The sequence below is a fragment of the Danio rerio genome, chromosome 2, assembly GCF_049306965.1.
Source record: "Danio rerio strain Tuebingen ecotype United States chromosome 2, GRCz12tu, whole genome shotgun sequence".
NCBI lineage: Eukaryota > Metazoa > Chordata > Actinopteri > Cypriniformes > Danionidae > Danio > Danio rerio.
The window spans coordinates 17,014,045-17,074,972 of record NC_133177.1 but is presented as its reverse complement, the minus strand read 5'-3'; the positions used below and the strand labels follow the sequence as shown (position 1 = coordinate 17,074,972).

General features: G+C 44.4%; 4 protein-coding genes and 2 non-coding genes across 7 annotated transcripts; all 6 read right to left on the bottom strand.

Annotated features, from left to right (window-relative positions):
• Positions 1–5,165: 5,165 nt before the first annotated feature.
• On the bottom strand, positions 5,166–11,707 carry LOC141379229 (uncharacterized). Its single transcript, XM_073933022.1, has 3 exons — positions 11,665–11,707; positions 10,804–10,937; positions 5,166–6,495 (listed from the first exon to the last, which is right to left on the bottom strand). The coding sequence occupies exons 1-3, from the start codon at positions 11,705–11,707 to the stop codon at positions 5,911–5,913; spliced, it is 762 nt and encodes a 253-aa protein (XP_073789123.1). The 3' UTR covers positions 5,166–5,910.
• A 10,604-nt stretch (positions 11,708–22,311) lies between these two features.
• Positions 22,312–25,011, bottom strand: LOC141379228 (uncharacterized). The gene has a single exon (XM_073933013.1). The coding sequence runs from the start codon at positions 25,009–25,011 to the stop codon at positions 23,401–23,403; it is 1,611 nt and encodes a 536-aa protein (XP_073789114.1). The 3' UTR covers positions 22,312–23,400.
• Positions 25,012–25,770: 759 nt separating this feature from the next.
• LOC110438160 (transposon TX1 uncharacterized 149 kDa protein) lies at positions 25,771–30,169 on the bottom strand. The gene is made up of 2 exons (XM_073924279.1): positions 30,031–30,169; positions 25,771–29,004 (listed from the first exon to the last, which is right to left on the bottom strand). Exon 2 carries the CDS (start codon positions 28,556–28,558, stop codon positions 25,868–25,870), a length of 2,691 nt encoding a protein of 896 aa, XP_073780380.1. The 5' UTR covers positions 28,559–29,004; positions 30,031–30,169; the 3' UTR covers positions 25,771–25,867.
• Positions 30,170–45,587: 15,418 nt separating this feature from the next.
• On the bottom strand, positions 45,588–53,451 carry LOC141377979 (uncharacterized). Of its 2 annotated transcripts, none has more exons than XM_073924228.1 (2): positions 53,275–53,451; positions 45,588–49,366 (listed from the first exon to the last, which is right to left on the bottom strand). In XM_073924228.1, exon 2 carries the CDS (start codon positions 47,375–47,377, stop codon positions 46,067–46,069), a length of 1,311 nt encoding a protein of 436 aa, XP_073780329.1. In that variant the 5' UTR covers positions 47,378–49,366; positions 53,275–53,451; the 3' UTR covers positions 45,588–46,066. The 2 variants fall into 2 exon arrangements, with proteins under 2 accessions (XP_073780329.1, XP_073780338.1); XM_073924237.1 differs by having other exon boundaries at positions 45,588–48,963.
• LOC141379456 (U2 spliceosomal RNA) lies at positions 53,263–53,451 on the bottom strand. Its single transcript, XR_012396098.1, has one exon. It is a non-coding gene; the product is annotated as a U2 spliceosomal RNA (small nuclear RNA).
• A 4,621-nt stretch (positions 53,452–58,072) lies between these two features.
• On the bottom strand, positions 58,073–58,259 carry LOC137488401 (U2 spliceosomal RNA). The gene has a single exon (XR_011007430.1). It is a non-coding gene; the product is annotated as a U2 spliceosomal RNA (small nuclear RNA).
• Between the last annotated feature and the right edge of the window lie 2,669 nt (positions 58,260–60,928).

Below are 60,928 nucleotides of genomic sequence, written 5' to 3'. Positions count from 1 at the left end.
ACGGAGGGCGCTACTTCAGCCTCTAATGTGGCTGCGGTGTGGGTTGCTAAACCACGAGGGATAGAGATAATTCCGCCCTCACCCTCTGTTCTGAAGGATCTCATATCTCTTCTGCCCGAAGTGGACAAACCACTGCAATTTGTAGACATGTTGTTGCGCAGCTCGCGTCACTGCCAACTAATTGGGGCAGATTATCGATTTATCCTTTAAACCAAAATGGGTTCGTCCTATGACAATGAAGAAATAATAGAAAAAATACCTGCTCTTGATCCCAAGCATGATATAGTACACACAGAGACAATTAAGGAAGAAACAGATGAGGGTAAAAAGACACGCACTCGTATAAAAACACGCCTCGCGTGGAAAGATGATCAGGAGGAGCTCCTGACAAATCTAAAACAGCAGCTTACTAAATACTTAGTACCATAATTACTGGTCTGAATGTGACGCAACGACTGATCCTAATGGAATAATGCTAGATGGCAAAGGCCGTTTATGCCTGCCATCATCCTGTGCACCTTTTCTCGTCCGCGAGTTTCACGGTGTTACACACCGCGGCCGAAGAGGGGTAATAGACACAATGAGTTCATTTTTATGCATCAATAATTTACAGCACCATGTCAATAACACGCTAGATAGATGTTTGATATGTGCTCAAAATAATATCACTAAACCTCAAGCTAAACATCAACAATTGCCCCTTCCTGAAACACTTTTTCAGGAATGGCAGGTAGATTTTACACATCTGCCAAAGAGGGGTCCTAATAAATATCTACTGGTTTTTGTGGACAAATTTTCAAAATGGGTTGAAGCCTTCCCATGCAGTAAGGAAGATGCTAATACAGTTGTCAGATGTTTGACAAGAGAAATCATTCCAAGATATGGTATACCATGTGCCATAGACTCAGATAAGGGAACCTCATTTACTGCGAAAGTAATACAAAATCTAGCTAAAGAACTCCAAATTAATTGGCAGCTACATATTCCCTACCATCCACAATCATCTGGTATAGTAGAACGAACTAATAGGACTATCAAGGACAAATTAAGAAAGGCTATGCAACATGCAGGGCATTCAAATTGGCTCGCCTTGCTACCTGTCGTTTTAGCAGACATGAGGATGTTTCCTCACAAAAGTCTTCACGGTTTATCTCCTTATGAGACTGTGATGGGACGACCCTTTCCCTCACCATGGAGGCAAAGGGGTACCACACTGGGTGACGGTTCTTTGGATATTCATATGAGTGAATGTGCACAACAGCTACTAACAACATTGCATGCATACTGGACTAACATACATTCTGGTTCAGCCCCGATGCCGGTAGACCCAACACACCCCTTTAAGGCCGGTGACAGAGTAATGATTAGACAGCTCAATAAAATGAGCACAGAACTGGGGGACCCCAAATATGGCCCCCCGACGGATGTCGTGGCTGTAACCAGAACCGCCGTTTTAACCTCCTCTTCTCCACAGTGGATCCATGCAACCAGGATAAAACGAGCACCTATTGAATAATAAAAATGTATAAGTTTTGTACTATGATAATCTGTCTGCAGACTCTCTTTGTTTTACAGATTTTGGGGGCCCCCTCAGCACAGACGACACCTCTACAGCTGCAATTCACCTCTACAGCTGCACAATTGCGTTTGGGAGACAGATGGGAGCTAAACACGTAGCACTGTCTACCTTAAGGCAAGGGTCAGCATGACTTCCTTTTTGCTGCGGACAATTGCACTGTTTCTCTTTCTTGTTGCTCAAGCTAATGCAGCCAGGCTGAAACGCTGGACACATGATCATGAATTCGGATGGGCAGAGGATGGGGCTGACAATCCTATTGGAACTAATATGTGGTATCAATATGTGAAAGTTTTAACGCGTTCTTATAATGTATCTGGATGTTATGTATGTTCTGTTATGCCTCATTCAGCCAAACAAACCCCTCTTTATGCCAAACCCATGAATAAAACAGCTGCTAAATGTTCTGCCAGTTTTGCAGGATCAGGGTACCAGAATCCATATATAATTGTCGATGACTACGATCCATACCGGATTGGCATTAGAAATGGTACATGTGATGCTCTATTTTGGGTAAAATTTGGCCACGCTAAACCCTCACCTATTAGCCACAAGGTTTTTATTAACCACTCTATTACACACCCTGTGTGTTACAACCAGACCATGGGCTCTCATTTCATGGGAAGCACTGTTAACTGTCAACAAATTGCCTCCTCGGGAGAGGGGGCCCCAGTCGACATCTCAGGACCCTCAAATGGCACTTATGTGGTCCAGGGTGGGTGGTGATTGTGTGGAAAAAACGCCTACATGTCATTACCGGCCAACTGGACGGGGCAGTGTGCCCCTGTGCATGTGACTGATCACACTTTTATTGTGACAGCCCAGGTCCTGTCAGCGCAGCAAAGAGTTAAACGCAGTGTCCCTGAAATGAAGCCCCATGACTCTGTATGGGGTACTGACGTGCCCGAGGATTTCAAATTATGGACCACTGGTAACAAAATGGTATTGGCTCTATTTCCACAAATAGGTGTGGGAAAAGCTCTACTAAGAATTGAGACCCTGGACTATCGCATGGGCCTATTCCTGAATGCCTCAAAAAATAATTAATGAGGCCCAGAATAAGGAGCTGGGTAATATACGTACCATGGTTTTGCAAAATAGAATGGCTCTAGATCTCTTAACAGCATCCCAGGGGGGTATGTAAATGAGTACTGCTATGTCTACTGTCCAAGGGTTAAAAATTGCCATGACTTCAGATTATGTTCCCGACACAACTTGGGGTTGGATGATGGGTCTGTTCGGCTGGGTGACTCCTTTCCTTACTATGATAATTCCTGTATGTATTATTTTCCTTCTTGTTTGTTGTTGTGGTCCTTTTCTCTTGCAATGTTTGATGAATCGTGTTTATGCCACCATGGACAGTATGATGGGTCAACGATATGATAGATTCCTCTGCGTTAGGCCTTTGACCTAAAAGAGGGGACTGAGAGAACATTTTGTCCTCTTTCAAGTGTGCTTGCAGCTACGTGCAGAAGTGCTTGTGGTTTTTTTGTGTATATGTGTGTATATGTCAGAAATATGAGGCCATGGTCTGGTTTCAGTCTTGCAGGTGTTAGAAATATGAGACCATGGTCTGGTTTCATTTCGCAGCTTCACCCACGCTGGAAAATTCCACTATGTTCAGATATGAAATAGGCTGATTCATGTTAAGACAAAATGCTGTATGACTTGCCCATATATGGAGCGCCTTTATGCTCTTAGTCCTTGTGTATAAATACCCCTGCCCATCCTTATCATCAGGCTTGCAGAATAAACCATTCTAACTACAGTTTGGTCTCTTCTCATGTCTCCGGGTCGACCTGCTGAACTTTGCTGAATCTGGTGCCTAATATAGGGGAAATCTTACAAAAGGTAAGGCACATTCTTGTAATAAAAACACATCAGACTTTAAGAGTTTTAAAAAAGATAAAACGCTTTGTGCTCGAATGGGGCTCCTCACACTTCTCACATTAATAGTGGAAATAGTAAGGGCCATGAGCAGATGAAAAAGGGATATGAACATTTAAAAGAGTTACAGTTAGTTTACAAAGATATCAATGGTTTTAAAAACAAGATAAAAATCAGGTTATGTCTTGTTGCATCTGCTCTTTACCTATCCCAACAGGTGTTGGGTCAGGGGAGGAGATGCTAACCACTTCAGAAGCCACAGAGAAGACCTCTTGTAGCTCCTTCGGTGATGATGATCTTAGCTTTACATGCAGAAATGAAACTCCATTTGGAGAACCTAAGGGCCATGAGCGGTCTAGATCTTCCGATTTGGAACTATCTAGCCGCTCTGAAGCCCTTAGTCTTTTCTCCTCCATTTCCAGAGGAGATCTCGCAGCCCGTTTCTGCATCTGAGCATAAGGAAGTGAACACTGAGTTTCACTTTGACTAGCGTCAACACTTGCCTCAGAGACGGTGAGGAGAGAGGAAGCCGTTTCCTCCTCCTCATTGGCTGTTACATTTTGTGTCACACTTTGTTGGGGAGGGGCTTCCTCCCTCTGTTCAAATAAAATGGTGACTCCGCCCCTATGGCCGCCCCATTTTCTTCTTCCTGGCCGGTTCCTGTGGCTGGCAGGGAATTTCCCGCCAAAACCACAGGGACCGCCTCCTCCCTTTGTTCAACCATGCTTGCTTGTGGGGCGGCCATTTTGTTGTTTTTCAGCTTGTTGGCAAAGCTTTTTGGGCAATCTCTGAAGAGATGGTTTTCTTCTCCACACAGATTGCACCGCCTGCCATTGGTGCACTGCTCAAAACTGTGACCAACTTCTTTGCACTTCCCACAGATTAACTCCTGGCATGCTTCAGCGAGATGCCCATTCTTCCCACACTTTCTGCACAATTTGGGCATCCCCTGATAATGAATGTAGCCCCTGTTCTCTCCAAGCACAATCATTGAGGGCAGATGTCTCAGGCCCTGGTAGCCCCCGGCATCTTCCCATTGTTTAATGGGAATTCGCCAGGAGCAATTCCAGATGCCATCCTCATCTAGCACCTTGACTGGCTGGCCTCGAACAGTGCAATATCTGCCCAGCCACACACAAATGTCATCTCCAGTAACTGTTTCATTAAACATTCTGACAATCACAGTTTTAAGTGTGTTGTCAGAAAGTTTTTCCACAGTAAACATGGAAAACTGGATCTTAACCGCATCAAACCTTTGCCAGAAGTCATTTAATAGGGAAGCAGCTCTAAAACTAACATCAAATCCTTTTCCTAGAGGCAGAGTCACTATACAATTCAGGTCTTCAGGTCTAAAATTTAAGGTTTTTTGTATCAGCTTCCTGGAGAAGTCCAGTCTGGACATCTCCAGGAGCTTACCATTTTTTTCTTTTAATAAAAAGCGTACGCTGTGGTGCCTCCTCACGCCGGCACGAGCAGCCGACATGGTGGAGGCACCAACAGCTTAAAACACACTAAAACACTAAAACCACAATAAATAGCCAATAAATACTTAAAACGTCTTACCTTAAAAAGTGCAATTCCTTTACCTCTCAAGGGTTGAGAGCTCACAACACAGGAGTAATTGTGAGCCAGGAAACCTCCAAGAGGCGATCGCTGTCACTGCCCGCGAGGTAAGCCCAAGTATAATACTGATAAGAACAGATTTTTTTTCTTTCGAAAAAAATTTATTGACACAATTTCGTCGTTTATAAAAATCACACAAATTTTAAGAACTTTCTTTACATTAGTTAACACTTATCACTTCTCACTAAAACAATCATAAAACCACACAGTAATCACAAAGCATTTCTTAAAAGTCAAGATAAAACAGCATAATACTAAAGAACTACAATTTCACTCTTAAAAACCAACAAAAACATGTATATAATGATGCATTAATAAATAAATAAAATAAATGAATTTACAAATCAAGAGAAATAAAATCAGTTAATGCTTGTGTAAAAATATACATAAAAACAGAGTTGAAAAATTCGGTTGTTGTTGATGTCTTTGTGTTATGTTTTTTTTGTTTTGTGATTTCTGTTTCAAAGTCCATGTTTGTGTAAAAGTTCGTGAGTGTAGGTTTAGGAGTCAGTGTTTGTGTTAAAAGTCCATGTATGTTTGTGGTGAAAATTCCTTGTTAAAACGAGAGCGAATGATGAAATAAAATGTCCACTAAAAGCACTAAAAGGCCAAAGCTAAAAGAAATAAAAGCAAACCAATAAAAGCTAGTTCAGAAACTAAAAACTCGCTCTTGTGCAGGATCGAGAGTGAGTCTTAACAAGAAAGTCCATTCACTCCAGCTCTCCAAAACAACCACAGTCTCTATGTTTCCGGGGCATAGCGGAGATCCCCCTCCTCCGGCCCGCTGGCCCGCTGTTCCCGTAGCCAGATTGGTGAGGGTGCATCTACGGGCGGCCAGGTACGGTGGCGGCCGGGACCCTCCTCGTGTGACCCCGGCCCCCTCGTCCTAAAGTTGGCGCCCGGTACCCCTCTAGCGTAGATGATGCGATGTGCTTTGCCCTGTGGAGGGGCACCGTGACGCCCTTTGCTACCAGCAGGTTCCTGGTGACCCAGATGGCATCCTTGATGGCGTTTAGGGTGAGCCAGAGTGCGGTAAAGTCCTCTTTCTCCATGTCCGTCGCACCCCGGCCCACCCCATGGATGGCTAGGTGGTAACTCATCTGGGCCCCTCCCGCTGGCAGATTCCGTTGGTATAGGGGGCCGGTTGCTGCCCACAGGTCCCGCGCAGCGCCGCACTCCCAGAGCAGATGCCGCACGGTCTCCGGGCTTGAGCATCCGGGCCGTGGGCAGATGGAGGTCTTGGCCATGCCTCTGGAGTGCATTACCGCCCTGACCGGGAGGATCTCGTGTGCCACCATCCACGCTAGGTCCTTATGTCTGTTCTGGAGAGCTGGGTGGGCCGCGTTCTTCCAGGCCTGTTGGGCCTCACCGAGTGTGAGGCCCGGAACCCGACTCACTTGCTCTCGATCCTGCACAAGAGAGATCAAAGATTTATGATTAGTTAAAACAGTGGCATCTTCCTGCTCTAAAAAATGTTTCTTTAAAAATTTCTTGATAAAACCATATTCTTTTGGCAGGTTAAAAGCCACTGGGCACTTCAGATCTGTGGGTATGATTTTTAGATGGCGGAGGTAAGACCCCATCCAGAATCGCACCATTGCTACCGTCTTGTTTTCTCTGGATGGGGTCACCGCATATCTGAAGTGCAGGGCGGTCAAACGGCTTCCTAAAAACAGGTGGAGGTCAGGGAGGCCTTTTCCACCATTTTCTTTCCTTTTCTTAAAGACCTCCCTCTTCACTCTGTCCCATTTGGACCCCCACAGAAAGTAAAAGACCGCCCTCTCCAGATTTAAAAGGAAGAATCTAGGAGGACTAAAAACAGAGCATGTCAGTAAAAGCAAGGGTAAAACAACAGCTTTAAAAATTAAAACTTTTCCCTCTAAAGTTAGTCGTCTTAACCCCCAAAAACCTAGTCTACTCTTAGCTTTCCCTAACAAGTCAGTCCAGTTCCCTCCTCCTCCACCCTCTTCATCAAATTTTATCCCTAAAATTTTAAGATCACTCTTTTTAAAAACCAAGTCTAGACCACCTGTGTCTACCTTCCCCCACGGCCCGAAGAGCTGGGCCTCGGACTTATTTCGATTTAGTCTGGCGCCCGAGGCCCGACCATACCATTCTGTCAAGTCCATAGCTCTTCGGGCCGATGCGAGGTTGGTCATTAAAAGTGTGATATCGTCCATGTATAGGACACAGGTGGCCGTCAACCCCCCTGTGCCGGGCACGTTAAAACCATTAATCCATTTGTCCCTTCTCAAGATCTGTGCCAGTGGCTCAATGCAAGCCACATACAAGAGCGGGGATAAAGGACACCCTTGACGGACGCCGCTGTGAATATTGACAGCTTTGGTTAGATGCCCATTTACCATAATTTTGCTAATCAGATCTTTATATAGCAGTCCCACCCACTCTATGAACCTCCCTGGAAAGCCCATTTTCTCCAGCACCTTAAAAAGGAACTGGTGCGAGATTCGGTCGAATGCTTTTTCAAAATCTAAATTTAGGACTATTAGCCGATTTTCTCTGTCTCTCGCGTAACAGATGGCATCTCTAATCAATACCAGGCTGTCCGTGATCTTTCTCCCGGGCACAGCACAAGCTTGATCCGGGTGGATTACGTCTTCTAAAACCATTGACATGCGCGTCGCTAAAATTTTTGTAAAAAGCTTACAGTCAAAATTTAAAAGCGTGATTGGTCTCCAATTTTTTAAGTCAGTCTTGTCATCTTTTTTATGTAAAAGTGAAACTATCCCTGTTCTAAAACTATCTGGCAGTCGGTTAGAAGTCTCAAATTCTTTAAAAACAGTTAAAAGCTCTTTTCCTAAAATGTCCCAAAAGGTGACATAAAATTCTAGGGGAAGTCCATCCATTCCTGGGGACTTCCCATTTTTAAAACTTTTAAGAGCTTTAAAAACTTCTAGAATTGTAAAATCTTGAGCTAAAAAACTGTTTTCCCTACTTACTTTTTTTTCTAAAAAATTTAAGACTTCTAATTGAATATATTCATCTGTTTGTTTTTCTTTATACAATTCTTCATAAAAATTTTCGACGCCATTTAAAATTTCTTTAGTTGTGTGCACTTCCCTCCCATTTAATTTTAAACTGTTTATTGTTTGTCCCCGAGTGATTATTTTTTTAAAAAAATATCTTGTGCACTTTTCCCCTTCCTCAATATGTTTTTCTTTACTTCTTAAAATAAAACCTTTACTTTGAATTTCACTTAAAACTGACATTTCATTTTTTACCTCTTTTATTTCATCATTAAAATCAAGACCTTCGTTTAAAAGATTAAAATAGCGTTGTAATCTTTTTTGCAACCCCATCATATGTCTTTTTTCTTTATCTTTATTTTTCTTCCCTATATGTCTAAAAAAACCTCTCGTCCAGTCTTTCACCTTTTCCCACCATTGTGCTCGTGAATCGTAAAAGTCCTGGAGGGTCTGCCATTGGCTGAACTGCTCTCTGTAATCTCTAACTACCTCCTCGTCTTTTAGCAGAGAGCAGTTCAGCTTCCACAGCCCTCCCCCTACCGTCACACCTGTGGGGAGTGAAAGGGTGCAAGATAGCATTGTGTGGTCAGTAAAAAAGAGGGGGGTTAGTTTAGCATCAGTTGGCGGGCAGTCTCGTGTAAAAATATAGTCGATTCGAGAGGCTCTGGTACCATCACCACTGAACCAGGTGAAGCCCTCCTCTCTTTGATGCATTGTTTTAAAACAGTCGACTAATTTAAAATCCCTAACCATACCCTGCAATAAAACGGATGTTTTATCCAATTTAAAACCCTCTGTCTTTCTTCTGTCCTTGTTTGTTAAAATGCAATTAAAATCTCCTGCTAAAATTAGGGGTGCCCTACCTAATATGTGGGGTTGCAAGTCCACTAAAAGCTCATGCCTTTCATTTTTATCATTAAAACCATATACGTTAATAACCTTAAAACCCTTATCTAAAAAAGTCAGATTAGCTAAAAGTGCCCGTCCGTCTCTTAAAACCGTGCTGCCCTCCACCAAGATATTGGGATTATTAATTAAAATAGCGACCCCATCATTTTTATTAAAATTGGATCCACTCCAAATGGAGGGTCCAGGGGTCCAAAGTTCTTCCCATCTTCTATAGTTTTTTAAAAAGGGCAGAGAACACTCTTGCAATAAAAACATGTCTGACTTAAAAGTTTTTAAAAAGGATAGGATGCTCTGTGCTCTTGTGGTGGACCTCACACTTCTAACATTTATGGTTGAGATTGTGAGGGCCATGAGCAGTATATGGGTAAAAGACATGAACCGTTATAAAGACGACTATTAAAAGAGGTAAAACTCTCCAATCACGCAGATTAAAAGACGATAAAATCTTTTAAAACTCACGTGTGGTCCTGTAGCATTTCCTCATCTTTTCCCCCATGGCAATCAGGGGAAGAATTGGAGGAAGTGCCTATCGCCTCAGAGCCCACAGAGACGAGCTCTTGTGGTTCTTTAGGCGATGATGATGTAAGCTTAATGTGCAAAAATGAGACCTCATTTGGAGACTTGAGCGGCCATTCGTGGCTCAGACTGTCCATTTCTGAACCATCTGAGCCACCGACCACTCTTTGTTTCTTCTCTGCATCATACAGAGGAGAGTCTGCAGATCTTTTCTGCACCTGAGCATTGGGTAGTGAAGCATCACTTGATGCAACACTCACCTCAGAGACGGTGAGGAGAGAGGAGGTCGTTTCCTCTCCTTTTCCATTCCTATTGGTTCGTTTACCTCCTCTCTCCCCACCTCTACCGACTGTGACTCCGCCCCCGGGGCCGCCCCACCTTCTCGGCATTGGTTGGGTTCCGAGGCTGGCTGGGAGATCTCGGCTCCCGCCAAAACCTCAGGCCCCGCCCCTTCTCTTTGTTCTAAAACCAGCGTGGTCGGTGGGGCGGCCATTTTTTGACTTTTCAGTTTGTTTGCAAAGCTTTTTGGGCAATCTCTATAGAGATGGTTTGAATCACCACAGAGATTGCACCGCCTGCCATTGGTACATTGTTCAAAACTATGACCAATTTCTTTACACTTCCCGCATACTGTTTCTTGGCACGCTTCTGCTAAATGCCCAAACTTGTTGCACTTTCTACAAAGTTTGGGCATGCCTTGGTAATGAATGTAGCCTCTGTTCTCTCCCAGCACAATCATGGAGGGCAGATGTCTCAGGCCCTGGAATCCTCCGGCATCCTCCCATTGTTTGATGGGAATCCGCCAGGAGCAATTCCAGATGCCATCCTCATCTAGCACCTTAACTGGCTGTCCACGAACAGTGCAAAATCTTCCCAGCCATACACAAATGTCTTCACCAGTCACTGTTTCATTAAACATTCTGACAATCACAGTTTTAAGTGTGTTGTCTGAAAGTTTTTCCACAGTAAACATGGAGAACTGGTCTTTTACAGAGTCAAATCTTTGCCAAAAAACGTTTAAGTGGGAGGCAGCTTTAAAGCTAACATCAAATCCCTTGTTAAGGGGCAGAGTCACTATACAGTTCAGTTCGTCGGGTTTAAATTTCAAGGCTTTTTGGATTAGCTTCCTGGAGAAGTCTAAGCGGGACAACTCCAGGAGCTTTCCATTAACAGTTTTAAAATTAAAACGCACGCTGTGGTGCCTCCGCATGCCGGCACGAGCAGCCGACATGGTGGAGGCACCAACAGCTCTCTATAAAACCACACCAATAAAACAGCCAAATCAATAAATACTTAAAACCTTACCTTAAAAGACTTCACGAAAACGCTCAGCCGGTGTACCTCCCAAAGGTTGTGGTGGCCGCTACAAAAGCAGGCACCAGGGTGAACCTCCAAGAGGCGATCGCCGTCCCAGCCGCGTGACCAGATCAAATATAATACTGATAAGAACAAATTTTTTCTTTCGAAAAAAATTTATTGACAGCGTTTCCCATTTGTTTCTTACATCACAATAATATTTAAAAACATATCTCTTCACTTAGTTTCATTTGAGTACTTAACAGTAAATAAATAAAAAATGAATAAATATATACATAAATAAATAAATAAATAAATAAATACTTGCAAAAGTACTTTAAATGAACATAAAATGTCAAGTCTATAGAGGACATGTTTTTTTTAAAAAAAGGCAAACAAATGAAAGACTAAAAAACAAGCTGTTCAATAAAACTTAAAACGGGTCTAAAAAAAGAATCACGGTCTAGTCACCATTTTAACAACGCAGGACTTAGTAAAAATGAATTGAAACATAAAACACACATTTTAAAACATTTCAATACACATTAAAAGACATATGGCACTTAACAAAAACACTTTAAAATCAGGGTTTGTGGAAGAAATAAAAGTGTATGTTGTGCGAAAGTCTTTTGTGTGTGCGTGTGTTATGTAAAAAAAAAAGTCCTCGGAGTAGATGTTGATAAAAAAAGTGATAAAAACCAGTCCGATAAAAAATGCATGAAAAGCGATAGTAACAATAAGAAGATAAAATCATTTCTTTGTCCAGGATCGAGGGTGAGTCATACCAAAAAAAGTCCATTCACACCAACTCTCCAGGACGGTCACAGCCCCTGTGTTTCAAGGGCATAGCGGAGATCCCCCTCCTCTGGCCTGCTGGCCCGCTGTTCCCGTAGCCAGAGTGGTGAGGGTGCATCTACGGGCGGCCAGGTACGGTGGCGGCCGGGACCTCCTCCGTGCGACCCCGGCCCCCTTGGCCTCTTGTCAAGGTCCGGTACCCCTGTAGCGTGGTTGTTATCAGTCCCTTTGTCCCTTGCAGGGGTACCGTGACCTGCTTCCCCACCAGCAGGTTTCTTGTGACCCAGATGGCATCCTTGATGGCGGTCAGGGTGAGCCAGAGCGATGTAAAGTCCTGTTTTGTCATGTCTTTCACGCCCTGGCCCACCCCATGGATGATAAGGTGGTAGTCCATCTGGGCCCTCCCCGCCGGCAGGTACTGATGATACAGGGGGCCGGTCCTGGCCCACAGGTCCCGCGCAGCGCCGCACTCCCAGAGCAGGTGCCGCACGGTCTCTGGGCATCCACACCCAGGCCGTGGGCAGACGGGGTTTCTGGCCATGCCTCTGGAGTGCATAACCGCCCTGACCGGGAGGATCTCATGTGCCACCATCCACAACAGGTCCTTGTGTCCGTTCTGGAGAGCTGGGTGGGCCGCGTTCCTCCACACTTGTTGGGCCTCACATAATGTGAGGCCCGGGACCCGACTCACCGTCTCTCGATCCTGCACAAGAGAAATGAGAGCCTTGTGGTTAGTTAAAATGGTGACATCGTTAGTCTCTAAAACATACTTCTTTAAAAATTTCTTTATAAAATCATACTCCCTAGGTAAATTAAAAGACACTGGGTACTTAAGGTCCACTGCTAAAACTTTCAGGGTTCTCAGGTAGGACCCCATCCAGAAGCGAGTCATGGCAGCCGTCTTGTTTTCTCTGGATGGGGTCAACGCGTAACTAAAATGCAGGGCGGTGAAGCGGCTGCCTAAAAACAGGTGGGGATCCGGGAGGCCTTTTCCACCATGTTCGGGCTTTTTCTTTAACTCTGTTCTTCTTAGGCGCTCCCACTTGGATCCCCACAGGAAATAAAACACCGCCCTTTCCAACTTCCTGATAAAACGTCTTGGTGGACTAAAAACAGAAGAAACAAGTAAAATGAGTGGTAAAATTACGGATTTAAAAATCAAAATTTTACCCTCCATTGTTAATTTTCGTAACCCCCAGAATCCCAACTTTTGGTTTACCTTTGTTAAAATGTCGTTCCAATTTTGCCCTCCCCCACCCTCTTTGTCAAATTTTACCCCTAAAATTTTAAAATCATTTTCCTTAAAAGTCAGCTCTAGTCCCTCTGTGACGACGTTACCCCACGGCCCGAAGAGCTGGGCCTCGGACTTTTTTCGGTTTAATCTGGCTCCCGAGGCCCGACCGTAGAAATCGGTCAAATCCATAGCTCTTCGGGCCGAGGTGAGGTCTGTCGTTAAAAGGGTAACGTCGTCCATATATAAAACACAAGATGCTGTTAAACCCCCCGGAATTTTAAAACCTGTAATCCATTTATCCCTTCTCAAGAGCTGTGCCAGTGGTTCAATACAAACCACATACAGGAGTGGGGATAACGGACACCCTTGACGGACGCCACTGCAGATATTTACTGCTTTTGTTAAATGCCCATTTACAATGATTTTGCTGACAAGGTCATTGTACAGCAGTCCCACCCATGCTAAAAATCTTCCCGGGAACCCCATTTTTTCCAGTACTTGTAACAAGTACTGGTGCGAGACTCTGTCAAATGCTTTTTCAAAATCTAAATTTACCACGGCTAGACGAATGTTTCTGTCTCTCGCGTAACAGATGGCATCTCGGATCAGCAATAGGCTGTCCGTGATCTTCCTCCCGGGCACAGCACAGGCTTGATCCGGGTGGATTACATCCTCTAAAACTGTCGACATCCGTGTCGCTAAAATCTTTGTAAAAAGTTTATAATCTGTGTTTAAAAGAGTGATTGGTCGCCAATTTTTTAAAATTGTCTTGTCATCTTTTTTAAAAAGCAGAGAAACTATTCCTAATCTAAAATCCGCAGGTAGTTTGTTAAAATTTTCGAATTCATTAAAAACAGTCAGTAAAACCCCAGCTAAAATGTCCCAGAAACATTGATAAAACTCCAGGGGAAGACCGTCCATTCCTGGAGACTTCCCCTTTTTAAAACTTTTAAGAGCTTTATCTAAATCTTCTTTCTTAAAATCTTGGGTTAAAACTGAATGTTTTTCTTTTTGTACTTTTTTGTCTAAAAAATTTAAAACCTCGTTTAAAGCGTCCTCGTGTACTATTTTTTTCCCATATAAATTTTCGTAAAACTTTTCGACTTCTTTTAAAACCCCCTCTGTGGTATTTAAAATAGTCCCCTCATCGTTTTTAATCTTTGATATCCCTCCTCCCTTTGTGATTATTTTTTTAAAAAAATATCTTGTACACTTTTCATTTTCTTCAATTTTTTTCTCTTTTGCTCTTAAAATCACTCCCCTGCTATTTTCCTCTGCTAAAACCAACATCTCTTTTTTAACTTCTTTAATTTCATTGTTAAAATCAAAGCCCATATTTAAAAGGTTAAAATATCTCTGTAGGCGTTTTTGCAGCCCCATCATGCGTCTCTTTTCCCTATTCTTTTTTTCCCTACCTATCCTTTTAAAAAAACGTTTTGTGCGTCCTTTTACCATCTCCCACCACTGTGCTTGTGTATCATAAAAGTCTTGGAGGGTCTGCCATTGGCTGAACTGCTCTCTGTATTCCCTCACCACTTTCTCATCTTTTAACAGAGAGCAGTTCAGCTTCCACAGCCCTCCACCTACCGTCACACCCAGGGGCAGTGAAAGCGTGCAAGACAGCATTAAGTGATCGGAAAAAAAGAGGGGGGTTAATTTCGCATCGGTTGGCGGGTAGTCACGTGTGAACATGTAATCGATTCGAGAGGCTCTGGTACCATCACCACTGAACCAGGTGAAGCCCTCCTCTCTCTGATGCATAGCTTTAAAACAGTCCACTAATTTAAAATCTCTAACTAAACCCTGCAATAAAACCGATGTCTTATCTACTTTAAAATCATCTGCCCTTCTTCTGTCTTTTTGAGTTAAAACACAGTTAAAATCACCTGCTAAAATGAAGGGCACCCTACCTAGCATGTGGGGCTGTATGTCTTCTAAAAGCTCAAATCTTTTGTTTTTGTCCGTAAAACCATAAAAATTTAGAACATTAAAATCCCTATCTAAAACAGTCAAATTAGCTAAAATAGCCCGCCCATCTCTCACCACCGTGCTTCCCTTCACCAAGATGTTTGGATTGTTGATTAAAATGGCCACCCCGTCATTTTTATTAAAATTTGAGCCACTCCATATGGAGGGTCCGGGGGTCCATAAATCCTCCCACTTTTTATAATTTTTTAAAAAGGGTAAAGCACATTCTTGTAATAAAAAGACGTCTGTTTTAAAAGTTTTTAAAAGGGAAAATATGCTCTGTGCTCTTACTAGGGACTTCACACTTCTCACATTTATAGTGGAGAAGGTGATATCCATGAGCACTATATTTTAAAGACATGAGCTGCTTAAAAGACAATTTTAAAACCTACAGAAAAGTCTTAAAACCGACATTAAAATCATGTCTTTTCTTGTTGCACACTCCCCTCCTTTCCAGGAATTATCCCTGGATTGTTAGGGTGTGTGTCTATCGCCTCCAAATCCACAGAGATATTCTCTTGTGTTTCTTTTGGCGATGATGATATTAGCTTAACGTGCAAAAAGGACACCTCATTTGGGGACTCAAGAGGCCACACACGACTCGAAATAGTTACGGGTGAACTATCCGAATCGTGTGAGACTCTCAATTTCTTCTCTGTATCAAACAGAGGAGATCCCGCGGGTCTCTTTTGCACCTGAGCACTTGGGAGTGAAACATTGATTTCACTCCCCTCTGAAGCCTCCACTATCTCTGAGACGGTGAGGAGAGAGGAAGCTGTGTCTTCCTCCTCTTTCCTCTCTAAACTCACTTCTGATTCGACAGCTTCCCCTCTCCTCACCTCAACCGATTGTGACTCCGCCCCCTTGGCCGCCCCGCCTCCTCCTTCTTGGCCGGTCCCCGAAGCCGACGGCAAACTTTCGTTTCCCGCCAAAACTTCAGGGACCGCCTCCTCCCTTTGTTCCTCGGCTACCACGTTTTGCGGGGCGGCCATTTTGTTGCTTTTCACTCTGTTGGCAAAACTCTTAGGACAATCTCTGAAAAGATGGTTAGTGTCTCCACACAGATTGCACCGCCTGCCATTGGTACACTGCTCAAAGCTGTGCCCAATTTCTCTGCACTTCCCACAAACTAGCTCTTGGCATGCTTCAGCGAGATGCCCACATTTCCCACACTTCCTGCACAGTTTGGTCATCCCCTGATAATGGATGTAGCCCCTGTTCTCCCCAAGCACAATCATAGAAGGCAGATGTCTCAGGCCCTGGAAGCCCTCGGCGTCTTCCCACTGTTTAATGGGAACACGCCAAGAGCAGCTCCAGATGCCGTCCTCATCTAAAACCTTGACTGGCTGGCCACGAACAGTGCAATATCTACCCAGCCACACGCAGATATCGTCACCAGTTACTGTTTCATTGAACATTCGGACAATCACTGTTTTAAGAGTGTTGTCCGAAAGCTTTTCCACAGTAAACATGGAAAACTGGGCTTTAACCGATTCAAATCTTTGCCAAAAAGCATTGAGCAGAGAAGCAGCCTTAAAACTCAAATCAAATCCTTTGTTCAGGGGCAGAGTCACAATACAGTTCAATTCTTCCGGTTTGAAATCTAAGGCTTTCTGGATAAGCTTCCTGGAGAAGTCCAATCTGGACATCTCCAGGAGCTTTCCATTAACACATTTGAAGTTAAAACGCACGCTGTGGTGCCTCCGCATGCCGGCACGAGCAGCCGACATGGTGGAGGCACCTACAGCTCTCTAAAAACACCAATAAATTTAAAACCAGCAGAATAAATATTAAAAGAGACCTTACCTTAAAAGACTTTGTAAGAACGCAGCCGATGTACCTCTCGCAGGTCTTGGTAAGCACTACAAAAGCGCTCACCAGGGTGAACCTCCCAGAGGCGATCGCAGTCCCAGCCGCGTGACAAGATCAAATATAATACTGATAAGAACAGATTTTTCGAAAAAAAAATTTATTGACAGCGTTTTTCATAACATTTTCATCTCAAAAAACATATCTTTATCTTTTTTTTGTTCACATATTTCCCTTAAAATCTTCCAGAGTAAATGAATAGGGGTAAAACAGAGGATAAATTAAAAGGGTAGGTGTTTTGTGCGAACTTAAAATACAATAATGTTTGTAAAACGGACATGTTTTTAAAAACAAAAACATACAATGGGGTAAAAAACAAGGCTGTTCAATAAAAATAAAGGATAAAAAATAAAACCATAAACAATAAAACAATAAAACTGGCCTAAAACTTGTTGGCTAGTCACCATTTTAACTAAGCACTGGACTTAATGGAACTAAAGCAAAACAAAACACACGATAAAACATTTTTGCACACTTTAAAAGACAATAAAACACAGACAATAAACATAAAATTTCCCTTTAAAAAAACTTGGTTCTTGGAAGAAATAAAAGTGTATGTTGTGTCAAGAGTCTTTGTGTGTGCGTGTGTTATGTTAAAAGCGAGAGAGTCCAGGCGCAGCGTTGATAAAAGCGAATAAAACCGGTCCAGTAAAAACAATGTAAAAGCGTAGACGCAATACAAAGAAATAAAATCATTTCTTTGTCCCGGATCGAGGGTGAGTCTTAACAATAAAATCCATTCACACCAACTCTCCAGGCCGGTCACAGTCCATGTGTTTCAGGGGCATAGCGGAGATCCCCCTCCTCTGGCCTGCTGGCCCGCTGTTCCCGTAGCCAGAGTGGTGAGGGTGCATCTACGGGCGGCCAGGTACGGTGGCGGCCGGGACCTCCTCCGTTTGACCCCGGCCCCCTTGGCCTCTTGTTAAGGTACGGTACCCCTGTAGCGTGGTTGCTATCATTCTCTTTGTCCCTTGAAGGGGTACCGTGACCTGCTTCCCCACCAGCAGGTTTCTTGAGACCCAGATGGCATCCTTGATGGCGGTCAGGGTGAGCCAGAGCGCTGTAAAATCCTGTTTTGTCATGTCTTTTACGCCCTGGCCCACCCCATGGATGAAAAGGTGGTAGTCCATCTGGGCCCTCCCCGCCGGCAGGTACTGATGATACAGGGGGCCGGTCCTGGCCCACAGGTCCCGCGCAGCGCCGCACTCCCAGAGCAGGTGCCGCACGGTCTCTGGGCATCCACACCCAGGCCGTGGGCAGGTGGGGTTCTTGGCCATGCCTCTGGAGTGCATAACCGCCCTGACCGGGAGGATCTCATGTGCCACCATCCACAACAGGTCCTTGTGTCCGTTCTGGAGAGCTGGGTGGGCCACGTTTCTCCACACTTGTTGGGCCTCACATAATGTGAGGCCCGGCACCCGACTCACCGTCTCTCGATCCTGAACAAGAGAAATGAGAGCCTTGTGGTTAGTCAAAATGGTGACATCGTTGGTCTCTAAAACATACTTCTTTAAAAATTTCTTTATAAAATCATATTCTTTTGGGAGGTTAAAAGAAACTGGAGTTGTCAAGTCAGGGGTTAAAACTTTTAACGTGCGTAGATACGACCCCATCCAGAACCTTGCCATGGCTGCAGTTTTGTTCTCTCTGGATGGGGTCGTAGCATATTTAAAATGGAGGGCGGTGAAACGGCTCGCTAAGAACAGGTGGGGGTCAGGGAGGCCTTTTCCACCGTTTTCCGGTCTTTTCTTTACAACTTCTCTCTTGATACGTTCCCATTTGGACCCCCACAGGAAGTAAAAGACCGCCCTCTCCAACTCCAGTAAGAACCGTCTCGGTGGGCTAAAAACAGAACAAACAAGTGACATTAAGGGTAAAATCACAGCTTTAAAAATCAAGATTTTGCCCTCAAGTGTCAACCCTCTCAAGCCCCAAAACCCCAGTCTTTGCCTGACTTTCCCTAATATCTCTTTCCAATTTCCCCGACCTCCCCCCTCTCTGTCAAAATTTACTCCTAAAATTTTAAAATGATCGTCGCGTTTAAAAGCTATGTCCAGTTCCCCTGTATTAATGTCGCCCCACGGCCCGAAGAGCTGGGCTTCAGACTTGTTCCTATTTAGTTTTGCCCCTGAGGCCCGACCGAACCAGTCGGTCAGATCCATTGCTCTTCGGGCCGTTAAAAGGTCAGTCGTTAAAAGGGTGACGTCGTCCATATATAAAACACAGGTAGCTGTCAGTCCCCCAGTCCCTGGTAGGTTAAAACCTTTGACCCATTTGTCCCTTCTCAAGATCTGTGCCAGTGGCTCAATACAAGCCACATACAAAAGGGGAGATAAAGGACACCCCTGACGGACTCCGCTGAGTATATTAACAGCTTTGGATAAATGCCCATTTACTAGGATCTTACTGATCAATGAATCATATAATAAGCCCACCCAGGCTATAAACCTCCCTGGAAACCCCATTATTTCCAAAACCTTTAAGAGGAAATGGTGCGAGATGCGGTCAAAAGCTTTTTCAAAGTCTAAATTTAGGACTATAAGCCGAATATCTCTGTCTCTCGCGTAACAGATGGTGTCTCTGATCAGTACCAAGCTGTCCGTGATCTTCCTTCCGGGCACAGCGCAAGCTTGATCCGGGTGAATCACGTCTTCTAAAACGGTCGACATACGCGATGCTAAAATTTTGCTAAAAAGTTTACAATCGAAATTTAAAAGCGTGATTGGTCTCCAGTTTTTTAAGTCAAATTTGTCCCCTTTTTTATGAATTAAACTAACTGTGCCTACTCTAAAGCTTTCTGGGAGTTTGTCCAGTGTTTCAAATTCTTTAAAAACGGTCAACAATTCGTGTGCTAAAATATCCCAAAACTTTATATAAAACTCAAGGGGAAGCCCGTCCATACCGGGGGACTTCCCCTTTTTAAACCCTTTTAAAACTTTGTTTAGTTCTAAAAGTGTAAAATCCTGGGATAAAAGCACTTCGGGCGTTTTAACTTTTTTATCTAAAAAAGTTAAAACCTCCTTTAAAATGTCGCCATCTAAAACTTTTGGACTATATAGGTTACTATAAAATTGTTCGACCTCGGTTAAAATCCCTTTTGTGTCTTTAATTTCCCTCCCTCTTGAATCTTTCAAAGTAGTTATTGACCCTCCCTTTGTTATGATTTTTTTGAAAAAATATCTTGTGCACTTTTCCCCCTCTTCTATTTCTTTTTCTTTACTTCTTAAAATCACCCCAATACTTTTATTTTTTGACAAATCTGACATTTCTTTTTTAACTTCTTTAATTTCTTCTGTAAAATCCCAACCACTGTTTAAAAGATTAAAATATCTTTGCAGTCTCTTCTGCAGCCCCATCATGCATCGCTTTTCCTTCATACTTTTCTGTTTCCCTACTGTTTTAAAAAAATGTGCTGTCCGTTGTTTTATCATTTCCCACCACTGTGCACGTGAATCATAAAAGTCTTGGAGGGTCTGCCATTGGCTAAACTGCTCCCTGTATTTGCTCACTGTCTCCTCATCCTCTAACAGGGAGCAGTTTAGCTTCCACAGCCCTCCACCTACAGACACACCAGGGGGGAGTGAAAATGTGCAGGAAAGCATGTGGTGATCTGAAAAGAAAACAGGGGTCAATCTAGCATCAGATGGTATGATATCTCTAGCAAAAATGTAGTCTATTCGAGAGGCTCTGGTGCAATCACTACTAAACCAAGTGAAGCCCTCCTCTCTTTGATGCAGGGTTTTAAAACAATCAACCAATTTAAAATCTTTTGCTATACCCTGTAATAAAACCGACGTTTTGTCTACTCTAAAATCATCCGTTTTTCCTTTTCGATCTTTGCTAGTTAAAACACAGTTAAAATCTCCTGCGAACACTAGGGGAGCCTTACCTAGCATGTGGGGCTGCAGGTCCTCTAAAAGCTCATGCCGTTCATGTTTGTTGTTAAAACCATACACATTAAGAACATTAAAATCCTGTTCTAAAAAAGCCAAATGTGCTAAAAGTGCCCGCCCATCCCTCACCACTGTGCTGCCCTTCACCAAGATATTTGGGTTTTTGATTAAAATAGCAACACCGTCATTTTTGATAAAATTGGACCCACTCCAAATTGACAAACCTGGGGTCCAAATCTCCTCCCACTTCCTATAATTAGTTAAAAAAGGCAAAGAGCACTCTTGTAATAAAAACACATCTGAGTTAAAACTTTTTAAAAAGGATAAAATGCTCTGTGCTCGTACAATGGCCCTCACACTTCTCACATTAATAGTCGTGATTGTGAGGGCCATGAGCAGTATGGTAAAATTAAACATGAGCTTTTAAAAGGAGGACATTAAAACCAATTAAAAGCACATTAAAAAATTATGTTTCGTCTTGTAGCACTTGCTTTGCCTTATCCCCATAGAGACTGGGGTCAGGGTGACAAGTGCTCACCACCTCAGAAGCCACAGAGGAGCCCTCTTGTGGCTCTTTTGGTGATGATGTTCTTAGCTTAACATGCAGAAAAGAGACTTCATTAGGAGATTCTAAGGGCCACACATGCTCCAGATCTTCCCCTGAGGAACTATCTGTGCACTGTGCAACCCTCAGCTTTTTCTCCTCTGTTTCAAACAGAGGAGATCTCGCAGTTCTTTTCTGCACTTGAGCACAAGGAAGTGAACACTCTTGTTCACTCCCACTGGGGGAGACGCTAACCTCGGAGACGGTAGCCATCGATGATACAGAGTCTGTCTCCCCCTCCTTTTCCTTTTCCTTTCCATTTTTACTTTCCATTTTGGTGTCCTTATCGTTATCTTTATCATTATTGTTATCATTATCATTATTTTTTTGGATTTTATCCTCCTGTTCGACCGGTAAAACTGATAAAACTGACTCTGCCCCTATTGCTGCCCCACCTTCCATTGGTTTAGAGCCCGAGGCTGGCTGGGAGATGTCAGCTCCCGCCAAAACCTCAGGCTCCGCCCCTTCTCTTTGTTCTGAATGCAGCATGGTTGGTGGGGCGGCCATTTTCTGACTTTTTAACTTGTTTGCAAAGCTTTTTGGGCAATCTCTGTAGAGATGGGATGTTTCACCGCAGAGATTGCACCGCCTGCCACTGGTACACTCCTCAAAAGTGTGCCCAATTGCTTTACACTTCCCACACACAATTACTTGGCAAGATTCAGCCAAATGCCCCATCCTGCCACATTTCCTGCAGAGCTTTGGCATTCCCTGGTAGTGAATGTAGCCTCGGTTTTCTCCCAACACAATCATTGAAGGTATTTGACGAAGGCCCTGGAATCCGCTTGGATCTTCCCATTGTTTAATGGGAACTCTCCAAGCGCAATTCCAAATGCCGTCCTCGTCCAACACCTTGACCGGTTGGCTTCGAACCGTGCAAAATCTACCCAGCCATGTTGCTATATCCTCTCCACTCACTGTTTCATTAAACATCCTGACAACCACTGTTTTAAGTGAATTGTCAGAAAGCTTTTCCACAGAAAAAATGGAGAACTGGGTCTTCTGACTTTCAAACTTCTGCCAAAAATCTTGTAGCAGGGAAGCAGATCTAAAACTCAGGTCAAACCCTTTGTTCAGGGGCAGAGTCATTAAGCAGTTCAAATCGGTTGGTTTAAAATTTAAGGCTTTCTGGATCAGCTTCCTGGAGAAGTCCAGGCGGGACATCCCCAGGAGCTTACCATCAACCTCTTTGAAGTTGAAACGCACGCTGTGGTGCCTCCGCATGCCAGCACGAGCAGCCGACATGGTGGAGGCACCTACAGCTTAAAAACACGCTAAAACACTAAAACCACAATAAATAGCCAATAAATAATTAAAACGCCTTACCTTAAAAAATGCAAATCCTTTACCTCTCAAGGGTTGGGAGCTCACAACACAGGAGTAATTGTGAGCCAGGAAACCTCCAAGAGGCGATCGCTGTCACTGCCCGCGAGGTAAGCCCAAGTATAATACTGATAAGAACAGATTTTCTTTCGAAAAAAAAATTTATTGACAGCGTTTTTCATAACATTTTCATCTCAAAAAACATATCTTTATCTTTTTTTTTTTGTTCACATATTTCCCTTAAAATCTTCCAGAGTAAATGAATAGGGGTAAAACAGAGGATAAATTAAAAGGGTAGGTGTTTTGTGCGAACTTAAAATACAATAATGTTTGTAAAAAGGACACGTTTTTTAAAAACAAAAACATACAATGGGGTAAAAAACAAGGCTGTTCAATAAAAATAAAGGATAAAAAATAAAACCATAAACAATAAAACAATAAAACTGGCCTAGAACTTGTTGGCTAGTCACCATTTTAACTAAGCACTGGACTTAATGGAACTAAAGCAAAACAAAACACACGATAAAACATTTTTGCACACTTTAAAAGACAATAAAACACAGACAATAAACATAAAATTTCCCTTTAAAAAAACTTGGTTCTTGGAAGAAATAAAAGTGTATGTTGTGTCAAGAGTCTTTGTGTGTGCGTGTGTTATGTTAAAAGCGAGAGAGTCCAGGCGCAGCGTTGATAAAAGCGAATAAAACCGGTCCAGTAAAAACAATGTAAAAGCGTAGACGCAATACAAAGAAATAAAATCATTTCTTTGTCCCGGATCGAGGGTGAGTCTTAACAATAAAATCCATTCACACCAACTCTCCAGGCCGGTCACAGTCCATGTGTTTCAGGGGCATAGCGGAGATCCCCCTCCTCTGGCCTGCTGGCCCGCTGTTCCCGTAGCCAGAGTGGTGAGGGTGCATCTACGGGCGGCCAGGTACGGTGGCGGCCGGGACCTCCTCCGTTTGACCCCGGCCCCCTTGGCCTCTTGTTAAGGTACGGTACCCCTGTAGCGTGGTTGCTATCATTCTCTTTGTCCCTTGAAGGGGTACCGTGACCTGCTTCCCCACCAGCAGGTTTCTTGAGACCCAGATGGCATCCTTGATGGCGGTCAGGGTGAGCCAGAGCGCTGTAAAATCCTGTTTTGTCATGTCTTTTACGCCCTGGCCCACCCCATGGATGAAAAGGTGGTAGTCCATCTGGGCCCTCCCCGCCGGCAGGTACTGATGATACAGGGGGCCGGTCCTGGCCCACAGGTCCCGCGCAGCGCCGCACTCCCAGAGCAGGTGCCGCACGGTCTCTGGGCATCCACACCCAGGCCGTGGGCAGGTGGGGTTCTTGGCCATGCCTCTGGAGTGCATAACCGCCCTGACCGGGAGGATCTCATGTGCCACCATCCACAACAGGTCCTTGTGTCCGTTCTGGAGAGCTGGGTGGGCCACGTTTCTCCACACTTGTTGGGCCTCACATAATGTGAGGCCCGGCACCCGACTCACCGTCTCTCGATCCTGAACAAGAGAAATGAGAGCCTTGTGGTTAGTCAAAATGGTGACATCGTTGGTCTCTAAAACATACTTCTTTAAAAATTTCTTTATAAAATCATATTCTTTTGGGAGGTTAAAAGAAACTGGAGTTGTCAAGTCAGGGGTTAAAACTTTTAACGTGCGTAGATACGACCCCATCCAGAACCTTGCCATGGCTGCAGTTTTGTTCTCTCTGGATGGGGTCGTAGCATATTTAAAATGGAGGGCGGTGAAACGGCTCGCTAAGAACAGGTGGGGGTCCGGGAGGCCTTTTCCACCGTTTTCCGGTCTTTTCTTTACAACTTCTCTCTTGATACGTTCCCATTTGGACCCCCACAGGAAGTAAAAGACCGCCCTCTCCAACTCCAGTAAGAACCGTCTCGGTGGGCTAAAAACAGAACAAACAAGTGACATTAAGGGTAAAATCACAGCTTTAAAAATCAAGATTTTGCCCTCAAGTGTCAACCCTCTCAAGCCCCAAAACCCCAGTCTTTGCCTGACTTTCCCTAATATCTCTTTCCAATTTCCCCGACCTCCCCCCTCTCTGTCAAAATTTACTCCTAAAATTTTAAAATGATCGTCGCGTTTAAAAGCTATGTCCAGTTCCCCTGTATTAATGTCGCCCCACGGCCCGAAGAGCTGGGCTTCAGACTTGTTCCTATTTAGTTTTGCCCCTGAGGCCCGACCGAACCAGTCGGTCAGATCCATTGCTCTTCGGGCCGTTAAAAGGTCAGTCGTTAAAAGGGTGACGTCGTCCATATATAAAACACAGGTAGCTGTCAGTCCCCCAGTCCCTGGTAGGTTAAAACCTTTGACCCATTTGTCCCTTCTCAAGATCTGTGCCAGTGGCTCAATACAAGCCACATACAAAAGGGGAGATAAAGGACACCCCTGACGGACTCCGCTGAGTATATTAACAGCTTTGGATAAATGCCCATTTACTAGGATCTTACTGATCAATGAATCATATAATAAGCCCACCCAGGCTATAAACCTCCCTGGAAACCCCATTTTTTCCAAAACCTTTAAGAGGAAATGGTGCGAGATGCGGTCAAAAGCTTTTTCAAAGTCTAAATTTAGGACTATAAGCCGAATATCTCTGTCTCTCGCGTAACAGATGGTGTCTCTGATCAGTACCAATCTGTCCGTGATCTTCCTTCCGGGCACAGCGCAAGCTTGATCCGGGTGAATCACGTCTTCTAAAACGGTCGACATACGCGATGCTAAAATTTTGCTAAAAAGTTTACAATCGAAATTTAAAAGCATGATTGGTCTCCAGTTTTTTAAGTCAAATTTGTCCCCTTTTTTATGAATTAAACTAACTGTCCCTACTCTAAAGCTTTCTGGGAGTTTGTCCAGTGTTTCAAATTCTTTAAAAACGGTCAACAATTCGTGTGCTAAAATATCCCAAAACTTTATATAAAACTCAAGGGGAAGCCCGTCCATACCGGGGGACTTCCCCTTTTTAAACCCTTTTAAAACTTTGTTCAGTTCTAAAAGTGTAAAATCCTGGGATAAAAGCACTTCGGGCGTTTTAACTTTTTTATCTAAAAAAGTTAAAACCTCCTTTAAAATGTCGCCATCTAAAACTTTTGGACTATATAGGTTACTATAAAATTGTTCGACCTCGGTTAAAATCCCTTTTGTGTCTTTAATTTCCCTCCCTCTTGAATCTTTCAAAGTAGTTATTGACCCTCCCTTTGTTATGATTTTTTTGAAAAAATATCTTGTGCACTTTTCCCCCTCTTCTATTTCTTTTTCTTTACTTCTTAAAATCACCCCTATACTTTTATTTTTTGACAAATCTGACATTTCTTTTTTAACTTCTTTAATTTCTTCTGTAAAATCCCAACCACTGTTTAAAAGATTAAAATATCTTTGCAGTCTCTTCTGCAGTCCTCGCCATTGCTGCTGTTTTGTTTTCTCTGGATGGGGTCGTAACGTATCTAAAATGGAGGGCGGTGAAGCGGCTGGCTAAAAACAGGTAGGGGTCCGGGAGGCCTTTTCCGCCATTCTCTGTTTTTTTCTTTACGACTTCCCTTCTCAATCTTTCCCATTTGGACCCCCATATGAAGTAAAACACCGCCCTCTCCAACTCCAGCAGGAAGTGCCTTGGTGGGCTAAAAACAGAACAAACAAGAAGCATTAAGGGTAAAATCACCGCTTTATAAATTAAAATTTTACCCTCTATGGTCAACTGTCTTAAAACCCAAAAGCCCAAACGCTGTCTAACTTTCCCTAAAATGTCATTCCAGTTTTCCCGACCTCCTCCCTCTTTATCAAATTTTACGCCTAAAACTTTAAAATGATCATCCCTTCTAAAAACCATGTCAAGCCCCTCTGGTTGGATGTTGTCCCACGGCCCGAAGAGCTGGGCCTCGGACTTGTTTCTGTTCAGTTTTGCACCCGAGGCCCGACCGAACCAGTCGGTCAAATCCATGGCTCTTCGGGCCGTTGACAGGTCTGAAGTTAAAAGTGTGACGTCATCCATATATAAAAGACATGTTGCTTCCAACCCACCCGTTCCCGGTACTTTAAAACCCGAAATCCATTTGTCCCTTCTCAAGATCTGTGCCAGTGGCTCTATGCAAGCCACATACAGGAGAGGAGATAATGGACACCCTTGACGGACGCCGCTGTGGATATTGACAGCTTTTGATAAATGCCCGTTAACGATGATTTTACTATTTAAGTCCTTGTATAGTAGTCCCACCCAGGCTATAAATTTCCCTGGAAAACCCATTTTTTTCAGAACCTTAAAAAGGAACTGGTGCGAGATTCTGTCAAATGCTTTTTCGAAATCTAGATTTAGGACTACTAGTCGAATATTTCTGTCTCTCGCATAACAGATGGCATCTCTGATCAATAGCAGGCTGTCTGTGATCTTCCTCCCGGGCACAGCGCAAGCTTGATCCGGGTGGATTACGTCTTCTAAAACCATCGACATACGTGTTGCTAAAATTTTGCTAAAAAGTTTACAATCACAGTTTAAAAGTGTAATCGGACGCCAATTCCTGAGGTCGGTTTTGTCACCTTTTTTAAAAAGAAGTAAAACTGTCCCTATTCTAAAACTATCTGGAAGTTTGTTAAAATTTTGAAGTTCGTTAAAAACAGTTAATAAATCTTGTGCTAAAATATCCCAAAATGTGGTGTAAAACTCAGAGGGAAGCCCGTCCGATCCAGGGGACTTCCCCCGTTTAAAATCTTTAAGAGCTTTAAAAATTTCTAAAACCGTAAAATCTTGAGATAAAACAGCACAATTCTTATCAACTTTTTCTTCTAAAAATTCTAAAACTTCCATTAAAATATCATTGTCAATTGTTTTTTCGTCATATAACTTTGAATAAAAGGACTCTACTTCTTTTAAGATACCCTCTGTGGTTTTTATTTCTTCCCCTTGATTTTTTAAAACTGTTATTGCCCCCCCTTTTGAGATTATTTTCTTAAAAAAGTAACATGTACATTTTTCCCCTTCCTCAATTTCTTTTTCTCTACTTCTTAAAATGGCGCCTTTAGCTTGGTTTGTTGTTAAAATTAACATTTCTTTTTTCACTGCTTTAATTTCCTCATTAAAATCAAATCCCTCGTTTAAAAGGTTAAAATATCTTTGTAGTCTTTTTTGCAGCCCCTTCATGCATCTTTTTTCTTTGTTTTTTTTGTCCCTCCCTACTTTTTTAAAAAACTGTGTCGTCCGAGTCTTAACCATCTCCCACCAATGTGCTCGTGTTTCGTAAAAGTCCTGGAGGGTCTGCCATTGGCTGAACTGCTCTCTGTATTCTCCCGCTATTTCTTTGTCTTCTAACAGAGAGCAGTTCAGCTTCCACAGCCCTCCGCCTACCGTCGCACCCGGGGGCAGTGAAAGAGTGCACGACAGCATGTGGTGGTCTGAAAAGAAAAGGGGGGTTAATCTTGCATCGGTTGGTGGGCAGTTGCGTGAAAACACATAGTCAATGCGAGAGGCTCTGGTGCCATCACCACTAAACCAGGTGAATCCCTCCTCTCTCTGATGCGTGGTTCTAAAACAGTCCACTAATTTAAAATCCCTGACCAGTGCCTGCATTAAAACCGATGTTTTATCTAATTTAAAATCCTCCCTTCTTCTCCTGTCTTTATGGGTTAAAACACAGTTAAAATCCCCTGCTAAGATAAAAGGAACCCTCCCCAGCATGTGGGGCTGAAAATCTTCAAAAAGCTCATATCTGTCGTTTTTATCATTAAAACCGTACACATTAAGAACGTTAATATCCCTATCTAAAAAACTCAGGTTGACTAAAATTGCCCGACCGTCTCTTATCACTGTGCTCCCCTTCACCAAGATGTGTGGGTTGTTTATTAAAACCGCTACCCCATCATTTTTATTAAAATTGGAGCCACTCCATATGGAGGGTCCTTGGGTCCACAGTCTCTCCCATTTGGTGTATTTTGTTAAAAAGGGTAGTGCACATTCTTGTATTAAAAGGACGTCGGATCTAAAAGTTTTTAAGAGGGATAATATGCTCTGTGCTCTTACAATGGATTTCACACTTCTCACATTAATGGTTGAAAAGGTGATATCCATGAGCACATGGTTAAAAAGACATGAGCTTAATAAATAACAACATTAAAACTACAAAGACGTCAATTTAAAACTGTTAAAATTTTACTAAAATCATGTCTTTTCTTGTATCACACTCCCCTCCTCGCCAGGAATTATCCCTGTTTTGTTGGGGTGTGTGTCAATCGCCTCCAAGTCCACAGAGATATTCTCTTGTGTCTCTTTTGGCGATGATGATATTAGCTTAACGTGCAAAAAGGACACCTCATTTGGGGATACGAGAGGCCACACACGATTCGAAATAGTTACGGGAGAACTATCCGAATCGTGTGATACTCTCACTTTCTTCTCTGTATCAAACAGAGGAGATCCCGCGGGTCTTTTCTGCACCTGAGCACTTGGGAGTGAAACATTGATTTCACTCCCCTCTGAAGCCTCCACTATCTCCGAGACGGTGAGGAGAGAGGAAGCTGTGTCTTCCTCCTCTTTCCTCTCTAAACTCGCTTCTGATTCGACAGCTTCCCCTCTCCTCACCTCAACCGATTGTGACTCCGCCCCCTTGGCCGCCCCGCCTCCTCCTTCTTGGCCGGTCCCCGAAGCCGACGGCAAACTTTCGTTTCCCGCCAAAACTTCAGGGACCGCCTCCTCCCTTTGTTCCTCGGCCACCACGTTTTGCGGGGCGGCCATTTTGTTGCTTTTCACTCTGTTGGCAAAACTCTTAGGACAATCTCTGAAAAGATGGTTAGTGTCTCCACACAGATTGCACCGCCTGCCATTGGTACACTGCTCAAAGCTGTGCCCAATTTCTCTGCACTTCCCACAAACTAGCTCTTGGCATGCTTCAGCGAGATGCCCATTTTTTCCACACTTCCTGCACAGTTTGGGCATCCCCTGATAATGGATGTAGCCCCTGTTCTCCCCAAGCACAATCATAGAAGGCAGATGTCTCAGGCCCTGGAAGCCCTCGGCGTCTTCCCACTGTTTAATGGGAACACGCCAAGAGCAGTTCCAGATGCCGTCCTCATCTAAAACCTTGACTGGCTGGCCACGAACAGTGCAATATCTACCCAGCCACACGCAGATATCGTCACCAGTTACTGTTTCATTAAACATTCGGACAATCACTGTTTTAAGAGTGTTGTCCGAAAGCTTTTCCACAGTAAACATGGAAAACTGGGCTTTAACCGATTCAAATCTTTGCCAAAAAGCATTGAGCAGAGAAGCAGCCTTAAAACTCAAATCAAATCCTTTGTTCAGGGGCAGAGTCACAATACAGTTCAATTCTTCTGGTTTGAAATCTAAGGCTTTCTGGATAAGCTTCCTGGAGAAGTCCAATCTGGACATCTCCAGGAGCTTTCCATTAACACATTTGAAGTTAAAACGCACGCTGTGGTGCCTCCGCATGCCGGCACGAGCAGCCGACATGGTGGAGGCACCTACAGCTCTCTAAAAACACCAATAAATTTAAAACCAGCAGAATAAATATTAAAAGAGACCTTACCTTAAAAGACTTTGTAAGAACGCAGCCGATGTACCTCTCGCAGGTCTTGGTAAGCACTACAAAAGCGCTCACCAGGGTGAACCTCCCAGAGGCGATCGCAGTCCCAGCCGCGTGACCAGATCAAATATAATACTGATAAGAACAGATTTTTTTTCTTTTGAAAAAAATTTATTGACACAATTTCATCGTTTATCAAAAATCACACATATTTTAAGAACTTTCTTTACATTAGTTGACACTTTTCACTTCTCACTAAAACAATCATAAAACCACACAATAAATCACAATGCACTTCTTAAAAGTCAAAATAAAACAGCATAATATTAAAGGACTACAATTTCACTCTTGAAAACCAACAAAAACATGTATATATAGATGTATTAATAAAATAAAATAAAATGAATGAATTTACAAATTAAGAGAAATAAAATCAGTTCATGTGTACCTAAATATATACATAAAAGCAGAGTGAAATTTTTGTTGTTGTTGCTGTCTTTGTGTTATGTTTTTGTGTTTTGTGATTTCTGTTTCAAAGTCCATGTTTGTGTAAAAGTTCGTGAGTGTAGGTTTAGGAGTCAGTGTTTGTGTTAAAAGTCCATGTATGTTTGTGGTGAAAATTCCTTGTTAAAACGCGAGCGAATGATGAAATAAAATGTCCACTAAAAGCACTAAAAGGCCAAAGCTAAAAGAAATAAAAGCAAACCAATAAAAGCCAGTTCAGAAACTAAAAACTCGCTCTTGTGCAGGATCGAGAGTGAGTCTTAACAAGAAAGTCCATTCACTCCAGCTCTCCAAAACAACCACAGTCTCTATGTTTCCGGGGCATAGCGGAGATCCCCCTCCTCCGGCCCGCTGGCCCGCTGTTCCCGTAGCCAGATTGGTGAGGGTGCATCTACGGGCGGCCAGGTACGGTGGCGGCCGGGACCCTCCTCGTGTGACCCCGGCCCCCTCGTCCTAAAGTTGGCGCCCGGTACCCCTCTAGCGTAGATGATACCATGTGCTTTGCCCTGTGGAGGGGCACCGTGACGCCCTTTGCTACCAGCAGGTTCCTGGTGACCCAGATGGCATCCTTGATGGCGTTTAGGGTGAGCCAGAGTGCGGTAAAGTCCTCTTTCTCCATGTCCGTCGCACCCCGGCCCACCCCATGGATGGCTAGGTGGTAACTCATCTGGGCCCCTCCCGCTGGCAGATTCCGTTGGTATAGGGGGCCGGTTGCTGCCCACAGGTCCCGCGCAGCGGCGCACTCCCAGAGCAGATGCCGCACGGTCTCCGGGCTTGAGCATCCGGGCCGTGGGCAGATGGAGGTCTTGGCCATGCCTCTGGAGTGCATTACCGCCCTGACCGGGAGGATCTCGTGTGCCGCCATCCACGCTAGGTCCTTATGTCTGTTCTGGAGAGCTGGGTGGGCCGCGTTCTTCCAGGCCTGTTGGGCCTCACCGAGTGTGAGGCCCGGAACCCGACTCACTTGCTCTCGATCCTGCACAAGAGAGATCAAAGATTTATGGTTAGTTAAAACAGTGGCATCTTCCTGCTCTAAAAAATGTTTCTTTAAAAATTTCTTGATAAAACCATATTCTTTTGGCAGGTTAAAAGCCACTGGGCACTTCAGATCTGCGGGTATGATTTTTAGATGGCGGAGGTAAGACCCCATCCAGAATCGCACCATTGCTACCGTCTTGTTTTCTCTGGATGGGGTCACCGCATATCTGAAGTGCAGGGCGGTCAAACGGCTTCCTAAAAACAGGTGGAGGTCAGGGAGGCCTTTTCCACCATTTTCTTTCCTTTTCTTAAAGACCTCCCTCTTCACTCTGTCCCATTTGGACCCCCACAGAAAGTAAAAGACCGCCCTCTCCAGATTTAAAAGGAAGAATCTAGGAGGACTAAAAACAGAACATGTCAGTAAAAGCAAGGGTAAAACAACAGCTTTAAAAATTAAAACTTTTCCTTCTAAAGTCAGTTGTCTTAAACCCCAAAAACTTAATCTACTCTTAGCTTTCCCTAACAAGTCAGTCCAGTTCCCCCCTCCTCCACCCTCTTCGTCAAATTTAATCCCTAAAATTTTAAGATCACTCTTTTTAAAAACCAAGTCTAGACCACCTGTGTCCACCTTCCCCCACGGCCCGAAGAGCTGGGCCTCGGACTTATTTCGATTTAGTCTGGCGCCCGAGGCCCGACCATACCATTCTGTCAAATCCATAGCTCTTCGGGCCGATGCGAGGTTGGTCATTAAAAGTGTTATGTCATCCATGTATAGGACACAGGTGGCCGTCAACCCCCCTGTGCCAGGCACGTTAAAACCATTAATCCATTTGTCCCTTCTCAAGATCTGTGCCAGTGGCTCAATACAAGCCACATACAAGAGCGGGGATAAAGGACACCCTTGACGGACGCCGCTGTGAATATTGACAGCTTTGGTTAGATGCCCATTAACCATAATTTTGCTAATCAGATCTTTATATAGCAGTCCCACCCACTCTATGAACCTCCCTGGAAAGCCCATTTTCTCCAGGACCTTAAAAAGGAACTGGTGCGAGATTCGGTCGAATGCTTTTTCAAAATCTAAATTTAGAACTATTAGCCGATTATCTCTGTCTCTCGCGTAACAGATGGCATCTCTAATCAATACCAGGCTGTCCGTGATCTTTCTCCCGGGCACAGCACAAGCTTGATCCGGGTGGATTACGTCTTCTAAAACCATTGACATGCGCGTCGCTAAAATTTTTGTAAAAAGCTTACAGTCAAAATTTAAAAGCGTGATTGGTCTCCAATTTTTTAAGTCAGTCTTGTCATCTTTTTTATGTAAAAGTGAAACTATCCCTGTTCTAAAACTATCTGGCAGTCGGTTAGAAGTCTCAAATTCTTTAAAAACAGTTAAAAGCTCTTGTCCTAAAATGTCCCAAAAGGTGACATAAAATTCTAGGGGAAGTCCATCCATTCCTGGGGACTTCCCATTTTTAAAACTTTTAAGAGCTTTAAAAACTTCTAGAATTGTAAAATCTTGAGCTAAAAAACTGTTTTCCCTACTTACTTTTTTTTCTAAAAAATTTAAGACTTCTAATTGAATATATTCATCTGTTTGTTTTTCTTTATACAATTCTTCATAAAAATTTTCGACGCCATTTAAAATTTCTTTAGTTGTGTGCACTTCCCTCCCATTTAATTTTAAACTGTTTATTGTTTGTCCCCGAGTGATTATTTTTTAAAAAAATATCTTGTGCACTTTTCCCCTTCCTCAATATGTTTTTCTTTACTTCTTAAAATAAAACCTTTACTTTGAATTTCACTTAAAACTGACATTTCATTTTTTACCTCTTTTATTTCATCATTAAAATCAAGACCTTCGTTTAAAAGATTAAAATAGCGTTGTAATCTTTTTTGCAACCCCATCATATGTCTTTTTTCTTTATTTTTATTTTTCTTCCCTATATGTCTAAAAAAACCTCTCGTCCAGTCTTTCACCTTTTCCCACCATTGTGCTCGTGAATCGTAAAAGTCCTGGAGGGTCTGCCATTGGCTGAACTGCTCTCTGTAATCTCTAACTACCTCCTCGTCTTTTAGCAGAGAGCAGTTCAGCTTCCACAGCCCTCCCCCTACCGTCACACTTGTGGGGAGTGAAAGAGTGCAAGATAGCATTGTGTGGTCAGTAAAAAAGAGGGGGGTTAGTTTAGCATCAGTTGGCGGGCAGTCTCGTGTAAAAATATAGTCGATTCGAGAGGCTCTGGTACCATCACCACTGAACCAGGTGAAGCCCTCCTCTCTTTGATGCATTGTTTTAAAACAGTCGACTAATTTAAAATCCCTAACCATACCCTGCAATAAAAAGGATGTTTTATCCAATTTAAAACCCTCTGTTTTTTTTCTGTCTTTGTTTGTTAAAATACAATTAAAATCTCCTGCTAAAATAAGGGGTGCCCTACCTAATATGTGGGGTTGCAAGTCCACTAAAAGCTCATGTCTTTCATTTTTATCATTAAAACCATATACGTTAATAACCTTAAAACCCTTATCTAAAAAAGTCAGATTAGCTAAAAGTGCCCGTCCGTCTCTTAAAACCGTGCTGCCCTCCACCAAGATATTGGGATTATTAATTAAAATAGCGACCCCATCATTTTTATTAAAATTGGATCCACTCCAAATGGAGGGTCCAGGGGTCCAAAGTTCTTCCCCTCTTCTATAGTTTTTTAAAAAGGGCAGAGAACACTCTTGCAATAAAAACATGTCTGACTTAAAAGTTTTTAAAAAGGATAGGATGCTCTGTGCTCTTGTGGTGGACCTCACACTTCTAACATTTATGGTTGAGATTGTGAGGGCCATGAGCAGTATATGGATAAAAGACATGAACCGTTATAAAAACGACAATTAAAAGAGGTAAAACTCACCAATCACGCAGATTAAAAGACAATAAAATCTTTTAAAACTCACGTGTGGTCCTGTAGCATTTCCTCGTCTTTTCCCCCATGGCAATCAGGGGAGGAATTAGAGGAAGTGCCTATCGCCTCAGAGCCCACAGAGACAAGCTCTTGTGGATCTTTAGGCGACGATGTAGTTAGTTTTATGTGCAAAAAGGAGACCTCATTTGGAGACATGAGTGGCCATTCATGGCTCAGACTGTCCATTTCTGAACCATCTGAGCCACTGACCACTCTTTGTTTCTTCTCTGCATCACACAGAGGAGAGTCTGCAGGTCTTTTCTGCACCTGAGCATTTGGGAGTGAGGCATCACTTGATGCAACACTCACCTCAGAGACGGTGAGGAGAGAGGAGGTCGTTTCCTCTCCCTTTTCCATTCCTATTGGTTCGTTTACCTCCTCTCTCCCCACCTCTACCGACTGTGACTCCGCCCCTGGGGCCGCCCCACCTTCTCGGCATTGGTTGGGCTCTGAGGCTGGCTGGGAGATGTCGGCTCCCGCCAAAACCTCAGGCCCCGCCCCTTCTCTTTGTTCTAAAACCAGCGTGGTCGGTGGGGCGGCCATTTTTTGACTTTTCAGTTTGTTTGCAAAGCTTTTTGGGCAATCTCTATAGAGATGGTTTGAATCACCACAGAGATTGCACCGCCTGCCATTGGTACATTGTTCAAAACTATGTCCAATTTCTTTACACTTCCCGCATACTGTTTCTTGGCACGCTTCTGCTAAATGCCCAAACTTGTTGCACTTTCTACAAAGTTTGGGCATGCCTTGGTAATGAATGTAGCCTCTGTTCTCTCCCAGCACAATCATGGAGGGCAGATGTCTCAGGCCCTGGAATCCTCCGGCATCCTCCCATTGTTTGATGGGAATCCGCCAGGAGCAATTCCAGATGCCATCCTCATCTAGCACCTTAACTGGCTGTCCACGAACAGTGCAAAATCTTCCCAGCCATACACAAATGTCTTCACCAGTCACTGTTTCATTAAACATTCTGACAATCACAGTTTTAAGTGTGTTGTCTGAAAGTTTTTCCACAGTAAACATGGAGAACTGGTCTTTTACAGAGTCAAATCTTTGCCAAAAAACGTTTAAGTGGGAGGCAGCTTTAAAGCTAACATCAAATCCCTTGTTAAGGGGCAGAGTCACTATACAGTTCAGTTCGTCGGGTTTAAATTTCAAGGCTTTTTGGATTAGCTTCCTGGAGAAGTCCAAGCGGGACAACTCCAGGAGCTTTCCATTAACAGTTTTAAAATTAAAACGCACGCTGTGGTGCCTCCGCATGCCGGCACGAGCAGCCGACATGGTGGAGGCACCAACAGCTCTCTATAAAACCACACCAATAAAACAGCCAAATCAATAAATACTTAAAACCTTACCTTAAAAAGACTTCACGAAAACGCTCAGCCGGTGTACCTCCCAAAGGTTGTGGTGGCCGCTACAAAAGCAGGCACCAGGGTGAACCTCCAAGAGGCGATCGCCGTCCCAGCCGCGTGACCAGATCAAATATAATACTGATAAGAACAGATTTTTTTTTTTTTTCGAAAAAAATTTATTGACAGCGTTTAACAATTTTACATAAAATCTCCATCCCAAAAACACATCTTAATCTTTTGTCGTTTCACATATTTTCTTTTGAATATAAAACTTACAGAATAAATAAATAAATGCAATAAAATACAGTATAAATTTAAAAAATGCTATTTTGTGAACGTACAAATCAATGGTGTTTGAATAAAAGACGTGTTTTTTAAAAAACAAACAACATACAATGGAGTAAAAACAAGGCTGTTCAATAAAATAAAGGCTAAAAACTAAAAACATAGACAATAAAACTGGCCTAAAACTTGTTGGCTAATCACCATTTTAACTAAACACTGGACTTAAAGGGGCTAAAACAGAAAACACATGTTAAAACATTTTAGCACACTTTAAAAGACAATAAAACACAGACAATAAGCATAACATTTTCCTTTAAAAACGTGGTTTTTTTGGAAGAAATAAAAGTGTATGTTTTGCAAAAGTCTTTTGTGTGTGCGTGTGTTATGTCAAAAAAAGAGAGAGTCCAGGCGCTGCGTTGATAAAAGCAATAAAATCGGTCCAGTAAAAACGATGTAAAAGAGTAGACGCAATCCAAAGAAATAAAATCATTTCTTTGTCCAGGATCGAGGGTGAGTCATACCAAAAGAGTCCATTCACACCAACTCTCCAGGACGGTCACAGCCCCTGTGTTTCAAGGGCATAGCGGAGATCCCCCTCCTCTGGCCTGCTGGCCCGCTGTTCCCGTAGCCAGAGTGGTGAGGGTGCATCTACGGGCGGCCAGGTACGGTGGCGGCCGGGACCTCCTCCGTGTGACCCCGGCCCCCTTGGCCTCTTGTCAAGGTCCGGTACCCCTGTAGCGTGGTTGTTATCAGTCCCTTTGTCCCTTGCAGGGGTACCGTGACCTGCTTCCCCACCAGCAGGTTTCTTGTGACCCAGATGGCATCCTTGATGGCGGTCAGGGTGAGCCAGAGCGATGTAAAGTCCTGTTGTGTCATGTCTTTCACGCCCTGGCCCACCCCATGGATGATAAGGTGGTAGTCCATCTGGGCCCTCCCCGCCGGCAGGTACTGATGATACAGGGGGCCGGTCCTGGCCCACAGGTCCCGCGCAGCGCCGCACTCCCAGAGCAGGTGCCGCACGGTCTCTGGGCATCCACACCCAGGCCGTGGGCAGACGGGGTTTCTGGCCATGCCTCTGGAGTGCATAACCGCCCTGACCGGGAGGATCTCATGTGCCACCATCCACAACAGGTCCTTGTGTCCGTTCTGGAGAGCTGGGTGGGCCGCGTTCCTCCACACTTGTTGGGCCTCACATAATGTGAGGCCCGGGACCCGACTCACCGTCTCTCGATCCTGCACAAGAGAAATGAGAGCCTTGTGGTTAGTTAAAATGGTGACATCGTTAGTCTCTAAAACATACTTCTTTAAAAATTTCTTTATAAAATCATACTCCCTAGGTAAATTAAAAGACACTGGGTACTTAAGGTCCACTGCTAAAACTTTCAGGGTTCTCAGGTAGGACCCCATCCAGAAGCGAGTCATGGCAGCCGTCTTGTTTTCTCTGGATGGGGTCAACGCGTAACTAAAATGCAGGGCGGTGAAGCGGCTGCCTAAAAACAGGTGGGGATCCGGGAGGCCTTTTCCACCATGTTCGGGCTTTTTCTTTAACTCTGTTCTTCTTAGGCGCTCCCACTTGGATCCCCACAGGAAATAAAACACCGCCCTTTCCAACTTCCTGATAAAACGTCTTGGTGGACTAAAAACAGAAGAAACAAGTAAAATGAGTGGTAAAATTACGGATTTAAAAATCAAAATTTTACCCTCCATTGTTAATTTTCGTAACCCCCAGAATCCCAACTTTTGGTTTACCTTTGTTAAAATGTCGTTCCAATTTTGCCCTCCCCCACCCTCTTTGTCAAATTTTACCCCTAAGATTTTAAAATCATTTTCCTTAAAAGTCAGCTCTAGTCCCTCTGTGACGACGTTACCCCACGGCCCGAAGAGCTGGGCCTCGGACTTTTTTCGGTTTAATCTGGCTCCCGAGGCCCGACCGTAGAAATCGGTCAAATCCATAGCTCTTCGGGCCGAGGTGAGGTCTGTCGTTAAAAGGGTAACGTCGTCCATATATAAAACACAAGATGCTGTTAAACCCCCCGGAATTTTAAAACCTGTAATCCATTTATCCCTTCTCAAGAGCTGTGCCAGTGGTTCAATACAAACCACATACAGGAGTGGGGATAACGGACACCCTTGACGGACGCCACTGCAGATATTTACTGCTTTTGTTAAATGCCCATTTACAATGATTTTGCTGACAAGGTCGTTGTACAGCAGTCCCACCCATGCTAAAAATCTTCCCGGGAACCCCATTTTTTCCAGTACTTGTAACAAGTACTGGTGCGAGACTCTGTCAAATGCTTTTTCAAAATCTAAATTTACCACGGCTAGACGAATGTTTCTGTCTCTCGCGTAACAGATGGCATCTCGGATCAGCAATAGGCTGTCCGTGATCTTCCTCCCGGGCACAGCACAGGCTTGATCCGGGTGGATTACATCCTCTAAAACTGTCGACATCCTTGTCGCTAAAATCTTTGTAAAAAATTTATAATCAGTGTTTAAAAGAGTAATTGGTCGCCAATTTTTTAAAATTGTCTTGTCATCTTTTTTAAAAAGCAGAGAAACTATTCCTAATCTAAAATCCGCAGGTAGTTTGTTAAAATTTTCGAATTCATTAAAAACAGTCAGTAAAACCCCAGCTAAAATGTCCCAGAAGCATTGATAAAACTCCAGGGGAAGACCGTCCATTCCTGGAGACTTCCCCTTTTTAAAACTTTTAAGAGCTTTATCTAAATCTTCTTTCTTAAAATCTTGGGTTAAAACTGAATGTTTTTCTTTTTGTACTTTTTTGTCTAAAAAATTTAAAACCTCATTTAAAGCGTCCTCGTGTACTATTTTTTTTCCATATAAATTTTCGTAAAACTTTTCGACTTCTTTTAAAACCCCCTCTGTGGTATTTAAAATAGTCCCCTCGTCGTTTTTTATCTTTGATATCCCCCCTCCCTTTGTGATTATTTTTTTAAAAAAATATCTTGTACACTTTTCATTTTCTTCAATTTTTTTCTCTTTTGCTCTTAAAATCACTCCCCTGCTATTTTCCTCTGCTAAAACCAACATCTCTTTTTTAACTTCTTTAATTTCGTTGTTAAAATCAAAGCCCATGTTTAAAAGGTTAAAATATCTCTGTAGGCGTTTTTGCAGCCCCATCATGCGTCTCTTTTCCCTATTCTTTTTTTCCCTACCTATCCTTTTAAAAAAAAGTTTTGTGCGTCCTTTTACCATTTCCCACCACTGTGCTTGTGTATCATAAAAGTCCTGGAGGGTCTGCCATTGGCTGAACTGCTCTCTGTATTCCCTCACCACTTTCTCATCTTTTAACAGAGAGCAGTTCAGCTTCCACAGCCCTCCACCTAACGTCACACCCAGGGGCAGTGAAAGCGTGCAAGACAGCATTAAGTGATCGGAAAAGAAGAGGGGGGTTAATTTCGCATCGGTTGGCGGGTAGTCACGTGTGAACATGTAATCGATTCGAGAGGCTCTGGTACCATCACCACTGAACCAGGTGAAGCCCTCCTCTCTCTGATGCATAGCTTTAAAACAGTCCACTAATTTAAAATCTCTAACTAAACCCTGCAATAAAACCGATGTCTTGTCTACTTTAAAATCATCTGCCCTTCTTCTGTCTTTTTGAGTTAAAACACAGTTGAAATCACCTGCTAAAATGAAGGGCACCCTGCCTAGCATGTGGGGCTGTATGTCTTCTAAAAGCTCAAATCTTTTGTTTTTGTCCGTAAAACCATAAAAATTTAGAACATTAAAATCCCTATCTAAAACAGTCAAATTAGCTAAAATAGCCCGCCCATCTCTCACCACCGTGCTTCCCTTCACCAAGATGTTTGGATTGTTGATTAAAATGGCCACCCCGTCATTTTTATTAAAATTTGAGCCACTCCATATGGAGGGTCCGGGGGTCCATAAATCCTCCCACTTTTTATAATTTTTTAAAAAGTGTAAAGCACATTCTTGTAATAAAAAGACGTCTGTTTTAAAAGTTTTTAAAAGGGAAAATATGCTCTGTGCTCTTACTAGGGACTTCACACTTCTCACATTTATAGTGGAGAAGGTAATATCCATGAGCACAATATTTTAAAGACATGAGCTGCTTAAAAGACAATTTTAAAACCTACAGAAAAGTCTTAAAACCGACATTAAAATCATGTCTTTTCTTGTTGCACACTCCCCTCCTTTCCAGGAATTATCCCTGGATTGTTAGGGTGTGTGTCTATCGCCGCCAAATCCACAGAGATATTCTCTTGTGTTTCTTTTGGCGATGATGATATTAGCTTAACGTGCAAAAAGGACACCTCATTTGGGGACTCAAGAGGCCACACACGACTCGAAATAGTTACGGGTGAACTATCCGAATCGTGTGAGACTCTCAATTTCTTCTCTGTATCAAACAGAGGAGATCCCGCGGGTCTCTTTTGCACCTGAGCACTTGGGAGTGAAACATTGATTTCACTCCCCTCTGAAGCCTCCACTATCTCTGAGACGGTGAGGAGAGAGGAAGCTGTGTCTTCCTCCTCTTTCCTCTCTAAACTCACTTCTGATTCGACAGCTTCCCCTCTCCTCACCTCAACCGATTGTGACTCCGCCCCTTTGGCCGCCCCGCCTCCTCCTTCTTGGCCGGTCCCCGAAGCCGACGGCAAACTTTCGTTTCCCGCCAAAACTTCAGGGACCGCCTCCTCCCTTTGTTCCTCGGCTACCACGTTTTGCGGGGCGGCCATTTTGTTGCTTTTCACTCTGTTGGCAAAACTCTTAGGGCAATCTCTGAAAAGATGGTTAGTGTCTCCACACAGATTGCACCGCCTGCCATTGGTACACTGCTCAAAGCTGTGCCCAATTTCTCTGCACTTCCCACAAACTAGCTCTTGGCATGCTTCAGCGAGATGCCCATTTTTCCCACACTTCCTGCACAGTTTGGGCATCCCCTGATAATGGATGTAGCCCCTGTTCTCCCCAAGCACAATCATAGAAGGCAGATGTCTCAGGCCCTGGAAGCCCTCGGCGTCTTCCCACTGTTTAATGGGAACACGCCAAGAGCAGTTCCAGATGCCGTCCTCATCTAAAACCTTGACTGGCTGGCCACGAACAGTGCAATATCTACCCAGCCACACGCAGATATCGTCACCAGTTACTGTTTCATTGAACATTCGGACAATCACTGTTTTAAGAGTGTTGTCCGAAAGCTTTTCCACAGTAAACATGGAAAACTGGGCTTTAACCGAATCAAATCTTTGCCAAAAAGCATTAAGCAGAGAAGCAGCCTTAAAACTTACATCAAATCCTTTGTTCAGGGGCAGAGTCACAATACAGCTCAATTCTTCTGGCTTGAAATTTAAAGCTTTTTGGATAAGCTTCCTGGAGAAGTCCAATCTGGACAACTCCAGGAGCTTCCCATTAACAGTTTTAAAATTGAAACGCACGCTGTGGTGCCTCCGCATGCCGGCACGAGCAGCCGACATGGTGGAGGCACCTACAGCTCTCTAAAAACAACAATAAACTTAAAACCAGCAGAATAAATATTTAAAAGAGACCTTACCTTAAAAGACTTTGTAAAAACGCAGCCGATGTACCTCTCGCAGGTCTTGGTAAGCACTACAAAAGCGCTCACCAGGGTGAACCTCCCAGAGGCGATCGCAGTCCCAGCCGCGTGACAAGATCAAATATAATACTGATAAGAACAGATTTTTTTCTTTCGAAAAAAATTTATTGACAGCGTTTCCCATTTGTTTCTTACATCACAATCATATTTAAAAACATATCTCTTCACTTAGTTTCATTTGAGTACTTAACAGTAAATAAATAAAAAATGAATAAATATATACATAAATAAATAAATAAATAAATAAATAAATAAATAAATACTTGCAAAAGTACTTTAAATGAACATAAAATGTCAAGTGTATAGAGGACATGTTTTTTTTTAAAAAAAAGGCAAACAAATGAAAGACTAAAAAACAAGCTGTTCAATAAAAATTAAAACGGGTCTAAAAAAGAATCACGGTCTAGTCACCATTTTAACAACGCAGGACTTAGTAAAAATGAATTGAAACATAAAACACACATTTTAAAACATTTCAATACACATTAAAAGACATATGGCACTTAACAAAAACACTTTAAAATCAGGGTTTGTGGAGGAAATAAAAGTGTATGTTGTGCGAAAGTCTTTTGTGTGTGCGTGTGTTATGTAAAAAAAAGTCCTTGGCGTAGATGTTGATAAAAAAAGTGATAAAAACCAGTCCATTAAAAAATGCATGAAAAGCAATAGTAACAATAAGAAGATAAAATCATTTCTTTGTCCAGGATCGAGGGTGAGTCATACCAAAAAAAGAAAAAGTCCATTCACACCAACTCTCCAGGACGGTCACAGCCCCTGTGTTTCAAGGGCATAGCGGAGATCCCCCTCCTCTGGCCTGCTGGCCCGCTGTTCCCGTAGCCAGAGTGGTGAGGGTGCATCTACGGGCGGCCAGGTACGGTGGCGGCCGGGACCTCCTCCGTGCGACCCCGGCCCCCTTGGCCTCTTGTCAAGGTCCGGTACCCCTGTAGCGTGGTTGTTATCAGTCCCTTTGTCCCTTGCAGGGGTACCGTGACCTGCTTCCCCACCAGCAGGTTTCTTGTGACCCAGATGGCATCCTTGATGGCGGTCAGGGTGAGCCAGAGCGATGTAAAGTCCTGTTTTGTCATGTCTTTCACGCCCTGGCCCACCCCATGGATGATAAGGTGGTAGTCCATCTGGGCCCTCCCCGCCGGCAGGTACTGATGATACAGGGGGCCGGTCCTGGCCCACAGGTCCCGCGCAGCGCCGCACTCCCAGAGCAGGTGCCGCACGGTCTCTGGGCATCCACACCCAGGCCGTGGGCAGACGGGGTTTCTGGCCATGCCTCTGGAGTGCATGACCGCCCTGACCGGGAGGATCTCATGTGCCACCATCCACAACAGGTCCTTGTGTCCGTTCTGGAGAGCTGGGTGGGCCGCGTTCCTCCACACTTGTTGGGCCTCACATAATGTGAGGCCCGGGACCCGACTCACCGTCTCTCGATCCTGCACAAGAGAAATGAGAGCCTTGTGGTTAGTTAAAATGGTGACATCGTTAGTCTCTAAAACATACTTCTTTAAAAATTTCTTTATAAAATCATACTCCCTAGGTAAATTAAAAGACACTGGGTACTTAAGGTCCACTGCTAAAACTTTCAGGGTTCTCAGGTAGGACCCCATCCAGAAGCGAGTCATGGCAGCCGTCTTGTTTTCTCTGGATGGGGTCAACGCGTAACTAAAATGCAGGGCGGTGAAGCGGCTGCCTAAAAACAGGTGGGGATCCGGGAGGCCTTTTCCACCATGTTCGGGCTTTTTCTTTAACTCTGTTCTTCTTAGGCGCTCCCACTTGGATCCCCACAGGAAATAAAACACCGCCCTTTCCAACTTCCTGATAAAACGTCTTGGTGGACTAAAAACAGAAGAAACAAGTAAAATGAGTGGTAAAATTACGGATTTAAAAATCAAAATTTTACCCTCCATTGTTAATTTTCGTAACCCCCAGAATCCCAACTTTTGGTTTACCTTTGTTAAAATGTCGTTCCAATTTTGCCCTCCCCCACCCTCTTTGTCAAATTTTACCCCTAAAATTTTAAAATCATTTTCCTTAAAAGTCAGCTCTAGTCCCTCTGTGACGACGTTACCCCACGGCCCGAAGAGCTGGGCCTCGGACTTTTTTCGGTTTAATCTGGCTCCCGAGGCCCGACCGTAGAAATCGGTCAAATCCATAGCTCTTCGGGCCGAGGTGAGGTCTGTCGTTAAAAGGGTAACGTCGTCCATATATAAAACACAAGATGCTGTCAAACCCCCCGGAATTTTAAAACCTGTAATCCATTTATCCCTTCTCAAGAGCTGTGCCAGTGGTTCAATACAAACCACATACAGGAGTGGGGATAACGGACACCCTTGACGGACGCCACTGCAGATATTTACTGCTTTTGTTAAATGCCCATTTACAATGATTTTGCTGACAAGGTCGTTGTACAGCAGTCCCACCCATGCTAAAAATCTTCCCGGGAACCCCATTTTTTCCAGTACTTGTAACAAGTACTGGTGCGAGACTCTGTCAAATGCTTTTTCAAAATCTAAATTTACCACGGCTAGACGAATGTTTCTGTCTCTCGCGTAACAGATGGCATCTCGGATCAGCAATAGGCTGTCCGTGATCTTCCTCCCGGGCACAGCACAGGCTTGATCCGGGTGGATTACATCCTCTAAAACTGTCGACATCCTTGTCGCTAAAATCTTTGTAAAAAATTTATAATCAGTGTTTAAAAGAGTAATTGGTCGCCAATTTTTTAAAATTGTCTTGTCATCTTTTTTAAAAAGCAGAGAAACTATTCCTAATCTAAAATCCGCAGGTAGTTTGTTAAAATTTTCAAATTCATTAAAAACAGTCAGTAAAACCCCAGCTAAAATGTCCCAGAAACATTGATAAAACTCCAGGGGAAGACCGTCCATTCCTGGAGACTTCCCCTTTTTAAAACTTTTAAGAGCTTTATCTAAATCTTCTTTCTTAAAATCTTGGGTTAAAACTGAATGTTTTTCTTTTTGTACTTTTTTGTCTAAAAAATTTAAAACCTCATTTGAAGCGTCCTCGTGTACTATTTTTTTCCCATATAAGTTTTCGTAAAACTTTTCGACTTCTTTTAAAACCCCCTCTGTGGTATTTAAAATAGTCCCCTCGTCGTTTTTTATCTTTGATATCCCCCCTCCCTTTGTGATTATTTTTTTAAAAAAATATCTTGTACACTTTTCATTTTCTTCAATTTTTTTCTCTTTTGCTCTTAAAATCACTCCCCTGCTATTTTCCTCTGCTAAAACCAACATCTCTTTTTTAACTTCTTTAATTTCGTTGTTAAAATCAAAGCCCATGTTTAAAAGGTTAAAATATCTTTGTAAACGTTTTTGCAGCCCCAACATGCGTTTTTTCCTTTTGTTTTTTCTCTGTTTTCCTATTTTTTTAAAATATGTTTTTGTCCTCCCTTTAACCATTTCCCACCACTGTGCTCGTGTATCATAAAAGTCCTGGAGGGTCTGCCATTGGCTGAACTGCTCCCTATATCCTTTAACCACTTCCTCCTCTTCCAACAGGGAGCAGTTCAGCTTCCACAGCCCTCCGCCTATCGTCACACCAGGGGGAAGTGAAAGAGTGCAGGATAGTATTGTGTGATCAGAAAAAAAGGTGGGGGTCAATGTAGCATCCACGGGCGGGAAATCTCTTGTAAAAATATAGTCTATTCGAGAGGCACTGGTGCTGTCACTACTGAACCAAGTGAAGCCTTCCTCTCTTGGATGCACTTGTCTAAAACAGTCAACTAATTTAAAATCTTTAACTAAATTGTTTAAAAGAGTTGATGTTTTGTCCAATTTAAAATCTGCCTTTTTCCTGTCTTTCTGTGTTAGAATACAATTAAAATCCCCTGCCACCACTAGGGGAGGTTTACCAAGCATGTGGGGCTGCAAGTCTTCTAAAAGTTCATATCTCTCGTTTTTATCAGTGTGTCCGTATATATTTAAAACATTAAAATCTCTTCCTAAAAAAGTCAGTGTTACTAAAAAGGCCCGCCCATCTCTCACCACAGTGGTACCCTTCACCAGAATGTTGGGATTGTTTATTAAAATTGCGACCCCATCATTTTTGTTTTGGTTCGATCCGCTCCATAGGGAGGGACCTGGGGTCCACACGTCTTCCCACTTTCTGTAATTAGAGATAAAAGGTAAGGCACATTCTTGTAATAAAAACACGTCAGACTTTAAGAGTTTTAAAAAAGATAAAACGCTTTGTGCTCGAATGGGGCTCCTCACACTTCTCACATTAATAGTGGAAATAGTAAGGGCCATGAGCAGATGAAAAGGGGATATGCACATTTAAAAGAGTTACAGTTAGTTTACAAAGATATCAATGGTTTTAAAAACAAGATAAAAGTCAGGTTATGTCTTGTTGCATCTGCTCTTCACCTATCCCAACAGGTGTTGGGTCAGGGGAGGAGATGCTAACCACTTCAGAAGCCACAGAGAAGACCTCTTGTGGCTCCTTCGGTGATGATGATCTTAGCTTTACATGCAGAAATGAAACTCCATTAGGAGAACCTAAGGGCCATGAGCGGTCTAGATCTTCCGATTTGGAACTATCTAGCCGCTCTGAAGCCCTTAGTCTTTTCTCCTCCATTTCTAGAGGAGATCTCGCAGCCCGTTTCTGCATCTGAGCATAAGGAAGTGAACACTGAGTTTCACTTTGACTAGCGTCAACACTTGCCTCAGAGACGGTGAGGAGAGAGGAAGCCGTTTCCTCCTCCTCATTGGCTGTTACATTTTGTGTCACACTTTGTTGGGGAGGGGCTTCCTCCCTCTGTTCAAATAAAATGGGTGACTCCGCCCCTATGGCCGCCCCATTTCCTTCTTCCTGGCCGGTTCCTGTGGCTGGCAGGGAATTTCCCGCCAAAACCACAGGGACCGCCTCCTCCCTTTGTTCAACCATGCTTGCTTGTGGGGCGGCCATTTTGTTGTTTTTCAGCTTGTTGGCAAAGCTTTTTGGGCAATCTCTGAAGAGATGGTTTTCTTCTCCACACAGATTGCACCGCCTGCCATTGGTGCACTGCTCAAAACTGTGACCAACTTCTCTGCACTTCCCACAGATTAACTCCTGGCATGCTTCAGCGAGATGCCCATTCTTCCCACACTTTCTGCACAATTTGGGCATCCCCTGATAATGAATGTAGCCCCTGTTCTCTCCAAGCACAATCATTGAGGGCAGATGTCTCAGGCCCTGGTAGCCCCCGGCATCTTCCCATTGTTTAATGGGAATTCGCCAGGAGCAATTCCAGATGCCATCCTCATCTAGCACCTTGACTGGCTGGCCTCGAACAGTGCAATATCTGCCCAGCCACACACAAATGTCATCTCCAGTAACTGTTTCATTAAACATTCTGACAATCACAGTTTTAAGTGTGTTGTCAGAAAGTTTTTCCACAGTAAACATGGAAAACTGGATCTTAACCGCATCAAACCTTTGCCAGAAGTCATTTAATAGGGAAGCAGCTCTAAAACTAACATCAAATCCTTTTCCTAGAGGCAGAGTCACTATACAATTCAGGTCTTCAGGTCTAAAATTTAAGGTTTTTTGTATCAGCTTCCTGGAGAAGTCCAGTCTGGACATCTCCAGGAGCTTACCATTTTTTTCTTTTAATAAAAAGCGTACGCTGTGGTGCCTCTTCACGCCGGCACGAGCAGCCGACATGGTGGAGGCACCAACAGCTTAAAACACACTAAAACACTAAAACCACAATAAATAGCCAATAAATACTTAAAACGTCTTACCTTAAAAAGTGCAATTCCTTTACCTCTCAAGGGTTGAGGGCTCACAACACAGGAGTAATTGTGAGCCAGGAAACCTCCAAGAGGCGATCGCTGTCACTGCCCGCGAGGTAAGCCCAAGTATAATACTGATAAGAACAGATTTTTTCTTACGAAAAAAATTTATTGACAGCGTTTGACAATTTTTACATAAAATCTCCATCCCAAAAACACATCTTAATCTTTTGTCGTTTCACATATTTTCTTTTGAATATAAAACTTACAGAATAAATAAATAAATGCAATAAAATACAGTATAAATTTAAAAAGTGCTATTGTGTGAACGTACAAATCAATGGTGTTTGAATAAAAGACGTGTTTTTAAAAAACAAACAACATACAATGGAGTAAAAACAAGGCTGTTCAATAAAATAAAGGCTAAAAACTAAAAACATAGACAATAAAACTGGCCTAAAACTTGTTGGCTAATCACCATTTTAACTAAACACTGGACTTAAAGGGGCTAAAACAGAAAACACATGTTAAAACATTTTAGCACACTTTAAAAGACAATAAAACACAGACAATAAGCATAACATTTTCCTTTAAAAACGTGGGTTTTTTTGGAAGAAATAAAAGTGTATGTTTTGCAAAAGTCTTTTGTGTGTGCGTGTGTTATGTCAAAAAAAGAAAGAGAGAGTCCAGGCGCTGCGTTGATAAAAGCAATAAAACCGGTCCAGTAAAAACGATATAAAAGAGTGGACGCAATCCAAAGAAATAAAATCATTTCTTTGTCCAGGATCGAGGGTGAGTCATACCAAAAGAGTCCATTCACACCAACTCTCCAGGACGGTCACAGCCCCTGTGTTTCAAGGGCATAGCGGAGATCCCCCTCCTCTGGCCTGCTGGCCCGCTGTTCCCGTAGCCAGAGTGGTGAGGGTGCATCTACGGGCGGCCAGGTACGGTGGCGGCCGGGACCTCCTCCGTGCGACCCCGGCCCCCTTGGCCTCTTGTCAAGGTCCGGTACCCCTGTAGCGTGGTTGTTATCAGTCCCTTTGTCCCTTGCAGGGGTACCGTGACCTGCTTCCCCACCAGCAGGTTTCTTGTGACCCAGATGGCATCCTTGATGGCGGTCAGGGTGAGCCAGAGCGATGTAAAGTCCTGTTTTGTCATGTCTTTCACGCCCTGGCCCACCCCATGGATGATAAGGTGGTAGTCCATCTGGGCCCTCCCCGCCGGCAGGTACTGATGATACAGGGGGCCGGTCCTGGCCCACAGGTCCCGCGCAGCGCCGCACTCCCAGAGCAGGTGCCGCACGGTCTCTGGGCATCCACACCCAGGCCGTGGGCAGACGGGGTTTCTGGCCATGCCTCTGGAGTGCATAACCGCCCTGACCGGGAGGATCTCATGTGCCACCATCCACAACAGGTCCTTGTGTCCGTTCTGGAGAGCTGGGTGGGCCGCGTTCCTCCACACTTGTTGGGCCTCACATAATGTGAGGCCCGGGACCCGACTCACCGTCTCTCGATCCTGCACAAGAGAAATGAGAGCCTTGTGGTTAGTTAAAATGGTGACATCGTTAGTCTCTAAAACATACTTCTTTAAAAATTTCTTTATAAAATCATACTCCCTAGGTAAATTAAAAGACACTGGGTACTTAAGGTCCACTGCTAAAACTTTCAGGGTTCTCAGGTAGGACCCCATCCAGAAGCGAGTCATGGCAGCCGTCTTGTTTTCTCTGGATGGGGTCAACGCGTAACTAAAATGCAGGGCGGTGAAGCGGCTGCCTAAAAACAGGTGGGGATCCGGGAGGCCTTTTCCACCATGTTCGGGCTTTTTCTTTAACTCTGTTCTTCTTAGGCGCTCCCACTTGGATCCCCACAGGAAATAAAACACCGCCCTTTCCAACTTCCTGATAAAACGTCTTGGTGGACTAAAAACAGAAGAAACAAGTAAAATGAGTGGTAAAATTACGGATTTAAAAATCAAAATTTTACCCTCCATTGTTAGTTTTCGTAACCCCCAGAATCCCAACTTTTGGTTTACCTTTGTTAAAATGTCGTTCCAATTTTGCCCTCCCCCACCCTCTTTGTCAAATTTTACCCCTAAAATTTTAAAATCATTTTCCTTAAAAGTCAGCTCTAGTCCCTCTGTGACGACGTTACCCCACGGCCCGAAGAGCTTGGCCTCGGACTTTTTTCGGTTTAATCTGGCTCCCGAGGCCCGACCGTAGAAATCGGTCAAATCCATAGCTCTTCGGGCCGAGGTGAGGTCTGTCGTTAAAAGGGTAACGTCGTCCATATATAAAACACAAGATGCTGTTAAACCCCCCGGAATTTTAAAACCTGTAATCCATTTATCCCTTCTCAAGAGCTGTGCCAGTGGTTCAATACAAACCACATACAGGAGTGGGGATAACGGACACCCTTGACGGACGCCACTGCAGATATTTACTGCTTTTGTTAAATGCCCATTTACAATGATTTTGCTGACAAGATCGTTGTACAGCAGTCCCACCCATGCTAAAAATCTTCCCGGGAACCCCATTTTTTCCAGTACTTGTAACAAGTACTGGTGCGAGACTCTGTCAAATGCTTTTTCAAAATCTAAATTTACCACGGCTAGGCGAATGTTTCTGTCTCTCGCGTAACAGATGGCATCTCGGATCAGCAATAGGCTGTCCGTGATCTTCCTCCCGGGCACAGCACAGGCTTGATCCGGGTGGATTACATCCTCTAAAACTGTCGACATCCGTGTCGCTAAAATCTTTGTAAAAAGTTTATAATCTGTGTTTAAAAGAGTGATTGGTCGCCAATTTTTTAAAATTTTCTTGTCATCTTTTTTAAAAAGCAGAGAAACTATTCCTAATCTAAAATCTGCAGGTAGTTTGTTAAAATTTTCGAATTCATTAAAAACAGTCAGTAAAACCCCAGCTAAAATGTCCCAGAAACATTGATAAAACTCCAGGGGAAGACCGTCCATTCCTGGAGACTTCCCCTTTTTAAAACTTTTAAGAGCTTTATCTAAATCTTCTTTCTTAAAATCTTGGGTTAAAACTGAATGTTTTTCTTTTTGTACTTTTTTGTCTAAAAAATTTAAAACCTCGTTTAAAGCGTCCTCGTGTACTATTTTTTTCCCATATAAATTTTCGTAAAACTTTTCGACTTCTTTTAAAACCCCCTCTGTGGTATTTAAAATAGTCCCCTCATCGTTTTTAATCTTTGATATCCCACCTCCCTTTGTGATTATTTTTTTAAAAAAATATCTTGTACACTTTTCATTTTCTTCAATTTTTTTCTCTTTTGCTCTTAAAATCACTCCCCTGCTATTTTCCTCTGCTAAAACCAACATCTCTTTTTTAACTTCTTTAATTTCGTTGTTAAAATCAAAGCCCATGTTTAAAAGGTTAAAATATCTTTGTAAACGTTTTTGCAGCCCCAACATGCGTTTTTTCCTTTTGTTTTTTCTCTGTTTTCCTATTTTTTTAAAATATGTTTTTGTCCTCCCTTTAACCATTTCCCACCACTGTGCTCGTGTATCATAAAAGTCCTGGAGGGTCTGCCATTGGCTGAACTGCTCCCTATATCCTTTAACCACTTCCTCCTCTTCCAACAGGGAGCAGTTCAGCTTCCACAGCCCTCCGCCTATCGTCACACCAGGGGGAAGTGAAAGAGTGCAGGATAGTATTGTGTGATCAGAAAAAAAGGTGGGGGTCAATGTAGCATCCACGGGCGGGAAATCTCTTGTAAAAATATAGTCTATTCGAGAGGCACTGGTGCTGTCACTACTGAACCAAGTGAAGCCTTCCTCTCTTGGATGCACTTGTCTAAAACAGTCAACTAATTTAAAATCTTTAACTAAATTGTTTAAAAGAGTTGATGTTTTGTCCAATTTAAAATCTGCCTTTTTCCTGTCTTTCTGTGTTAGAATACAATTAAAATCCCCTGCCACCACTAGGGGAGGTTTACCAAGCATGTGGGGCTGCAAGTCTTCTAAAAGTTCATATCTCTCGTTTTTATCAGTGTGTCCGTATATATTTAAAACATTAAAATCTCTTCCTAAAAAAGTCAGTGTTACTAAAAAGGCCCGCCCATCTCTCACCACAGTGGTACCCTTCACCAGAATGTTGGGATTGTTTATTAAAATTGCGACCCCATCATTTTTGTTTTGGTTCGATCCGCTCCATAGGGAGGGACCTGGGGTCCACACGTCTTCCCACTTTCTGTAATTAGAGATAAAAGGTAAGGCACATTCTTGTAATAAAAACACGTCAGACTTTAAGAGTTTTAAAAAAGATAAAACGCTTTGTGCTCGAATGGGGCTCCTCACACTTCTCACATTAATAGTGGAAATAGTAAGGGCCATGAGCAGATGAAAAGGGGATATGAACATTTAAAAGAGTTACAGTTAGTTTACAAAGATATCAATGGTTTTAAAAACAAGATAAAAATCAGGTTATGTCTTGTTGCATCTGCTCTTCACCTATCCCAACAGGTGTTGGGTCAGGGGAGGAGATGCTCACCACTTCAGAAGCCACAGAGAAGACCTCTTGTAGCTCCTTCGGTGATGATGATCTTAGCTTTACATGCAGAAATGAAACTCCATTAGGAGAACCTAAGGGCCATGAGCGGTCTAGATCTTCCGATTTGGAACTATCTAGCCGCTCTGAAGCCCTTAGTCTTTTCTCCTCCATTTCTAGAGGAGATCTCGCAGCCCGTTTCTGCATCTGAGCATAAGGAAGTGAACACTGAGTTTCACTTTGACTAGCGTCAACACTTGCCTCAGAGACGGTGAGGAGAGAGGAAGCCGTTTCCTCCTCCTCATTGGCTGTTACAATTTGTGTCACACTTTGTTGGGGAGGGGCTTCCTCCCTCTGTTCAAATAAAATGGGTGACTCCGCCCCTATGGCCGCCCCATTTCCTTCTTCCTGGCCGGTTCCTGTGGCTGGCAGGGAATTTCCCGCCAAAACCACAGGGACCGCCTCCTCCCTTTGTTCAACCATGCTTGCTTGTGGGGCGGCCATTTTGTTGTTTTTCAGCTTGTTGGCAAAGCTTTTTGGGCAATCTCTGAAGAGATGGTTTTCTTCTCCACACAGATTGCACCGCCTGCCATTGGTGCACTGCTCAAAACTGTGACCAACTTCTCTGCACTTCCCACAGATTAACTCCTGGCATGCTTCAGCGAGATGCCCATTCTTCCCACACTTTCTGCACAATTTGGGCATCCCCTGATAATGAATGTAGCCCCTGTTCTCTCCAAGCACAATCATTGAGGGCAGATGTCTCAGGCCCTGGTAGCCCCCGGCATCTTCCCATTGTTTAATGGGAATTCGCCAGGAGCAATTCCAGATGCCATCCTCATCTAGCACCTTGACTGGCTGGCCTCGAACAGTGCAATATCTGCCCAGCCACACACAAATGTCCTCTCCAGTAACTGTTTCATTAAACATTCTGACAATCACAGTTTTAAGTGTGTTGTCAGAAAGTTTTTCCACAGTAAACATGGAAAACTGGATCTTAACCGCATCAAACCTTTGCCAGAAGTCATTTAATAGGGAAGCAGCTCTAAAACTAACATCAAATCCTTTTCCTAGAGGCAGAGTCACTATACAATTCAGGTCTTCAGGTCTAAAATTTAAGGTTTTTTGTATCAGCTTCCTGGAGAAGTCCAGTCTGGACATCTCCAGGAGCTTACCATTTTTTTCTTTTAATAAAAAGCGTACGCTGTGGTGCCTCCTCACGCCGGCACGAGCAGCCGACATGGTGGAGGCACCAACAGCTTAAAACACACTAAAACACTAAAACCACAATAAATAGCCAATAAATACTTAAAACGTCTTACCTTAAAAAGTGCAATTCCTTTACCTCTCAAGGGTTGAGAGCTCACAACACAGGGGTAATTGTGAGCCAGGAAACCTCCAAGAGGCGATCGCTGTCACTGCCCGCGAGGTAAGCCCAAGTATAATACTGATAAGAACAGATACTACACTTGATCTTAGCCAAAAGGCCGAGAAGCGATACCCACAAACTGTCAGCAGTAGGAGCCGCAATCTACGCCACAAATAATACAATGTCGGCAAGCATAACAGGTACTAATTTTTAACCCTTAAACCTCCAGCACATTTGCTGACAGACAGACAGACATAACATTTTAGGCTTAACTAAGAGCCGTTGGTGACCAAAAACAAACTCCAAGCTTGAATACGGCAAAGAGACGTGACTATGGGCCGCTGGTGCCCAATGAGGGTACTTGAAAAGCCCCTGTTTGAGAGACTTTTCCGACCAAGTCAGTGTAGTTGCCATCCCCCCTTCAGAAGTCCAGACCAGGATTTTGTCTGGGCCGGCCTCGGAGATCAACCTGTCTTCCTTTACCTGCTTGAGCCTTGGGAAAAGACTTCCAGGGCGTTTCTTCCATGCCCGTATGAGCCACCACAGTCAGCGGGAATCAGTGACTCTTTTTTGGGGCAGCTCCAGCTCTAAAGGAACCCCTGGAAAGGACTTGCATGGCATTTCTTCCATGCCCGCGTGAGCCACCACATCAGTCACTCCTTCTGGGGCAGCTTGAGCTCTTGAAGGAGCCCAAGAAAAGACATCCAGGGCATTTCTTCCAATCCCAAACGAGCTGCCCCAACTAGCAGGAATCAGTCACTCTTTCTGGGGCAGCCTCAGCTACTTAAGGGACCCCCTGGGAAGGACCTCCAGGGTGATTCTTCCATGCCCACTTGAGCCACCACAGTCAGCGGGGAAGGAGTCACTCTTTCTGGGGCAGCTTCAGCTCTAAAGGGACCCCTGGGTAAGACTTGCGGAGGGTTTCTTGAATGCCAAAACGAGCTGCCAGCAACTGGCAGGAATCAGTCACTCTTTCTGGGGCAGCTTGAGCTCTTGAAGGACCCCAAGAAAAGACCTCCAGGGCATTTCTTCCATGCCCAAAGGAGCTGCCCCAACTAGCAGGAATCAGTCACTCTTTGTGGGGTAGCTTCAGCTACTTAAGGGACCATTGGGAAGGACCTCCAGGGTGATTCTTTCATGCCCACTTGAGCCACCACAATCAGCGGGAATCAGTCACTCTTTTTGGGGCAGCTTCAGCTCTAAAGGGAACCCTGGGAAAGACCTCCAGAGAGTTTCTTGCGTGCCCGAACGAGCTGCCAGCAATTGGCAGGAACCAGCCACTCTTTCCGGGGGCAGCTTCAGCTCTGAAGGGAACCCTGGAAAAAGACTTCCAGGGGGCTTCTTGAACGCCCACGCGAGCTGCCAGCTCCTGGCAGGGATCAGTCACTCTTTCTGGGACAGCTTGAGCTCTTGAAGTAGCCCAAGAAAAGACCTCCAGGGTGTTTCTTCCATGCCCACTTGAGCCACCACAGTCGGCGGGGAATCAGTCACTCTTTCCGGGGGCGGCTTCAGCTCAAAATGGACCCCTGGGAAAGACTTCCAGAGGGTTTCTTGAATGCCCTAACGAGCTGCCAGCAACTGGCAGGAATATGTCACTCTTTCCGGGGCAGCTTGATCTCTTGAAGGAGCCCAAGAGAATACCTCCAGGGCATTTCTTCCATGCCCGAACGAGCTGCCAGCAATTGGCAGGAATCAGTCACTCTTTCCGGGGCAGCTTGAGCTCTTGAAGGACCCCAAGAAAAGACCTCCAGGGCATTTCTTCCATGCCCAAAGGAGCTGCCCCAACTGGCAGGAATCAGTCACTCTTTCTGGGGCAGCCTCAGCTACTTAAGGGACCCCTGGGAAGGACCTCCAGGGTGATTCTTCCATGCCCACTTGAGCCACCACAGTCAGCGGGGAAGGAGTCACTCTTTCTGGGGCAGCTTCAGCTCTAAAGGGACCCCTGGGTAAGACTTGTGGAGGGTTTCTTGAATGCCAAAACGAGCTGCCAGCAACTGGCAGGAATCAGTCACTCTTTCTGGGGCAGCTTGAGCTCTTGAAGGACCCCAAGAACAAGACCTCCAGGGCGTTTCTTCCAAGCCCAAACGAGCTGCCACAATAGGCGGGAATCAGTCACTCTTTCTGGGGCAGCTAGACCTCTGGAAGGGCCCCAAGAACAGACCTCCAGGGCGTTTCTTCCATGCCCAAACGTGCTGCCCCAACTAGCAGGAATCAGTCACCCTGTCTGGGGCAGCTTCAGCTGCCCAAGGGACCATTGGGAAGGACGTCCAGGGTGATTCTTCCATGCCCACTTGAGCCACCACAGTCAGCGGGGAAGGAGTCACTCTTTCTGGGGCAGCTTCAGCTCTAAAGGGACCCCTGGGTAAGACTTGCGGAGGGTTTCTTGAATGCCAAAACGAGCTGCCAGCAACTGGCAGGAATCAGTCACTCTTTCTGGGGCAGCTTGAGCTCTTGAAGGGCCCCAAGAACAAGACCTCCAGGGCGTTTCTTCCATGCCCAATTGAGCTGCCACAATAAGCGGGAGTCAGTCACCCTGTCTGGGGCAGCTTCAGCTCCAAAGGGACCCCTGGGTAAGACTTATGGAGGGTTTCTTGAATGCCAAAACAAGCTGCCAGCAACTGCCACAATAGGCGGGAATCAGTCACTCTTTCTGGGGCAGCTAGACCTCTTGAAGGACCCCAAGAACAAGACCTCCAGGGCGTTTCTTCCAAGCCCAAACGAGCTGCCACAATAGGCGGGAATCAGTCACTCTTTCTGGGGCAGCTAGACCTCTGGAAGGGCCCCAAGAACAGACCTCCAGGGCGTTTCTTCCAAGCCCAAACGAGATGCCTCCACAAGCGGCAATCAGTCACCCTTTCTGGGGCAGCTTCGGCTACTCAAGGGACCAGTGGGAAGGACTTCCAGGGCGTTTCTTCCAAGCCCAAACGAGCTGCCACAATAGGCGGGAATCAGTCACTCTTTCTGGGGCAGCTAGACCTCTGGAAGGGCCCCAAGAACAGACCTCCAGGGCGTTTCTTCCATGCCCAAACGTGCTGCCCCAACTAGCAGGAATCAGTCACCCTGTCTGGGGCAGCTTCAGCTGCCCAAGGGACCATTGGGAAGGACGTCCAGGGTGATTCTTCCATGCCCACTTGAGCCACCACAGTCAGCGGGGAAGGAGTCACTCTTTCTGGGGCAGCTTCAGCTCTAAAGGGACCCCTGGGTAAGACTTGCGGAGGGTTTCTTGAATGCCAAAACGAGCTGCCAGCAACTGGCAGGAATCAGTCACTCTTTCTGGGGCAGCTTGAGCTCTTGAAGGGCCCCAAGAACAAGACCTCCAGGGCGTTTCTTCCATGCCCAATTGAGCTGCCACAATAAGCGGGAGTCAGTCACCCTGTCTGGGGCAGCTTCAGCTCCAAAGGGACCCCTGGGTAAGACTTATGGAGGGTTTCTTGAATGCCAAAACAAGCTGCCAGCAACTGCCACAATAGGCGGGAATCAGTCACTCTTTCTGGGGCAGCTAGACCTCTTGAAGGACCCCAAGAACAAGACCTCCAGGGCGTTTCTTCCAAGCCCAAACGAGCTGCCACAATAGGCGGGAATCAGTCACTCTTTCTGGGGCAGCTAGACCTCTGGAAGGGCCCCAAGAACAGACCTCCAGGGCGTTTCTTCCAAGCCCAAACGAGATGCCTCCACAAGCGGCAATCAGTCACCCTTTCTGGGGCAGCTTCGGCTACTCAAGGGACCAGTGGGAAGGACTTCCAGGGCGATTCTTCCATGCCCACTTGAGCCACCATAATCAGCAGGAATCGGTCACTCTTTCTGGGGTGTGTTTTAGCTCTCAAAAGCGCCCTGGAAGGACTTCCATGGCCACAATTAGCGGGAAACCATCACCTTTTTTAGGGTCAGACCCAGCTCTTAAGGGACCCTTCCATGGGAAGGACTTCCAGAGCCTTTCTTCCAATCCAGCTTGGCCGGAAATCAGTCACCCTTTCCCGGGGGTACGCTTAAGCTCCTAAGGGCCCCCCTTTCCGGAGCGTTTTTCCTTGCCCGCACTGGCCTTGACTCTGGCTGGGTAATCTTCACCCTCTCTGGGGGCAAGCACCTGCCCTGTGGGGGACCCTGGAGGAACACCTGTTCTCCAGCAGTGCCCGGGTAGCCCAAACTTAAGCCCGGGAACATTGACTTGGTTAACCGCAGGTGCCAGCCTTGCGTGCCGCTGGTGCCCCAAAGGGCATGTACCTCTAGGCGCGGGACGTCCCCACTCGTAGGCTGGGAGTTGGGGCCCCGGCCCGGCGCTTTGGACCCTGGGTGAATGCGACAGGAGCGGGGGGTTTCATACTTTGCCATTTTTCAAATCCTCTGCACAGCTCTCTGGACCCACCATCCCCCAGGTCAGACTTGGGTCCTGATTGGGAATTATCCTCGCCACAGCTCTCTGGACCCACCATCCCCCAGGTCAGACTTGGGTCCTGATTGGGAATTATCCTCTCCACAGCTCTCTGGACCCACCATCCCCCAGGTCAGACTTAGGTCCTGATTGGGAATTTTGGATGGATTTTTTTTATTTTTTTTTTTTTCCTCCCTGAGTTGCAATATGTGCATCGTGGCTCATGGACTAGAATAAGAGGATCCTGCCAAGAGGGTTGTTCATGCTCACTGTCTAAACGAGCGCATAAGACAGATACCTAATCGCAAAGAAGCGCAAGTCCCTACATTCAATCTAACGTTATGTTAAATTTCATGCAATCTAGTTCTGCTGTTCACCGCTTAATGAGTGCACCGTTCCCGGAGGTACTGCAATACCAGGTCGATGCGTGGAGTGGGTGGAGCAAGCCCCTAACCCATCTCCCAGCTGCAAAAATCAATTTAATATATAGTGCCCGGGTAGGGCACGTATCAGATATTAAACTGATAAGAACAGATTTTTTCTTTCGAAAAAAATTTATTGACAGCGTTTCCCATTTGTTTCTTACATCACAATCATATTTAAAAACATATCTTTTCACTTAGTTTCATTTGAGTACTTAACAGTAAATAAATAAAAAATGAATAAATATATACATAAATAAATAAATAAATAAATAAATAAATAAGTAAATAAATACTTGCAAAAGTACTTTAAATGAACATAAAATGTCAAGTGTATAGCGGACATGTTTTTTTTTTTTTTTAAAAAAAAGGCAAACAAATGAAAGACTAAAAAACAAGCTGTTCAATAAAAATTAAAACGGGTCTAAAAAAGAATCACGGTCTAGTCACCATTTTAACAACGCAGGACTTAGTAAAAATGAATTGAAACATAAAACACACATTTTAAAACATTTCAATACACATTAAAAGACATATGGCACTTAACAAAAACACTTTAAAATCAGGGTTTGTGGAGGAAATAAAAGTGTATGTTGTGCGAAAGTCTTTTGTGTGTGCGTGTGTTATGTAAAAAAAAAGTCCTTGGCGTAGATGTTGATAAAAAAGGTGATAAAAACCAGTCCGTTAAAAAATGCATGAAAAGCAATAGTAACAATAAGAAGATAAAATCATTTCTTTGTCCAGGATCGAGGGTGAGTCATACCAAAAAAAAAGTCCATTCACACCAACTCTCCAGGACGGTCACAGCCCCTGTGTTTCAAGGGCATAGCGGAGATCCCCCTCCTCTGGCCTGCTGGCCCGCTGTTCCCGTAGCCAGAGTGGTGAGGGTGCATCTACGGGCGGCCAGGTACGGTGGCGGCCGGGACCTCCTCCGTGCGACCCCGGCCCCCTTGGCCTCTTGTCAAGGTCCGGTACCCCTGTAGCGTGGTTGTTATCAGTCCCTTTGTCCCTTGCAGGGGTACCGTGACCTGCTTCCCCACCAGCAGGTTTCTTGTGACCCAGATGGCATCCTTGATGGCGGTCAGGGTGAGCCAGAGCGATGTAAAGTCCTGTTTTGTCATGTCTTTCACGCCCTGGCCCACCCCATGGATGATAAGGTGGTAGTCCATCTGGGCCCTCCCCGCCGGCAGGTACTGATGATACAGGGGGCCGGTCCTGGCCCACAGGTCCCGCGCAGCGCCGCACTCCCAGAGCAGGTGCCGCACGGTCTCTGGGCATCCACACCCAGGCCGTGGGCAGACGGGGTTTCTGGCCATGCCTCTGGAGTGCATGACCGCCCTGACCGGGAGGATCTCATGTGCCACCATCCACAACAGGTCCTTGTGTCCGTTCTGGAGAGCTGGGTGGGCCGCGTTCCTCCACACTTGTTGGGCCTCACATAATGTGAGGCCCGGGACCCGACTCACCGTCTCTCGATCCTGCACAAGAGAAATGAGAGCCTTGTGGTTAGTTAAAATGGTGACATCGTTAGTCTCTAAAACATACTTCTTTAAAAATTTCTTTATAAAATCATACTCCCTAGGTAAATTAAAAGACACTGGGTACTTAAGGTCCACTGCTAAAACTTTCAGGGTTCTCAGGTAGGACCCCATCCAGAAGCGAGTCATGGCAGCCGTCTTGTTTTCTCTGGATGGGGTCAACGCGTAACTAAAATGCAGGGCGGTGAAGCGGCTGCCTAAAAACAGGTGGGGATCCGGGAGGCCTTTTCCACCATGTTCGGGCTTTTTCTTTAACTCTGTTCTTCTTAGGCGCTCCCACTTGGATCCCCACAGGAAATAAAACACCGCCCTTTCCAACTTCCTGATAAAACGTCTTGGTGGACTAAAAACAGAAGAAACAAGTAAAATGAGTGGTAAAATTACGGATTTAAAAATCAAAATTTTACCCTCCATTGTTAATTTTCGTAACCCCCAGAATCCCAACTTTTGGTTTACCTTTGTTAAAATGTCGTTCCAATTTTGCCCTCCCCCACCCTCTTTGTCAAATTTTACCCCTAAAATTTTAAAATCATTTTCCTTAAAAGTCAGCTCTAGTCCCTCTGTGACGACGTTACCCCACGGCCCGAAGAGCTGGGCCTCGGACTTTTTTCGGTTTAATCTGGCTCCCGAGGCCCGACCGTAGAAATCGGTCAAATCCATAGCTCTTCGGGCCGAGGTGAGGTCTGTCGTTAAAAGGGTAACGTCGTCCATATATAAAACACAAGATGCTGTCAACCCCCCCGGAATTTTAAAACCTGTAATCCATTTATCCCTTCTCAAGAGCTGTGCCAGTGGTTCAATACAAACCACATACAGGAGTGGGGATAACGGACACCCTTGACGGACGCCACTGCAGATATTTACTGCTTTTGTTAAATGCCCATTTACAATGATTTTGCTGACAAGGTCGTTGTACAGCAGTCCCACCCATGCTAAAAATCTTCCCGGGAACCCCATTTTTTCCAGTACTTGTAACAAGTACTGGTGCGAGACTCTGTCAAATGCTTTTTCAAAATCTAAATTTACCACGGCTAGACGAATGTTTCTGTCTCTCGCGTAACAGATGGCATCTCGGATCAGCAATAGGCTGTCCGTGATCTTCCTCCCGGGCACAGCACAGGCTTGATCCGGGTGGATTACATCCTCTAAAACTGTCGACATCCTTGTCGCTAAAATCTTTGTAAAAAATTTATAATCAGTGTTTAAAAGAGTAATTGGTCGCCAATTTTTTAAAATTGTCTTGTCATCTTTTTTAAAAAGCAGAGAAACTATTCCTAA

Bases quoted from the DNA above. Each gene is read 5' to 3' on its own strand.
- LOC110438160 (XM_073924279.1), bottom strand. From the start codon at position 28,558: ATGGATATCACCTTTTCAACCATTAATGTGAGAAGTGTGAAATCCATT.
- LOC141379229 (XM_073933022.1), bottom strand. From the start codon at position 11,707: ATGCACCCTCACCACTCTGGCTACGGGAACAGCGGGCCAGCAG. The intron at 10,938-11,664 runs GCCAGAGGAGGG...TGTTCTTATCAG, and splicing joins CGGGAACAGCGGGCCAGCAG to TATTATATTTGATCTGGTCA. The intron at 6,496-10,803 runs GTAAGGTTTTAA...TCTCTTGTGCAG, and splicing joins TTTTCGTGAAGTCTTTTAAG to GATCGAGAGCAAGTGAGTCG.
- LOC141379228 (XM_073933013.1), bottom strand. From the start codon at position 25,011: ATGGGGTTTCCAGGGAGGTTTATAGCCTGGGTGGGCTTATTATATGAT.
- LOC141377979 (XM_073924228.1), bottom strand. From the start codon at position 47,377: ATGTCGGCTGCTCGTGCCGGCGTGAAGAGGCACCACAGCGTACGCTTT.